The sequence below is a fragment of the Aegilops tauschii genome, chromosome 2 (genome assembly GCF_002575655.3).
Source record: "Aegilops tauschii subsp. strangulata cultivar AL8/78 chromosome 2, Aet v6.0, whole genome shotgun sequence".
NCBI lineage: Eukaryota > Viridiplantae > Streptophyta > Magnoliopsida > Poales > Poaceae > Aegilops > Aegilops tauschii.
The window spans coordinates 537,876,119-537,946,706 of record NC_053036.3 but is presented as its reverse complement, the minus strand read 5'-3'; the positions used below and the strand labels follow the sequence as shown (position 1 = coordinate 537,946,706).

The window sequence follows — 70,588 nt, the reverse complement described above, 5'->3', positions numbered from 1 at the left end:
ACGGGCATTTTGCGTGTCGGGATTTCACAGGAGGTGGGAGTTTTCGCGCGCGTTGTAATTTCGGAATAGCAAGGCGCGGGTTGAGATGGAGGGAGTTGTCGGAGCACAACGAGAAGATATATCTTAAATATTTCAGGCTAACAAGGCGCGGGTTGAAATTTCCGGACAAGCCTAACGTGTACTGTACCAAATCAATGCGCACTACAAATGTCATTCAAAACTTTGAATTCATGTTATGTTCAATTAAAATATTTCGCTACGTGTATAATGCATGCAACCTACTACTCAAATGAACGTTTTAGTGCATTCCAAACGTATATACTACCGCTTCAATATGAACTAAATTTGAATTCGTTTCTCTATTTGAATAAGATCTACAGTAATGATTGTTGTGAAGTCAAAGCATTTTAATTCGTTTCTCTGTTTTAATAAGATCTTCACAGCACACCACATGATTAGTTAAACCATCGTTTGTGTATTATCTTCACAGCACACCACATGATTAGTCTCGAGTTACATATGAACTATGTGTACTATATGAACCCGAACTAGATTTTTTGAATCCACTTTATTTTGATTTCAAATCACATTACATTTCTAGCTCTAGCTAGATCTTCATAATCTAAACCATGTCTCATATGTATAATGTGTTTATCACATTATGTATGGTGCCCCGCCCCCTACGCCTACAAGTATTTAGATGTGAGTTGCAAACACCACACATTACCACAAATTCAAATTAAATGTGAGAATGTTCGATATATAGTATTGTTTAGATTGTTTGATATTTAGTTGTAAGCTGCAAACGCCACACATTATCACAAATTCAAATAAAATGTGAGATTGTTTGATGTATAGTATGGTTTAGATTGTTCGGCATTTAGCTATGAGTTGCAAACGCCATGCATTAGCACATTATGGTATAACATGTGCACATCATGTGTATCACCGCTATATTCATGCATGCAATGCTTAAAACACTATGATCTCCTATTCAAATATATGAATCCGCTTTCATATCAAATTATGATCTTTGTTAGTTTCTTACACCCACACAATCCTCTAACCTTTGTAGCTACCACTAACTTTCTATCGTGCATGCACACGCCCTCCTCGCCCTCCCCGTCCCTCGGCATTCTATCCACCGGGCACATTCATTTTTTTCTTTAGGTCGTTCTCCCAGAGTCTCCACAACTCCTTTCCGACACACACCGATCGATAAACCTCTCCAGCGATGCCTGCCTACAACATACACACACACCTTCAATCTCCTCCTTTATGTGTCCTTGCCTCGTGTCTCTCATACGGTCAGACACACGTGTAAACTCTCGCCCCTCTTTTCATCGATCTCACAACCGCACACTCCTCCCCCTATCTAGCTAGTGGTTGGGCCTCTCGCACCACCTCCTAGCTCCATTCTCTCTGTCTATCCGTCTCGCTGGGCCTTATTTGCCTCTAACAAATGGACGTACACTGACCAATCTCTCGCTATACATATAGCTAGCTAGGTCCCTATAACTCGTTTTTACCCACACGTCAATCGATCTACCTCATTAGTTGTGTCTCTCCCTTCCTCCGACAAACAACAATTGATCTACCGATCTAGTTAGGTTTGCTTACCAAACACATGGTTCCCCTTCATCATCCATGGATGCGTCCCGACAGATCTATCACGCACAGGCACACACAGAAACACATCCCCACTCTTATTGATAACATTGCAGTTCCACCCTCAGTTTGTCTAGTAGGCCTCTCCCACCATCTTCGAGAAGCAACTCCATCACCCATCCATCACTCTACCCCTCTCCCTCCCTCTCCCTCCCTCTCTCTCTCCTCTCTCTCTCTCTCTCTATCCCATCATATTTCCCATCCTTCAGTTATATATGGATGTCGACCGATCTCCCTCAAGACATAGCTGGGTCTCTCCTTCTCAACACATATACGAGTCGTTCTACCTCTATAGTTAGGCCTCTGCCTACCCCTCCCCCCACCCCCCTCTCCCACACACACCGATACATCGAGCACTCTAGTCATGTCCCCCTGCCACACACAAACTTGACATGTGCCCTTTAACGTTCCGGTAGGCCAGTCGCCCTATATCTTTGACTTGCACACACACACACAATTTCGATGGCTCTCTTCATCGATCTCGCACCCACCCACTTGATCCTCTCTTCGACTCTATCGATAGCTATGACCCCTCCCTCTCTTCTCGTGGATTGCCCGACCCTCTATGTATGATATGGATAGGCCTCCATTTCACACACATTGCATGCAAAATTTTGTTTGAGATGTCATCGACACATATTCCCACAAACAATTCATGAAATCAACCCCCCACCCCACCCCCACCCCAAAACAAAAACACTCACGAACGCGGTTTGTATCTCTCACACACACCCACATAGGTGGGGGACGTGCACGAAGAGAAGAGGTGCATGCATGGCGCACGTACTCCGGTCTCTTTCCCAACCACACCCGCGCGGTACACGGTGGAGCTCATTTCTGTACGAAAAAGGCAGCCCACGTGGTAATTTGGCACGTGTACTGGTTGTCCACTTGGTGGAGGGAGGATCGTCTACCACGGGTGAACAAACAAATTGCCACTTGACGTGTTATGTTAAAAAAAGAGGCAAACCATGTGGGGCCTACCTTAGAGGCAAGGCTCTATACACTGGAGTACTTTTGATGTGTCCCGTCAACTCGCAGAACGAGGAGAAGCTTGCTTAGTACGCCGTCTCCCCCGCCCACGGGCGCGGTGGCTCGCAGGATGAGGTGAAGCTTGCTCCGCCTTACGCCCGCTCCCTCGCCCATGCACGCGGTGGCTCGCGGGACGAGGAGAAAAATTTACTACTCCCTCCGTTTACTCCTCGTCCCTACTACCTTGGTTATAGAGATTATATCATATTTTTTGGAATATATATGTCCTTTAGTAGATTTCAATATGAACTACTAGTACATACTCCAAACACTAATGTATATAGACGTATTTTAGAGTGTAGATTCACTCATTTTGCTCCGTATGTAGCACTCTCCCTCGCCCCTCGACCCTCGCCCACGTGGTGGACGTGCAGCAATTCATTCGGTCTCATATAGCCAGAACGATATATACTGCACTACCATTATTGCTCGACTTCCCGAAGAGGCGAAGAGCCAATCGCAAGGTTAATATTTTGGAGATGCCAAGCACAAGGTTATAGGAGAACGAGTAGTAGGTGCCGCGTCATTTATAAATAAAGTTTTTTTTCTTCAGTGGCACGTACGCAATATGATAGGTTCATATGGAGAGAAAAGGAAACCGCTCCACTATATACATAGTCAGGACGGGCCAGCCTACACGGTTGCTTGCTGGGGTTGCTCTCTTCACACTCTCTCGCACAAAACGATTGTCGCCACATCTCTAACATCCCGGCGGATCACGTCCGCTTGGGGAAGGGGTGGATGCTTAGTGTAGATGCGGTGGCCGTCGCCGACGGCGAAAACCCACTGTCGGCACGTCCCGATCAGGGGTCCCCGCCATTCTCTCTCACAAAGCCGGTGAGGTTGCCGCGACGTGGGCAGTTGCCGCCTCCCGCCGCCCTCCTCAAGGTTGTGCTACGTCCCTCAGGTACAACTCCCTTTACAGCCGGCTTGCACCACTGCTCCAGCCGCCCACATCACTCCTTGTGGATATTTCTCTACTTCTTTGCCCCGCAAATACCTCTACTGGCTTCTACGTACTGTATTTGTGATGAGTTTATGTCTCATCAACTAGTCCCAGTAATCTTATTCTAATCACGCTTCTTCAATTTCTTTGCCACAGGGATGCTCATCTCGATTTTGGTGAAACTGCACAAAATGATCCGATGGTCAAAAGGTTGCAAACTTCATTTATTAGGAAGCTCGAACGTTGCCACCAAATTGAAGCCTGGTCAGGGTTCACTGTTCAAGGGCTAGGGACTGCATGGATCGTTTTTTTCTTTAGCTACCTCTGTTGCAAAATAAGTGTCAACTTTAGTAGTAGTACAACTTTGTACTAAAGTTTGCACAAAGTTGAGACACTTATTTTGGAACGGAGGGAGTACATATTTGCTATGATCTGTCAATCATTGAAATGCAATAGCATGCATGTTAGTGTCCTTTGTATTTGATGAAATGTTGCAACTGGCAACCTTGGACGCAAGATACATGTAACAGAAGCTGCAAGCTTCATAGCATTGTACAAATTTATCTCGCTGATAAATTACAGTACGTACTATACTAGTACTTCCTCCGTTCCTAAATATAAGTCTTTGTAGAGATTTCACCATGAACCACATGCGGATGTATATAGATGCATTTTAAGTGTAGATTCATTCATTTTGTTCTGTATGTAGTGGAATCTCTACAAAGACTTATCTACTAGTAATAGCTAGCCCCCACTACTAGGAATTCTCTATCCTCTCCTTGAGCCACATCATCAAAATTGATGTAGCCATTAGATGAAGTAAATCAGTCCATAATAGCCGTCTGATCTAGACGTTGAGAGGCTCCACATTAAGCCACATGCAAGCATGCAGAAATACCGTGGCACATGCATGTGAGTGGGTTTTAAATCACATCAACATGTCTGCATGCAAGCATGCACCGGTAGCATGCATGTAAGTGAGCTTTTAAGTCCCATTAACATGTCAAAAAGAAAAATATAATCCCATTATGCAGTAGGAGTTGGCTGATCTTTTTTCCTTACGTGGGATGATCTAAATGACGATGGGAGTTTATTTAGTTTGGCTACCACATTTGTCATGCGGTTATAGAGTTTTTTTAGTTCTATGAAATTGATAATTTTGCGCACAGAGATATACCGCTGTTCCGCGGCAACGTGTGGGGACTCATCTAGTAATATTGAGGAACGGAGGGAGTACTATGTAAAGAGTTAGGTGTCGCACAGTGATAGTGCGAGGTGGGCCATGTAATCACTGAGCCTGCGTGTTTTCACTGCTCTTGCATGCCTCTGCTGTAAGAATGGAGAAAATTGTAATCTAGTAGTAGTACCTCCTTTCGCCGAAAGCGTGGGACATCCAGCAGTCCTACCACCTCAGTAATAAAGACCAATGAGCCGTCAAATCACATAGACCCAGCAGTAAGTTGGACGGACGAAGCAACCATCACTCTTGCGCCAGTGAGAGGTCGCGTCCACTCTGCCCGGGCATGAATGCGGCACCGATTCTTTGGAGCGGCGCTGACCGTTTCGGGAGTGGGTGTGGCAGCTATCCGCATGTCCCTACCGGACATGCCCGGAAACGAGAGGATGCACCGACTCTCGCGGCTAAAATCGTACACTACACAACATCTCTCTGTAGGAGTAGGTCGATCTGTCGCTCTCTCTAACACACACATGCTGTTAAACACACACACACACACGCACCTTGGTCCCGTTGCACCTTCTAACATGACTTATTACACCTAGACGGAGGGAGTAGTAAGTATACGAGATACGGTGGCACACTGACTTAAGTCGAATACAAGTGCCCAAAATTTGTGTGCATGTTATAATAAGGATTCACTTAAAATAGTATGTGAGCGAACAGAGAGATCAATTGGACAGTGTTCCCGAGCAGTAGTGAGATGTGTGAGGTAAGATACACCGCTAGCGCTTTTAATTTTTCTTATTAATTTGTTTGTTTCACCCTCTGACTGGTGGGACCCAACGTACTACGTGGAGAGAGGTAAGGTGACTAAGGCTGCATTATTTCTGCACCACTGTGGATAGTCTTACCACCAAAGCCACATGACACGATTATGATTGAAATCCCAATGACTCCCACACACACAAAAAAAACACGGCATGCTTGTCACACGAATGCAGGAATGTATAAAAGGTTATTTCCCTCTCATTGAACATAATGGGAGGGTTGTGTAGCTGGTTAGCCTGTTCGCTCATCAAACTTGAGGTCTCGGGTTCGATAACTACACTTGGGCATGATTTGTGCCAGGAGGATTCTTTGACTGGTCAAAAATTTTCTAGGGTTTGCACGCTTCACACTCTCTCTCCAGTATATATATACACGCTGGAGCCTCAGCGCTTGTAGTTGCTCTCTTCACACTCTCTCGCCCTCTCCCGCTGGGGCCTCAGCGCTTGTATTTGCTCTCTTCACACTCTCTCGCCCTCTCCAGATCTAAACAAGACTTCGTTGGCCTCTCTCTCCCCTCACTGCTGCTCAAAGAGCCGGCAGGATCTGTCCGCCGGGAAGGGAAGGAGGCTTAACGCTGTCGCCGTCGGCGAGGGACTACCAGCACAGCTGTTCACTTTCCACCCAGCGGCGGCGCGGGAGGGCCTCCGACCCCTTCTTCTTCGCCGCCGTCCCGTCGCTCACCGAACCACGCCCCAAGTACCTTAAGGTATAATTTACTTACTCCACATGCATTGCTCTAGCTGCATGTATACCATGAATCTAGGACGTGGTTCAAAGAGGAAAGGAGTGGGGGAAAGTAGTGGGAAAAGTTGTATATAGCATGAATCTAGGACGTGGTTCAAAGAGGAAATGAAGGGGGAAAGTTGTATAGCATGAATCTAGGATGTGGTTCAAGGAGGAAAGGAATGGGGAAAGTTGTATCGCATAAATCTAGGACGTGGTTCAAAGAGGAAAGGAAGGGGCGAAAGTACTAGTTCAAAAAGGAAAGGAAGGGACAAGGCTATAGAGTTTGAGCAGGACTAGATTTGCTGCGCTCACATAGGGAAAGGTGTCTAAAGATAACAAAACTGGGACCAACACAAATATGCTCCTTGGTTGATTGTTCTTTGTTGCAACAGACTGTGCATGACCACAGTACATCGGTAGATGCACATGGTGCTGGTGCATCCACTGTCCCGTGCAACTCATTACCTGTTGTTAATCTAAGGCCCTGTTTGGTTAAAAACTCCCTAGTCCCTACCTGCTTGGTTCCAGGGACTAAACATGGACCAGAGGTTATTAAATGACATGCTAAAAGACCATGTTACCCTAGTAATGAACTAATAGAGACAAGGTGCGATGCGTGGCAGGGGAAACTGTTGGAAAAAGTCCCAAAAAGACTCCCTCAGGGTCTTCTTTCTTTAGTCCCAAATGCCCACTTTTAGTCCCTAAAAGTCCCTCCTGTTAGGTTTAGATGGGACTGACACGGAGTTTTTTTTAGTCCCTACACCAAAATGTCCCTGTAAACAAACACCCTCTAATAATGCCGCTGGAAAATTGATGCAATGCCACAGCTAAAGCAAATTACATGTTTAACGAATTTTATTGTTAATATAATCTCTATGTTAATATTAATCAATGCCACCGTTTGAGAAATGCTACTGTCTTGCTTTCTTTCCCATTTAGATAAGGTAGATGCTTCTTTTTCTTGGCTTCTGTGTCATCCACCGTTATTGACCACCAATTGTTTCCTTTGCACCTCTGTGTAAATAGGGTTATCTACTTCACCTCGTTGCCATTGTGACCTTTTGTTGCACTGCACAAAACACTTCTGTTTTAAGAGTGTTTTGTGCAGTTCAACCAAAATGTCACACCGACAATGTTGCTTGATTGCTTGATCTTAGTGGAACTGCACAAGAGGAGATCTTACTTCCTATCCGTTAAGGCGAATTTGGTTCAGATCTTCTTCTTGTGAGTTGTTTGAATTCCGCATCATGAGAGGTCAGTACTAGCCTTCTTTCACATGATTCTGCAGTGTGCTTTCATATGTTGTGCTACTTGTACGATAATGTTGCTTGATTTTAGTGAACTGCACAAATGGAGACAAGACTTCCAATCTGTATGTGCACCGTAATATCCCATTGAGGTAAGATAAGGATATTTCACAAGGTGCAGTTGAAGGATGGTTACATTACTCCCCACAAGACCAAACTAACTTCAGCTCAGAAGGACTGACAAATCTCCAATTTTTTCTGTGATGCGCGAGTACAATGTTGTTCTAGGATTCTTTCCGTGAGTTCCATTTTTCTAAAAGTGTGCTCTACATGGACCATGTATGTGCCTGTTGAAACTGTCAATTCATAGTACAGTTTGCTTAATACTAATCACTTTTTCGTATTTGTGCAAATAGGGGTGCTCAGCTTGATTTCAATGGGAACTGCACAAAATGTTCATGAATACATTGAATCATTCATTTCCACCACGAGAAAGGAGGTGCCGATAAGTTCAAGGCGTTGCAACATATAAGGGCGAAATCATACAAGCTACGCGCGAATTTGGTTGATTTTGGTGGAACTGCACAAAAAGAACAGCTGGTTTATTTAGCACGAGGTGCCATGTCAATGTCCGAACTGATGGAAAACCCTGCCCATTCCACAATCGTAGGCATTTGATATTTTGGAATGGGACAACCTTGTCAAATTTTGCTCATAGCAAGACATGCGTTTGATATTTTCGAATGGGACGCCCTTTGCTGTCAGCAACGTCCATCAATTTTTTCTTTATTCTTTAGTTGTGAAGTAAATATTGCCTCTGACATGTGAGTAGCTGAGATGCATAATCATCGATTGTTTTGAATGTTCTCTATGAATTGCCAGGCCTGTGTGTTTGATTGCAATGTACAGAAACGCTAAAAAGCTGCTCAAACTCTTTGTACTCCTTCTGTTCCTTTTTACTCCACACATTGTGAAAGTGCATACTTTTTTGTATAAGATTGGTCAAAGTAGAGATACTTTGACTGCAGACAAAACTTGTATGTAGACTAGAAAGGACCAGAGGGAGTACATGTGAAACTGCTGCAAACGAGGTGATCACCCTGGGAATAATGCTAGTACGTATTGTTTTGCATGTTCATCCAATGCCAGTGATACAGGAATTCGAACTAATCGAAATAAATTCATTCATACACGGTCGGATTTCATATAAACATGTCGGATTTCATTACATTTCATACATTCTTCAACTAAAAAGGGGTGCATGGGAGGTATAATTAATTAACCGAAGCTACCCACCCGTGTCCCGCTGAGCCGAACAGAAGCTTCAGTGACTTAACTGCAGGTGCAGTTGCGTAACTGACATGTGGCCTGTTGGGCCCACGTGTCAGTCAGCCAACTGCACCAGCAGTTAAGTAGAAGCAGCGTTCTTCTTCAGTGTAGCTCTCCGACTCCACGTCGCCGCCAAGAAGCTAACCGGCCGTCAATGGTCAACCCGCCTAGCTTGGCTTCAACCGGAGGGTAGCAGCGGTGGCCTTACTTGGACCCGAGCGGCAGCGACCTACCATGTTCTACTCTTCCTCGTTTTCTGTGTGGCGCAGCCTCGTTGGCAGCGGGGCGGGGCCTCGGCGAAGCCGGCGATGTCCTCTGTCTCGTTGCCAGCGGGCGGCGCCTCAGCAGAGCGGTGGAAATCCTCCCCCACGTTGCCGGCAGGGTGGGGCCTCGGCCGAGCCGGCGATGTCCTCTGCCTCGTTGTTGGCGGGGCGGGGCCTCGGCGGAGCCGGCGGTGTCCTCTGCCTCGTTGTTGGCGCCGCAGGGCCTCGGCGGAGCAGGGCCTCGTCGACGCCAGTGGAGCGGGGACTCGTCAGAGCCGGCATTGTAATCTGCCTCGTCCTCGGTCTCGCCAAACAGCGCCTCGCCCGCTTCATCGCCCTCTTTGCTAGCCTCTTTGTAGGCGGCCGCAGCCTCCGCCACCCGCATGCGGTACCGCCAGCGCTAGAGGCGGCCCTTGTGGGCGGAGCGGTACGAGTCGAGCAGCGCCTCCTGCTCCGCCCGCTCTGCGGCGATCTACTCCTCCGCCTGCAGGTGCTGCTGGAGGAGATGGTGGTTGTAGGCGGCGTCGGCCTGTGCCTCCCCGAACTGCTCCTCACAGATCTGCCTCACCCTGTCCATATATTGGGCACGGGCCTCGCCAATGGTCATGGTGCAATGCACCGGCGAGGATGGCGCGGAGGAGGGGGTTGGCGCCGGATCGTCGACTACCATGTTCTCCAATGGGACGTCGTCGTCCTCCGGCTGCCTACCGGCCAGCCGGTCGGCAGCAATGGCTGCCATCTCCTTGTGGTCCGTCGTCTGCCCGTCCCGAAGAGCGCTGGGAGCACGAGGAAGCCATGGTGGGCAGTAGTGCTGTGGACAGGAGAAAGGGAACGGATGCGGATGACTGCGGCTATGGCCGGCACAGCAGTTTATATAGCAATGGTGGGCGGGCTGAGGGACGGACGTGTGGCGCCGGAGTAGCCGCCTCGGCAACCGCGTATCATTAATGTGTGCGGCAGATGGACGGACGGACGACACTTGTGTCGTTTGAAGGCGGAGCAATCGCCTGCACCGGGAAGCGGGGCGGGCGGCGCTGACTGTTTCGGGCGGAAAGCGCGCGCGGGCGAGGAGATGACTTTACTTGGAGAGGATGACAATGGGGACCCACCAGGTCCATAGCCTCACGTACGCAAGTGCCTCCTTATTATATATATATATAACTATAATTTATTTTGCTTCCTCCTGGTTTCCTAACATCACAGTCCCACACCATTGTCAACCTATGTAGTAGTCAATAAACAAGAGAATTGCACAAGAAGCGGCCGACAGCTGGGACCAAGCAGCTCGAGCAGTATTTGTGTTTTTGAGGTGTGAGCACTGCAGAGTTTTTTGATGTTTAGCCCAGATATTAATTTTTCTCCTCTGAACGACAACGAAAACATCGCTGCAGGTATTAACTGGGCGGGCTGTGGCCCGTCTAGCCCAGGCCAGATATCCTGCGCAGATATTAATTTTTTTCAAGCTGAAAATGGGTAGCCCAACTATACTTTTTTTAGGAATACCCAGGCAAGGTAAAGTTGTTATTCTCCGCCCCGCTGGGCTGCAAATCTTTCCTAGGAGGGATGCATTAGGCTTAACAAGAAAATGGGCTTTAAGAAATAATAAATGGGATGTAATTATAAAAACTGGGCAGTAACTATAAAAAATGCACCAAACACGTGATTACTTTATAAAATATTATTTTTGGATATTGAAAATTTCAATTTCATTAATTGTTGCGAGCGCAATGTTTCTTTGGATTTTTACGTAATATAAATTTATATTGAAATTGTATTTAATCCGACTAGAAATTTCGGGATAAAAATATTTCGGATCCCATCAAAATGTGGGAAATTTTATTGAATTCTGTTTTGAACGGTTGGTTGAAATGGGCTGTACTTTTAACAAACCGTAAATGGGCTGTAGTAAATTCCATTAGAATTCAAAAATGGGCTACACATTCTTACAAATCTCAAATGGGCTATAAGTTCTCTGCCACACACTTCTGGCCTTACTAAGTTGATGCGTCCCCTAAAAAAACAGAGTTGAAGCAGAAGTGGCCGTTGGATGTCCATCCAACGGATGCCGTGCTTCTTCTTCAATCTCGGATATTCTAGCTTCACTCGCCCAAAAAATGTTCCTCCCCCTGACATCTGGGGCGCACCGTTTCGGAAGCTGACCTGTGGGCCTACTAAGCTGATCTGCATGCATTCAAAAAAATAGTTGACGTACCAAGGGCTTTGTCAACTTAGTCAATATAAACGATTCTAGCTGCAGTGACCATACGATGTCCATCCAACGGCCGTCGTGCTTCTTCAACCTCTGGTCTTCTTGCTCCGGCCGCCCAAAGCATCGCCGGTCGTGCCGCCTGCTCCTGCCTCCCGTGGCCGGCTGTGCTGCCGCGGAGGCCTCACCGCCCCATACTACTCGCACCGCTGGCCAGGCCATCCCTCCACTCACCCACACCCCCTGTTATTCTGCGGCGACGACAGCCTCACACCGCAGCCGAACCAGTGAACGCTCGTACTCCTCTCCACGTGGGCATCCACTGCCGCGTCTTGCCCGGCTCCGCGTCGTCCCCTTCCTAGGCCTCGCCGTCGTCCACCGCCATGGTGCTCTCGGCATGGCGTGGTCAATGTGGTCAACGACCGACTTCCATCGGAAGAGTACTGTACGTGGAGAGGCTGACAGCTGGGTCCACGGCAGCCGCAAGGAAGTGCCTCCTTATTACGCTGAAAATAATTATTCCTCCACCTGACAGCGGGGACCCATCAGACGGGCCACCAGTATTTTGCGAAAAATCGTTTCCCCTTGACTGCTGGGACCCACCGGACGGGCCACCGTATTTCGCGAAAAAACGTTCCCCCCGCTGTGAGCTCGGACCCACCGGAAGTGCCTCCTTATTACGCACAAAAAAATGAATACTCCCCTGGCTAGCTGGGAGCCACCTTGGTGGGAGGCTGACTTGTGGGCCTACTAAGTTGACGGGGACGAAGGGCTTTGCCAACTTAGTCAATATGAACGATTCTAGCTCCAGCGACCGTACGATGTCCATCCAACGGCCGTAGTACTTCTTCAACCTCTGGTCTTCTTGCTGCAGCCTCCCAAAGCAGCGCCGGTCATGCCGCATGCTCCTGCCTCCCGTGGCCAGCTGTGTGCCGCAGGGCCTCACCGCCCTCCTACTATTCCCACCGCTGGCCAGGCCCTGCGACAACGGCAGCCTCACACCACAGCCGAACCAGTGAACCCTCGTACTCCTATCCACGCGGGCTTCCACTGCCGCGTCTTCCCCGGCTCCGCGTCGTCCCCTTCCTAGGCCTCGCCGTCGTCCACCGCCGTGGTGCTCTCCGCGCGGCGTGGTCAACATGGTCAAGGAACGACTTCCATCGGAAGAGTACTGTACGTGGAGAGGCTGACAGCTGGGTCCACGGCCACAGCCCAGTTTTTTTGTGATTTGCCAAGTAAGTCGCTTTGTCAGGCCTGTTGGGCTGCAAATCTTTCAAGACGAGGAGAGCTTTCATTCGGCTGGCCGAGAAAATGGCCCATCAGTAATGAGAAATGGGTTGTACATTTTTAAAACACATCAAACCGACAATTAGTTTCAAATATATTTTTTTCATTTCAAGATTTTAAATTACATTAATTTTTATGCGTGGAGAATTTGTTGGATTTTATATTGATATACATTTATTTTTAAAATCAGTTTGAATGTGAGTCGAAATTTCGGGATTAAAAACAGTTCGGACCGCACCGAAATATGCAAAATTTCGTATAATTTTTTAACCGTGGCCACAATATGGGCTGTAATGCTAACAAAAAGAATATGGGCTCCAAAAAAAACCTGAAGGATTAGCAAATGGGCTGTAAATTATTAGAAATAATGGCAGATGGGCTTTATCCTGTTTTCCACAGATTTGAGGCTTTCCTAAAAAAAGGCTGACGCACAAGCACTGACTGTTGGATGTCCATCCAACGGCCGTCGTGCTTCTTCAATCTCTGCTCTTCCTGCTCCAGCCGCTCAAACAAGCACCGACGGGACTGCCTGCTCCCTCCTCCTCGCGGCCGGCTGTGCTGCCGCGCAGGCCTCACCGCCCCACCGTACTCCCATCGCTGGCCTAGCCATCCCTCTACTCACCCACACCTGCTGTTATTCTCCGGTGATGGCAGACGAACCAGTAAACCCTTGTACAGTCGTACTCCCCTCCGCGTGGGAAACAACTGCCGAGTCTTCCCTGCCTCCGTGTCGTCCCCTTCCTAGGCCTCGCCGTCGTCCACCGCCGTGGTGCTCTCGGCGCGGCGTGGTCAATGTGGTCAACGACCGACTTCCATCGGAAGAGTACTGTGCGTGGAGACGCTGACAGCTGGGTCCACGGCCGCAGCAAGGAAGTGCCTCCTTATTACGCGCAAAATAATTATTCCTCCACCTGACAGCGGGGACCCACCGGACGGGCCACCGTATTTCACGAAAAAAACGTTTCCCCCTGACTGCTGGGACCCACCAGCTACACCTTCGCATGCAAGGAAGTGCGCCCGGGCAAAAAAAACAAAACGATTCGCCCCCCTGACTGCTGGGATCCACCAGCTACATCTTCGCACGCAAGGAAGTGCGTGACAGTCGGGACCCACCTGGTCGAAGCGTACATAGCGTTGTCATTCTGGTCGCGAACGTGTACGTACATATATACTGGTGGATGTAGAGGCGTGCACGTGTCGTAGTAGAGGCGCGCACGTAGCATGTACACGTACGTACAGCGGCCAGGGTACGAGAAAGAAAATACGGCCATGTATGTACGGTGAGGGCTCATTGACATGGCTGGGTCGGAACGGAGAAACAACGTCGTCGTCGTGTTCATGGGGAGGCAACGAAATGCGTCGTGTTCATGGGGAGGCAACGGAATGCGTCATGTTCATCGGGAGGCAACAGAACGCGTGGGAGCCAACCGGCTGGGTCGGAACGGAATGCGTGGTCTTGTTCATCGGGAGGGCTTGGATGGAACAGGCGATGGAAACGAGGCCTGGCGTACCGCACAACGGAGGAAACGGACCTCCTACGTTCGAAACAGGGTCCTGTTGATCGGGAAGGGTGTGGCGTACCGCAAAACGGAGGAAACGGACCTCCTACGGTCAAAACAGGGGTCCTGTTGATCTGGAGGGGTGTGGCGTACCGCAAAACGGACGAAACGGACCTCCTACGGTCGAAACGGGGGTCCTGTTGATCGGGAGGGGTGTGGCGTACCGCAAAATGGACGAAACGGACCTCCTACGGTCGAAACGGGGGTCCTGTTCATCGGGAGGGGTGTGGCGTACCGTAAGACGGGACTCCACGGGATATTGTTCATCTCCGCCGTCGACCTCCTCCAGCCTCCACGGGCTACCGTCGACCTCCTCCAGCCTCCACGGGCTACCGTCGACCTCCTCCAGCCTCCACGGGCTCCTGTTCATCCAGCCTCCACCGCGCGCTACTCCACCGGCTACTGTTCAACCACCCCTCCACGGGCACCCCTCCACCGTCTACTGTTCATCCAGCCCTCCACACCACGGGGTCCTGTTCAACCACCCCTCCACGGGCACCCCTCCACCGTCTACTGTTCATCCAGCCCTCCACCACACCACGAGGTCCTATTCATCCAGAGGCAACGCCACCGCTCACTGTTCATCCAAACCCCCCCCCCCCCCGCAACGCTCACTGTTCATCCCAGAGGCAGCATCGATCGGCTTCAGTTAGCAGCAGTAGCGAAGGAATCGCTCGATCGGGTTCAGTTAACAGCCATCGTTCGATCGCTCGGGTTCAGTAACGCGTCGCCTGCAGTGCAATCGCTCGGGTTCAGTTAGAGCCCAACGCCTCGCTCGGGTTCAGTTAGAGCCAACGCCTCGCACACACGCGCGTACGTGTACGAGAGAAACGCGCATCGCTCGGCCCCCGACCTCCCACCGTAACCGGGAACTCCCCAAAATTTTCCTCGCCCTCGCTTCTACCACAGTTTTTTCCGTCATGGACGGCCCAAAGAATGTCATGTAGCTGCGTCTCCAGCCCGCCCAGGACGAAAAGCCCATTTTCTGTCTTGATTTTTTTCATAGAAGTAGGATCCCACCACATCTATGATGATACCGGGTTTTGTGACAATTATCGTCATAGAAGTGTCATATGTATGACAGAAAAAAAAATTGTTCGGCCCAAAATGTCACGAATGTGTCTTTTTTTGTAGCGGGTTGAGACGCCAACACTTACTGTTGAATCTGTGAGGCACCGAATGGCCTATGTGAGAGATGCTGTTTTTAAAAGTTTGTTTCCTTGTTTTCAAAAGCACAGTCACGTTTCTTTCTTGATGTTTCGTATATTACTCGATAAAGGCGTGGACTCGATTAGATGGGAGAGGTACGGGCATGGTGTGGTATTATATAGAGTCACGCTTGTCTGTGTTTGCGTTCCGAATAATTCCGTTGACTCGATCAGATGGAAACCCAGCGGAAAGGCACCGTTTGGTCTTAGTCACAGTCACGTTCGTTTCTTTAATTGCGGAAACCCAGCGGAAAGGGTTCAGGTGTGAACACTCACTGTTTACTCGGTGAGGCACGGAATGGCTTGTTCGAGAGAAGCTGCTGTGGTGTATTCTTTGCACGGTGGTGGGTCCCAGGAAGTGATGGCGTGGTATTGTGAAGAGTCATGTTATGTTGTTTTCGTGTTCCAAATGATTCCGTTGAACCATTCGCAACGGCAGGCACATCCATGCAGCGCGAAGAGGCATGGTTATGCTTTACCTAGAGTCACATTCGTGTGTTTATCACGGAAACCCAACGATTCGACGGGCGTCTCTTCGTATTCGGGAGTGAACGCCACGTGGCGCCGCTCCAAAAACCTAATGGTCCGACGGGCGTCTCCTCCGGTGACGCCTATCTGGCTCGTCGCCCGAGGCCAGGCTTCGGTTATTTAAGGCGGACGAACGGAGCGTCGAAACGCTAGCCACATTCTACGCCTCCCTTCGTCCGCCCCCAGGCCTTCCACTCCTGTTGCTCCTCACTATTCACTGACCATCTTCGCCATGGCTGGGTAGAAGGAGACTACTCCGGACCGCCGTGCCTTGTCGCGGGAGGAGATCCCGGCTCGCGAGGGTTCCTCGTCATTAAGTTCACCCTGTTTCCGCTTCTCCTTCATTCGTTTTTTATTTCTTTCGGCTGCTTTGATTTAGTTTATGAAACATGAATTATTGTGGTCAGCTGACTCCTAATTTGATGCGGGTGTGTCTTGCTGATACTGATTTACAGTCAGTTGGAGGTACGGTTAGTTTGCGTCATGGTCTTGAACAGAAGTCCCCTGCTATAGAATTGGGGAGCAGCTGTGGCTCGAAAGAGAAGGGAATGGTGAGCGGGGCGGCGACGGCAAGTGCTGTGAGGTCCTTGTTAGTTACTCTCAATAACCTGGTCGATGAGATGAATACTTTGGTTTCAATTCCAAAGGCTGACAAAACGTACGAGCAGCTGCTGGAGATCACCTACGCGTGGAAGAAGCTTTGCGAGGAAACAAAGGAAGATTTGGAGAAGGTGAATGCCAGGATTGTAGAAATTACGGCTGAGACGAGAAATCTCCTTAGAGAGCACATCCGGTCATTGCAGGAATCGGCCGCAGCTGTGAAGCGACATGATGAGAATATGAAGGCGCTGAAGAAGGAGATTGATGAACTGCGTCGGGAGCAAACCAGCAACAAGGTCGGTGGGGACTAGGTATACAGCAGCGTCCCTGGCTATTGTGTGCGTCTGGTGTTGTTAAGCAGTGGAGTGGATTTTCTTGCCCTGTCTTGTGAAATTTCGCTGTCAGCTACCTTGCTAACAAAATGTATTTTGGTTTCGAGTATCGTTGTAATTAGGCACCATTACTTATGATGCACGGGACGTGAAGTCTCTGCATCCACGGTTGTGAACCTAGTATTGTAATGACTTGTGTACTGATGAAGGCGTGTACGTTCGTGGCTTTTCTGTGTTGCAGTGTTTCGGGTCACAGACACGGGCTTGCATCCCACAGATTCATGTTGTGGTTTTATATAGAGTCATGTTCGCCTGTATTTGTGTTCGAAATGTTTCCGTTGACTCATTGAGAAAAATAGGCAGGTACGCAGGTGAATCCCATGGGGGAATGGTTTCGTCTTTCGCATAGTCACATTCGTACGTTTATCATGGAAAGAAAGTAGAATGGGTTTAGATGTTAACGCTAGCTGTTTACTTTGTGAGATTCGAGAGTCGAGTTGTTTAAAAGCGTAAGTTACTTCTTTGTAAAAGCCACGGTTCTGTACTGAGTTACGTCGCGCTTCATTTATTAGAAGCACAGACGTGAAGTGAATATAGCCGCGGACGATGACTTGTGCACTGACAATGGCGTGGACGTTCGTGGCAGTGTTAAGGGTCACAGGCACAGGCGTGAAGCGCTAAAAGGCATGCTACCGTATAATATAGAGTCACTTTCCCGTGTGTTTGAGTTCTGAATGATTCCGACGACTCGATCAGATGGACAGGCACGGGTGTTCAGCGCACAAAGGCACCGTCAGGTTCTTTCTTTAATTGGGGAGACCCACCGGAATTGGTTCAGATGTGAACACCCACTGTTTACTCTGTGAGGCACGGAATGGCCTATTTGAGAGACGCTGGTGTGGTATATTCTTCGCGCGGTCATGGGTCCCAGGAAGGCACGTCGTTTTATTGTGTAGAGTGACGTTAGTTTGTCTTGGTGTTCCAGCTGGCGTGGTTTTATGTAGAGTCTCGTTCGCCTGTATTTGTGTTTGAAAAGATTCCTTGACTAGTTCAGTAGAAGAGGCACAGACATGAATGCCATCAGGGCATGGTTGGGTCTGTCGGAGAGTCACGTTTCGTAAGTTTATTGTTGAAACAAAGCGGAATGGGTGTAGATGTTAACGCTAAATGTTTACTTTGCGAGTGGCTGGTTCGAGAGTCGAGGTGTTTAAAAGCGTAATTTCCTTGTTTTTAAAAGCCACGGCTCTGTGCTGAGTTGCGTGGCGCTTCTTTTATTAGAAGCACGGGCGTGAAGTGACTACAACTACGGTTCTATACCAGGTAGCGACATGACTTGTGCACTGACGATGGCGTGGACGTTCGTGGCAGTGTTAAGGGTCACATGCACGGGCGTGAAGCGCTAAAAGGCATGCTGCCCTATAATATAGAGTCACTCTCCCATGGGTTTGTGTTTCGAATGATTCCGTCGACTCGATGAGACGGAGAGGCACCGCCGTTCAGCGCACAAAGGTTCTTTAATTGGGGAGGCCCAGAGGAATTGGTTCAGATGTGAATACCCACTGTTTACTCTGTGAAGCACGGAATGGTGTATTCGAGAGGCGCTTGTGTGGTATATTCTTCGCACGGTTATGGGTCCCAGGAAGGCACGGCGTCGCATTGTGTAGAGTGACGTTAGTTTGTCTTGATGTTCCAAATGATTCTGTTGAATCGTTCGCACTGAAAGGCACAACTATGAAGTCTGTAGAGACACGGTTATGCGTTACACAGAGTCACATTCGTGTGTTGATTGCAGAAACCCCACCGTTCGACGGGCGTCTCCTCGTATTTGGTGTGAACGCCGCTCCGGAAACCCAAGGGTCTGACGTGCGTTTCCTCCGGTGACGCCGCTGTGGAGGAGGTGGAGGTATTTAATAGAGTGAACGCCACGTGTCGGCGCTGCGGAATCCAAAAGGACCGACGGCCGTCTCATCCGTCGGTGAAGTGAACGCCGCGTGTCACCGTTCCGGCTCATCGCCCGAGGTCAAGAAGCAGTTATTTAAGCCGAGCGGCGTCTGCCACCACTAGACATTATCCTGCTTCTCCCTCTTTCGCCGGCAATCTTAGGATATCGCCCATCTTCCTCTTTTCGTTTCTGACGTTCCCCGCCATGGTTCGGCACAAGATAACTACTTACGCGATGCTTACTCCCGAGCATCGCTTTCAGTTGCAGGAGGACATCCGTTCGAGGCGCGCCGCTCGAGTCGCAGCGGGCATGTCTCCGGACTCGCCGGGGCCGGAGGAGATTGGGCAGGTGGAGAAAGTGGAGGGGGATGCGTCGAAGCTCATGCAGGGAGTTGATCCAGTGGGGGGAGATGCGATGGAGGAAGAGGAGGGGGTGATCCAGTGGGGGGAGATGTGATGGAGGAACAGGAGGGGGGTGACAAGGATGAGGAGGACGACGAGGAAGGCGTGGACGAGGATGACGAGGACGATGAGGAAGGCATGGACGAGGATGAGGAGGACGACGAGGAAGGTGTGGACGAGGACGACGAGGAAGGCGTGGACGAGGATGACAAGGACGACGAGGAAGGCTTGGACGAGGATGATGAGGACGTCGAGGAAGGCTTGGACGAGGATGACGAGGACGACGAGGAAGGCGTGGACGAGGACGACGAGGACAAGGAGGAGGGAGATGACGAGGACGACGAGGAGGCTGGTGACGAGGAAGACGAGGACGACGAGGAGTGGGGTGACGAGGAAGACGAGGCGGAGTTCTATCTCGGTGAGTCGGCCTTGATGGCGGAGCAGACCGCTATCCTGGAGTCCATCCAAGATGAGGCGTATGTGGAGTCCAACCGACGCTTCCTCCGGGAAGAACAGGCGAAGACCGATGTGCTCTTCGACGAGCTGGATGCGGAGCAGGAGGCGGAGGCCAACGGCGTCGATGTCAGAATGGAGATAGTGGACATCTTCGACGACGGGGAGTAGTGTAATTTTGTTGGTAGATGCTTGCTTTTCCATTGTTTTTATGCTTTTCATGTTTTGTGTGTCTGTAAAGGTTGAATAATGCCAAGCAATCGTCGATGTCAGAACGGAGACAGTTTCGTTTCCATGTTAAGCAATCGTGCTTTGTTCTTAAGTAGTAGTACTACCCCGTCCCAAAATAAATGTGTCAACTTTGCAGTACAATTCACATTGTACTGGTTAGTACAGGGTTGAGCGAATTAATTTGTGATGGAAGGTGTATGTTTTATTACAAATTGCAGTTTCAAGTACCATATTTGGGTCGGAAGGCATATGTTTTATTACACTGTATTGTTTTATTATAGATTGCAGTTTCAAGTACAAAATAAACGTCTCAACTAGGGCACATATTTGATTCTAGAGATTTCAGTGTGGTTATATTTGAATATGGTTTAAACATGGTTAGAATCTAGAGAGGCACTCAACAACATGCACAAAAAATCCACAGATGTGCTTCTGAGAAGCACCGTCTTGCATGGTTTTGCCGCAAGATGGGACTCAATATTTATCCAGGACATTCCGGGTTTTATAAGTGTAGAAAGAATTGTTTTTCACTTATATGTTGTGTGGCAGAGGCACGGCAATAACTTTTGTGAGAGGCATGAATGTGCCGACGGAACGGGCACCGTCACGTATGAAATAGGTGCAAGGTGGTCCCTAATGTCTCCTTAATGTATCATCTATACACTTTACTGTTACAAGCACGATCGTCGTTCTTGTCGAGGCACGGAGGTGAAGGATGGAGCCTTTGCCTCTGCGATAGTCACGTCCCATATTAAGAAGGAAGCAAATCTTCACAGACCCGATACGTCGGAAGCTGGTCGTAAGGCACGCTCCTGCCTCTGCGTTTTCGATGACGTCACGTTTAGTGCCAGTGGGGTGGACGTAATGCTCGGTTTGCTGATGTTTTTGTTGTCAGCACTTTCTTAACAGGTTACACACGACAGAGGTACGGTTTTACCCGATGTAGAGGCATGCACGTAACTAACCAGAGGCACGGAGACGTGATTCTAAGGGAGGTACGGACGCGAAAAGGATCATGATGCAAGGACGTGAAGGTGTGCCTCCGCTTTAAAGAAGCTTTCACTGACACATTTTCATTGCGGGGGGCATGGACTATGGGCTCCATGTGTTTTCGAAGGCATTAGGCCTCATTAATGAACATATCAGAGAGAAGGTGAATCTTTTGGTTGACATCTAGAATGTTGCGTAAAATGACGTGAAGCCAAGTTACGCACGGTCCCCTTGGTATCAGAGGCACATAGGCACATAAGTGCCTATTGTGGTGCACTGGAAATAAACTTGTGCAAAAGACATGTAAACTGCAAGCAAACTACAAGGTTAACTGCGACACAAGCAAACCTAAATTTATAACAAGCAAACGACAGTCTTGAGGGAAAGCAAATCTAATGAGAAATCTAGAATGGCATGAGCAATGTTCTAGATACTTTTGTTGTCCGGGACCACCTGCTTCAGTAGTCGTAGTCGCCACAGGACCTAGCGCGCTTCCTGGTCTGCTCCTTGTCGAGTTTTGCCCGGCGAAGCCCTTCCTGGATGATGGTGAGGCGGCTCCATATCTCGTACGCAGCGTAAGCGTCCTTTGCCGCGTACTCGATGTGCCTCATGGACAGGGGCATGCACGCCCAGCGGCTGCATTCTGCGTTGGTGAGCTCTGAGTCGTGGACAAGGATGCCTGAGACGTCCCCAAGGGAATCCAGAGGCTAGGTAGCTGTAGGCACCCTCCATTCCTTCTGGATGTCGATGAAGTGGGCGATCTCCAGTCCGACGCGGCCGAGCGGCTCTATGTCGCCGTCGATGGAGAAGCCAACAAACGTGTACCTGGGGTCCGCGAGGAAGTTGTCGAACTTGGTGCAGTTCTTGTCGGCCGCACTCAGTTGGAAGAGCAGCACCGGATGATCCTTGCCGACGAAGAGCTGGACGAGGGCGGGTTTCTGATCTTCGCCATGGTCGTTGGTGTACTTCACATCAACTCCGACGATCTTGTGGCGCTCGAACTGGAGGTGTCGCTCGTACTGCTCAATGGTGGTCGTCGCCTTGTGCAAGTCATTGGTGTGGATCACGTGCAACTTTGTGTTGCCGTGGGCCTGCACCTCCATGAATTCCCTGGTGAATCCCATGGCCTGGAGCAGTTGGTCCTCCTGTAACCTGGTTTTTCGTGGGGAACAATGAGTGGGAGCGCAATGGCGATTTCTGTTCTTTGTGTGTGAGAAGGCCGCGGCGGGAGTCTAAATTTAAGGGTGGGGAAGTGGCAAAGGAGTGCACGATTTCACTGTCGATGCGGTTGTGCACATCGTGGGTTCTGGATCGTGGTTTTTTTTAGAAAAAATAAAAATAAAATCAGCATTTATGTTTTTAGCAACCGTCGTATCTCCAGCAAGTCGGGGAGATGATCGTTGTCTTGCGTAGTTTGTTGTCAAATGTTAACTTCTACAATTTATCTCGTGAGGCGTGCAGGGGCAGTATGTAGAGGCACAAATCTCTGACCAAGAGAAGCATGCTTGAAGTGGCTAGTTTAACTCTCAGACACACGGGCGTGGTACATTTATTGGGAGTGGCAATTGTTTTCAGTGATACATTCGCTGGTAGGAGCAGTGCTGTGTTTCTTCAGAGGCACTGTTGTGTGTCCGTGTTGCAACTGACGCTACGAGATGGTCAGAAAGAACGAGAAGCAACGAGAGGCGTGGTCATGCAGCTGCAAGAAGCACTCATACAACGAGAGGCGAAACAAGAGGCACAGATACGATGCTATGTGAGGCACTGAGTTGAAACTACGTGATTGCACGGACGTCAATTCGTGCTATGGTGCTATGTGAGGCACGGGCAAGAACAAATAGCCGTGCACTCAACTACATGCGCAAAAAGCCACAGATGTGTTTCTGAGAAGCACCGGCCTCCATGGTTTTACCGCAAGGTGGGATTCGACATTTATCCAGGGCATTCCGAGTTTTACAAGTGTAGGAAGAATCATTTTTCACTTATATGTTCTGTGGCAGAGGCACGGCTATTACTTGTGTGACGAAGGAATGTACGTCGAATGTACGTGACGCGAGGATTGACAATAGGCGTCCGTTACTGTTTTCCCGGAATGTTTTTCAATTAACTGCGAGAGGCATGAATGTGCCGACGGAATAGGCACGGTCATGTCTAAAATAGTTGCAAGGTCGTCCCTAAGGTGTCCGATACATTTTACAGTTACAAGCACGGTCGTCGTTCTTGTCGAGGCACGGAGGTGAATGATGGAGCCTATACCTCTGCGATAGTCACCTCCCATATTAAGAAGGAAGTAAATCTTCATAGACCCGATACGTCGGAAGCTGGCCGTAAGGCACGCTCCTGCCTCTGCGTTTTCGGTGACGTCACGTTTAGTGCGAGCGGGGTGGACGTAATGCTCAGTTTTCTGATGTTTTTGTTGTCAGCAACTTTCTTAACATGTTACGCACGACAGAGGTACGGTTTTACCCGACATAGAGGCATGCACGTAACTAACCGGAGGCACGGAGACATGATTCTAAGGGAGGTACGGACGCGAAAAGGATCGTGATGCAAGGACGTGAAGGTGTGCCTCTGCTTTAAAGAAGCTTTCACTGACACATTTTCATTGCGGGGGGCATGGACTATGGGCTCCATGTGTTTTCGAAGGCATTAGGCCTCATTAATGAACATATCACAGAGAAGGTGAATCTTTTGGTTGACGTCTAGAATGTTGCGTAAAATGACGTGAAGCCAAGTTACGCACGGTCCCCTTGGTATCAGAGGCACATAGGCACATACGTGCCTATTGTGGTGCAGTGGAAATAAACTTTTGCAAAAGACATGTAAACTGCAAGCAAACTGCAAGGTTAACTGCGACACAAGAAAACCTAAATTTATAACAAGCAAACGACAGTCTCGAGGGAAAGCAAATCTAATGAGAAATCTAGAATGGCATGAGCAATGTTCTAGATACTTTTGTTGTCCGGGACCACCTGATTCAGTAGTTGTAGTCGGCACAGGACCTAGCGCGCTTCCTAGTCTGCTCCTTGTCGAGTTTTGCCCGGCGAAGCCCTTCCTGGATGATGGTGAGGCGGCTCCATATCTCGTACGCAGCGGAAGCGTCGTTTGCCGCGTACTCGATGTGCCTCATGGACAGGGGCATGCACGCCCAGCGGCTGCGTTCTGCGTTGGTGAGCTCTACGTCGTGGACAAGGATGCCTGAGACGTCCCCAAGGGAGTCCAGAGGCTTGGTAGCTGTAGGCACCCTCCATTCCTTCTGGATGTCGACGAAGTGGGCGATCTCCAGTCCAACGCGGCCGAGCATCTCTATGTCGCCGTCGATGGAGAAGCCAACAAACGTGTACCTGGGGTCTGCGAGGAAGTTGTCGAACTTGGTGCAGTTCTTGTCGGCCGCGCTCAGTTGGAAGAGCAGCACCGGATGATCCTTGCCGACGGAGAGCTGGACGAGGGCGGGTTTCTGATCTTCACCATGGTCGTTGGTGTACTTCACATCAACTCCGATGATCTTGTGGCACTCGAACTGGAGGTGTCGCTCGTACTGCTCAATGGTGGTCGTTGCCTTGTGCAAGTCGTTGGTGTGGATCACGTGCAACATTATGTTGTCGTGGGCCTGCACCTCCATGAATTCCCTGGTGAATCCCATGGCCTGGAGCAGTTGGTCCTCCTGCAACCTAGTTTTTCGTGGGGAACAATGAGTGAGAGCGCAATGGCAATTTCTGTTCATTGTGTGTGAGAAGGCCGCAGCGGGAGTCTAAATTTAAGGGCGGGGAAGTGGCAAAGGAGTGCACGATCTCACTGTCAATGCGGTTGTGCACATCGTGGGTTCTGGATCGTGGTTTTTCTTTAGAAAAAATAAAAATAAAATCAGCAGTTATGTTTTTAGCAACCGTCGTATCTCCAGCAAGTCAGGGAGATGATCGTTGTCTTGCGTAGTTTGCTGTCAAATGTTAACTTTTACAAGTTATCTCGTGAGGCATGCAGGGGCAGTATGTAGGGCACAAGTCTCTGACCAAGAGAAGCATGCTTGAAGTGGCTGGTTTAACTCTCAGACACACGGGCGTGGTACATTTATTGGGAGTGGCAATTGTTTTCAGTGATACATTCGCTGGTAGGAGCAGTGCTGTGTTTCTTCAGAGGCACTATTGTGTGTCCGTGTTGCAACTGACGCTACGAGATGGCCAGAAAGAACGAGAAGCAACGAGAGGCGTGGTCATGCAGCTGCAAGAAGCACTCATACAACGAGAGGCGAAACAAGAGGCACAGATACGATGCTACGTGAGGCACGGAGTTGAAACTACGTCATTGCACGGACGTCAATTCGTGCTATGGTGCTACGTGAGGCACGGGCACGAACAAATATCCGTGCACTAAACTACATGCGCAAAAATCCACATATGTGTTTCTGAGAAGCACCGGCCTCCATGGTTTTACTGCAAGGTGGGATTCGACATTTATCCAGGGCATTCCGAGTTTTACAAGTGTAGGAAGAATCGTTTTTCACTTATATGTTCTGTGGCAGAGGCACGGCTATTACTTGTGTGATGAAGGAATGTACGTCGAATGTACGTGACGTGAGGATTGACAATAGGCGTCCGTTGCTGTTTTCCCGGAATGTTTTTCAATTAACTGTGAGAGGCATGAATGTGCCGACGGAATAGGCACGGTCATGTCTGAAATAGTTGCAAGGTCATCCCTAAGGTGTCCGATACGCTTTACAGTTACAAGCACGGTCGTCGTTCTTGCCGAGGCACGGAGGCACGGAGGTGAATGATGGAGCCTATACCTCTGCGATAGTCACCTCCCATATTAAGAAGGAAGTAAATCGTCACAGACCCGATACGTCGGAAGCTGGTCGTAAGGCACGCTCCTGCCTCTGCGATTTCGGTGATGTTACGTTTAGTGCCAGCGGGGTGGACGTAATGCTCGGTTTTGTGATGTTTTTGTTGTCAGCAACTTTCTTAACATGTTACACACGACAGAGGTACGGTTTTACCCGACGTAGAGGCATGCATGTAACTAACCGGAGGCACGGAGACGTGATTCTAAGGGAGGTACGGACGCGAAAAGGATCGTGATGCAAGGACGTGAAGGTGTGCCTCTGCTTTAAAGAAGCTTTCACTGACACATTTTCATTGCGGGGGGCAAGGACTATGGGCTCCATGTGTTTTTGAAGGCATTAGGCCTCATTAATGAACATATCAGAGAGAAGGTTAATCTTTTGGTTGACGTCTAGAATGTTGCGTAAAATGACGTGAAGCCAAGTTACGCACGGTCCCCTTGGTATCAGAGGCACATAGGCACATAAGTGCCTATTGTGGTGCACTGGAAATAAACTTGTGCAAAAGACATGTAAACTGCAAGCAAACTACAAGGTTAACTGCGACACAAGAAAACCTAAATTTATAACAAGCAAACGACAGTCTTGAGGGAAAGCAAATCTAATGAGAAATCTAGAATGGCATGAGCAATGTTCTAGATACTTTTGTTGTCCGGGACCACCTGCTTCAGTATTGGTAGTCGCCACAGGACCTAGCGCGCTTCCTGGTCTGCTCCTTGTCGAGTTTTGCCCGGCGAAGCCCTTCCTGGATGATGGTGAGGCGGCTCCATATCTCGTACGCAGCGGAAGCGTCCTTTGCCGCGTACTCGATGTGCCTCATGGATAGGGGCATGCACGCCTAGCGGCTGCGTTCTGCGTTGGTGAGCTCTACGTCATGGACAAGGATGCCTGAGACGTCCCCAAGGGAGTCCAGAGGCTTGGTAGCTGTAGGCACCCTCCATTCCTTCTGGATGTCGACGAAGTGGGCGATCTCCAGTCCAACGCGGCCGAGCATCTCTATGTCGCCGTCGATGGAGAAGCCAACAAACGTGTACCTGGGGTCCGCGAGGAAGTTGTCGAACTTGGTGCAGTTCTTGTCGGCCGCGCTCAGTTGGAAGAGCAGCACCGGATGATCCTTGCTGACGGAGAGCTGGACGAGGGCGGGTTTCTGATCTTCGTCATGGTCGTTGGTGTACTTCACATCAACTCCGACGATCTTGTGGCGCTCGAACTGGAGGTGTCGCTCGTACTGCTCAATGGTGGTCGTTGCCTTGTGCAAGTCGTTTGTGTGGATCAGGTGCAACATTGTGTTGCCGTGGGCCTGCACCTCCATGAATTCCCTGGTGAATCCCATGGCCTGGAGCAGTTGGTCCTCCTGCAACATGGTTTTTCATGGGGACCAATGAGTGGGAGCGCAATGGCGATTTCTCTTCTTTGTGTGTGAGAAGGCCGCGGCGGGAGTCTAAATTTAAGGGCGGGGAAGTGGCAAAGGAGTGCACGATCTCACTGTCAATGCGGTTGTGCACATCGTGGGTTCTGGATCGTGGTTTTTCTTTAGAAAAAATAGAAATGAAATCAGCAGTTATGTTTTTAGCAACCATCGTATCTCCAGCAAGTCAGGGAGATGATCATTGTCTTGCGTAGTTTGCTGTCAAATGTTAACTTTTACAATTTATCTCGTGAGGCATGCAGGGGCAGTATGTAGAGGCACAAGTCTCTGACCAAGAGAAGCATTCTTGAAGTGGCTAGTTTAACTCTCAGACACACGGGCGTGGTACATTTATTGAGAGTGGCAATTGTTTTCAGTGATACATTGCTGGTAGGAGCAGTGCTGTGTTTCTTCAGAGGCACTGTTGTGTGTCCGTGTTGCAACTGACGCTACGAGATGGCCAGAAAGAACGAGAAGCAACGAGAGGCGTGGTCATGCAGCTGCAAGAAGCACTCATACAACGAGAGGCGAAACAAGAGGCACAGATACGATGCTACGTGAGGCACGGAGTTGAAGCTACGTGATTGCACGGACGTCAATTCGTGCTATGGTGCTACGTGAGGCACGGGCACGAACAAATATTCGTGCACTAAACTACATGCGCAAAAATCCACATATGTGTTTCTGAGAAGCACCGGCCTCCATGGTTTTACTGCAAGGTGGGATTCGACATTTATCCAGGGCATTCCGAGTTTTACAAGTGTAGGAAGAATCGTTTTTCACTTATATGTTCTGTGGCAGAGGCACGGCTATTACTTGTGTGATGAAGGAATGTACGTCGAATGTACGTGACGTGAGGATTGACAATAGGCGTCCGTTGCTGTTTTCCCGGAATGTTTTTCAATTAACTGTGAGAGGCATGAATGTGCCGACGGAATAGGCACGGTCATGTCTGAAATAGTTGCAAGGTCATCCCTAAGGTGTCCGATACGCTTTACAGTTACAAGCACGGTCGTCGTTCTTGCCGAGGCACGGAGGCACGGAGGTGAATGATGGAGCCTATACCTCTGCGATAGTCACCTCCCATATTAAGAAGGAAGTAAATCGTCATAGACCCAATACGTCGGAAGCTGGTCGTAAGGCACGCTCCTGCCTCTGCGATTTCGGTGATGTTACGTTTAGTGCCAGCGGGGTGGACGTAATGCTCGGTTTTGTGATGTTTTTGTTGTCAGCAACTTTCTTAACATGTTACACACGACAGAGGTACGGTTTTACCCGACGTAGAGGCATGCACGTAACTAACCGGAGGCACGGAGACGTGATTCTAAGGGAGGTACGGACGCGAAAAGGATCGTGATGCAAGGACGTGAAGGTGTGCCTCTGCTTTAAAGAAGCTTTCACTGACACATTTTCATTGCGGGGGGCAAGGACTATGGGCTCCATGTGTTTTTGAAGGCATTAGGCCTCATTAATGAACATATCAGAGAGAAGGTTAATCTTTTGGTTGACGTCTAGAATGTTGCGTAAAATGACGTGAAGCCAAGTTACGCACGGTCCCCTTGGTATCAGAGGCACATAGGCACATAAGTGCCTATTGTGGTGCACTGGAAATAAACTTGTGCAAAAGACATGTAAACTGCAAGCAAACTACAAGGTTAACTGCGACACAAGAAAACCTAAATTTATAACAAGCAAACGACAGTCTTGAGGGAAAGCAAATCTAATGAGAAATCTAGAATGGCATGAGCAATGTTCTAGATACTTTTGTTGTCCGGGACCACCTGCTTCAGTATTGGTAGTCGCCACAGGACCTAGCGCGCTTCCTGGTCTGCTCCTTGTCGAGTTTTGCCCGGCGAAGCCCTTCCTGGATGATGGTGAGGCGGCTCCATATCTCGTACGCAGCGGAAGCGTCGTTTGCCGCGTACTCGATGTGCCTCATGGATAGGGGCATGCACGCCTAGCGGCTGCGTTCTGCGTTGGTGAGCTCTACATCGTGGACAAGGATGCATGAGACGTCCCCAAGGGAGTCCAGAGGCTTGGTAGCTGTAGGCACCCTCCATTCCTTCTGGATGTCGACGAAGTGGGCGATCTCTAGTCCAACGCGGCCGAGCATCTCTATGTCGCCGTCGATGGAGAAGCCAACAAACGTGTACCTGGGGTCCGCGAGGAAGTTGTCGAACTTGGTGCAGTTCTTGTCGGCCGCGCTCAGTTGGAAGAGCAGCACCGGATGATCCTTGCTGACGGAGAGCTGGACGAGGGCGGGTTTCTGATCTTCGCCATGGTCGTTGGTGTACTTCACATCAACTCCGACGATCTTGTGGCGCTCGAACTGGAGGTGTTGCTCGTACTGCTCAATGGTGGTCGTTGCCTTGTGCAAGTCGTTTGTGTGGATCAGGTGCAACATTGTGTTGCCGTGGGCCTGCACCTCCATGAATTCCCTGGTGAATCCCATGGCCTGGAGAAGTTGGTCCTCCTGCAACATGGTTTTTCATGGGGACCAATGAGTGGGAGCGCAATGGCGATTTCTCTTCTTTGTGTGTGAGAAGGCCACGGCGGGAGTCTAAATTTAAGGGCAGGGAAGTGGCAAAGGAGTGCACGATCTCACTGTCAATGCGGTTGTGCACATCGTGGGTTCTGGATCGTGGTTTTTCTTTAGAAAAAATAGAAATGAAATCAGCAGTTATGTTTTTAGCAACCATCGTATCTCCAGCAAGTCAGGGAGATGATCATTGTCTTGCGTAGTTTGCTGTCAAATGTTAACTTTTACAATTTATCTCGTGAGGCATGCAGGGGCAGTATGTAGAGGCACAAGTCTCTGACCAAGAGAAGCATTCTTGAAGTGGCTAGTTTAACTCTCAGACACACGGGCGTGGTACATTTATTGGGAGTGGCAATTGTTTTCAGTGATACATTCGATGGTAGGAGCAGTGTTGTGTTTCTTCAGAGGCACTGTTGTGTGTCCGTGTTGCAACTGACGATACGAGATGGCCAGAAAGAACGAGAAGCAACGAGAGGCGTGGTCATGCAGCTGCAAGAAGCACTCATACAACGAGAGGCGAAACAAGAGGCACAGATACGATGCTACGTGTGGCACGGAGTTGAAGCTACGTGATTGCACGGACGTCAATTCATGCTATGGTGCTACGTGAGGCACGGGCACGAACAAATAGCCGTGCACTCAAGTACATGCGCAAAAAGCCACAGATGTGTTTCTGAGAAGCACCGGCCTCCATGGTTTTACCGCAAGGTGGGATTCGACATTTATCCAGGGCATTCCGAGTTTTACAAGTGTAGGAAGAATCTTTTTCACTTATATGTTCTGTGGCAGAGGCACAACTATTACTTGTGTGACGAAGGAATGTACGTCGAATGTACGTGACGCGAGGATTGACAATAGGCGTCTGTTACTGTTTTCCCGGAATGTTTTTCAATTAACTGCGAGAGGCATGAATGTGCCGACGGAATAGGCACGGTCATGTCTGAAATAGTAGCAAGGTCGTCCCTAAGGTGTCCGATACGCTTTACAGTTACAAGCACGATCGTCATTCTTGCTGAGGCACGGAGGCACGGAGGTGAATGATGGAGCCTATACCTCTGCGATAGTCACCTCCCGTATTAAGAAGGAAGTAAATCTTCATAGACCCGATACATCGGAAGCTGGCCGTAAGGCACGCTCCTGCCTCTGCGTTTTCGGTGACGTCACGTTTAGTGCCAGCGGGGTGGACGTAATGCTCGGTTGTCTGATGTTTTTGTTGTCAGCAACTTTCTTAACATGTTACGCACGACAGAGGTACGGTTTTACCCGACGTAGAGGCATGCACGTAACTAACCGAAGGCACGGAGACGTGATTCTAAGGGAGGTGCGGACGCGAAAAGGATCGTGATGGAAGGACGTGAAGGTGTGCCTCTGCTTTAAAGAAGCTTTCACTGACACATTTTCATTGCGGGGGGCATGGACTATGGGCTCCATGTGTTTTCGAAGGCATTAGGCCTCATTAATGAACATATCACAGAGAAGGTGAATCTTTTGGTTGACGTCTAGAATGTTGCGTAAAATGACGTGAAGCCAAGTTACGCACCGTCCCCTTGGTTTCAGAGGCACATAGGCACATAAGTGCCTATTGTGGTGCACTGGAAATAAACTTGTGCAAAAGACATGTAAACTGCAAGCAAACTACAAGAACTGCGACACAAGAAAACCTAAATTTATAACAAGCAAACGACAGTCTTGAGGGAAAGCAAATGTAATGAGAAATCTAGAATGGCATGAGCAATGTTCTAGATACTTTTGTTGTCCGGGACCACCTGCTTCAGTAGTCGTAGTCGCCACAGGACCTAGCGCGCTTCCTGGTCTGCTCCTTGTCGAGTTTTGCCCGGCGAAGCCCTTCCTGGATGATGGTGAGGCGGCTCCATATCTCGTACGCAGCGGAAGCGTCCTTTGCTGCGTACTCGATGTGCCTCATGGATAGGGGCATGCACGCCTAGCGGCTGCGTTCTGCGTTGGTGAGCTCTACGTCGTGGACAAGGATGCCTGAGACGTCCCCAAGGGAGTCCAGAGGCTTGGTAGCTGTAGGCACCCTCCATTCCTTCTGGATGTCGACGAAGTGGGCGATCTCCAGTCCAACGCGGCCGAGCATCTCTATGTCGCCGTCGATGGAGAAGCCAACAAACGTGTACCTGGGGTCCGCGAGGAAGTTGTCGAACTTGGTGCAGTTCTTGTCGGCCGCGCTCAGTTGGAAGAGCAGCACCGGATGATCCTTGCTGACGGAGAGCTGGACGAGGGCGGGTTTCTGATCTTCGCCATGGTCGTTGGTGTACTTCACATCAACTCCGACGATCTTGTGGCGCTCGAACTGGAGGTGTCGCTCGTACTGCTCAATGGTGGTCGTTGCCTTGTGCAAGTCGTTGGTGTGGATCAGGTGCAACATTGTGTTGCCATGGGCCTGCACCTCCATGAATTCCCTGGTGAATCCCATGGCCTGGAGCAGTTGGTCCTCCTGCAACATGGTTTTTCATGGGGACCAATGAGTGGGAGCGCAATGGCGATTTCTCTTCTTTGTGTGTGAGAAGGCCGCGGCGGGAGTCTAAATTTAAGGGCGGGGAAGTGGCAAAGGAGTGCACGATCTCACTGTCAATGCGGTTGTGCACATCGTGGGTTCTGGATCGTGGTTTTTCTTTAGAAAAAATAGAAATAAAATCAGCAGTTATGTTTTTAGCAACCATCGTATCTCCAGCAAGTCAGGGAGATGATCATTGTCTTGCGTAGTTTGCTGTCAAATGTTAACTTTTACAATTTATATCGTGAGGCATGCAGGGGCACTATGTAGAGGCACAAGTCTCTGACCAAGAGAAGCATTCTTGAAGTGGCTAGTTTAACTCTCAGACACACGGGCGTGGTACTTTTATTGGGAGTGGCAATTGTTTTCAGTGATACATTCGCTGGTAGGAGCAGTGTTGTGTTTCTTCAGAGGCACTGTTGTGTGTCCGTGTTGCAACTGACGCTACGAGATGGCCAGAAAGACCGAGAAGCAACGAGAGGCGTGGTCATGCAGCTGCAAGAAGCACTCATACAACGAGAGGCGAAACAAGAGGCACAAATACGATGCTACGTGTGGCACGGAGTTGAAGCTACGTGATTGCACGGACGTCAATTCGTGCTATGGTGCTACGTGAGGCACGGGCACGAACAAATAGCCGTGCACTCAACTACATGCGCAAAAAGCCACAGATGTGTTTCTGAGAAGCACCGGCCTCCATGGTTTTACCGCAAGGTGGGATTCGACATTTATCCAGGGCATTCCGAGTTTTACAAGTGTAGGAAGAATCTTTTTCACTTATATGTTCTGTGGCAGACGCACAACTATTACTTGTGTGACGAAGGAATGTACGTCGAATGTACGTGACGCGAGGATTGACAATAGGCGCCCGTTACTGTTTTTCCGGAATGTTTTTCAATTAACCGCGAGAGGCATGAATGTGCCGACGGAATAGGCACGGTCATGTCTGAAATAGTTGCAAGGTCGTCCCTAAGGTGTCCGATACGCTTTACAATTACAAGCACGGTCGTCGTTCTTGCCGAGGCACGGAGGCACGGAGGTGAATGATGCAACCTATACCTCTGCGATAGTCACCTCCCATATTAAGAAGGAAGTAAATCTTCATAGACCCGATACGTCGGAAGCTGGCCGTAAGGCACGCTCCTGCCTCTGCGTTTTCGGTGACGTCACGTTTAGTGCCAGCGGGGTCGACGTAATGCTCGGTTTTCTGATGTTTTTGTTGTCAGCAACTTTCTTAACATGTTACGCACGACAGAGGTATGGTTTTACCCGACGTAGAGGCATGCACGTAACTAACCGGAGGCACGGAGACGTGATTCTAAGGGAGGTACGGACGCGAAAAGGATCGTGATGCAAGGACGTGAAGGTGTGCCTCTGCTTTAAAGAAGCTTTCACTGACACATTTTCATTGCGGGGGGCATGGACTATAGGCTCCATGTGTTTTCGAAGGCATTAGGCCTCATTAATGAACATATCAAAGAGAAGGTGAATCTTTTGGTTGACGTCTAGAATGTTGCGTAAAATGACGTGAAGCCAAGTTACGCACGGCCCCCTTGGTATCAGAGGCACATAGGCACATAAGTGCCTATTGTGGTGCACTGGAAATAAACTTGTGCAAAAGACATGTAAACTGCAAGCAAACTACAAGGTTAACTGTGACATAAGCAAACCTAAATTTATAACAAGCAAACGACAGTCTTGAGGGAAAGCAAATCTAATGAGAAATCTAGAATGGCATGAGCAATGTTCTAGATACTTTTGTTGTCCGGGACCACCTGCTTCAGTAGTCGTAGTCGCCACAGGACCTAGCACGCTTCCTGGTCTGCTCCATGTCGAGTTTTGCCCGGCGAAGCCCTTCCTGGATGATGGTGAGGCGGCTCCATATCTCGTACGCAGCGTAAGCGTCCTTTGCCGCATACTCGATGTGCCTCATGGACAGGGGCATGCACGCCCAGCGGCCGCGTTCTGCGTTGGTGAGCTCTACGTCGTGGACAAGGATGCCTGAGACGTCCCCAAGGGAGTCCAGAGGCTTGGTAGTTGTAGGCACCCTCCATTCCTTCTGGATGTCGACGAAGTGGGCGATCTCCAGTCCGACGCGGCCGAGCATCTCTATGTCGCCGTCGATGGAGAAGCCAACAAACGTGTACCTGGGGTCCGCGAGGAGGTTGTCGAACTTGGTGCAGTTCTTGTCGGCCGCGCTCAGTTGGAAGAGCAGCACCGGATGATCCTTGCCGACGGAGAGCTGGACGAGGGCGGGTTTCTGATCTTCACCATGGTCGTTGGTGTACTTCACATCAACTCCGAAGATCTTGTGGCGCTCGAACTGGAGGTTTCGCTCGTACTGCTCAATGGTGGTCATTGCCTTGTGCAAGTCGTTGGTGTGGATCAGGTGCAACATTGTGTTGCCGTGGGCCTGCACCTCCATGAATTCCCTGGTGAATCCCATGGCCTGGAGCAGTTGGTCCTCCTGCAACATGGTTTTTCATGGGGACCAATGAGTGGGAGCGCAATGGCGATTTCTCTTCTTTGTGTGTGAGAAGGCCGCGGCGGGAGTCTAAATTTAAGGGCGGGGAAGTGGCAAAGGAGTGCACGATCTCACTGTCAATGCGGTTGTGCACATCGTGGGTTCTGGATCGTGGTTTTTCTTTAGAAAAAATAAAAATAAAATCAGCAGTTATGTTTTTAGCAACCGTCGTATCTCCAGCAAGTCGGGGAGATGATCGTTGTCTTGCGTAGTTTGCTGTCAAATGTTAACTTTTACAATTTATCTTGTGAGGCATGCAGGGGCAGTATGTAGAGGCACAAGTCTCTGACCAAGAGATGCATGCTTGAAGTGGCTGGTTTAACTCTCAGACACACGGGCGTGGTACATTTATTGGGAGTGGCAATTGTTTTCAGTGATACATTCGCTAGTAGGAGCAGTGCTGTGTTTCTTCAGAGGCACTATTGTGTGTCCGTGTTGCAACTGACACTACGAGATGGTCAGAAAGAACGAGAAGCAACGAGAGGGGTGGTCATGCAGCTGCAAGAAGCACTCATACAACGAGAAGCAAAACAAGAGGCACAGATACGATGCTACGTGAGGCACGGAGTTGAAACTACGTGATTGCACGGACGTCAATTCGTGCTATGGTGCTACGTGAGGCACGGGCACGAATAAATAGCCGTGCACTCAACTACATGCGCAAAAAGCCACAGATGTGTTTCTGAGAAGCACCGGCCTCCATGGTTTTACCGCAATGTGGGATTCGACATTTATCCAGGGCATTCCGAGTTTTACAAGTGTAGGAAGAATCGTTTTTCACTTATATGTTCTGTGGAAGAGGCACGGCTATTACTTGTGTGACGAAGGAATGTACGTCGAATGTACGTGACGCGAGGATTGACAATAGGCGTCCGTTACTGTTTTCCTGGAATGTTTTTCAGTTAACCGCGAGAGGCATGAATGTGCCGACGGAATAGGCACGGTCATGTCTGAAATAGTTGCAAGGTCGTCCCTAAGGTGTCCGATACGCTTTACAGTTACAAGCACGGTCATCGTTCTTGCCGAGGCACGGAGGCACGGAGGTGAATGATGGAGCCTATACCTCTGCGATAGTCACCTCGCATATTAAGAAGGAAGTAAATCTTCATAGACCCGATACGTCGGAAGCTGGCCGTAAGGCACGCTCCTGCCTCTGCGTTTTCGGTGACGTCACGTTTAGTGCGAGCGGGGTGGATGTAATGCTCGGTTTTCTGATGTTTTTGTTGTCAGCAACTTTCTTAACATGTTACGCACGACAGAGGTACGGTTTTACCCGACGAACTGGAGGCACGGACGTGATTCTAAGGGAGGTAGGGACGCGAAGGATCGTGATGCAAGCACGTGAAGACGTGCCTCTTTTTTCAAGAAGCTTTCATTGACACGTTTTCATTGCGGGGGCCATGGCCTATGAGTTTCATGTGTCTTCGAAGGCATTCGGCCTCATTAACGGACGTGAATTCAATTTACGCATGGTCTCCATAGGAGTGGAGGCACCAAAGTGCCTTCGTGGGTGTTTTAAGTAGTTGGTGTTATTGACGGACACCCGTGCCTCTGTAGTGTTCTTCTCTGAGGGTCACGGGCGTAAGCAATGTTTTCCAAGGAGAATAAACACCTAACTACCTCTGTATTCAAAATGGTTTTCCAAAGTGTTCCATACGAACGATTTTTAATATTTGTGTGTGCAATGGTTTGTTAGAACATTGTGCACTGCTTTTAGGGGCATTCTGTAATTGTTGTCCCTGCATTTCGACACTGCATCAACAAAGGTACTAGTGCATTGCATGCTCGTCATTTTTGTGGATTGCTATGTGTACCTGCTCTGTGCGTTACGCTAATCGTATAGTATCTGTACTGTGTTTATATTTTTCAGTTCACGCCAATATATTCTAATAATAGAAAACGGCAACATTGCACAGGAAATAAACTTGTTCAGAAGATATGTAAACTGGAAGCAAACTACAAGGTTATCTGTACTGTGTTCATATTTTTCAGTTCACGCCAATATATTCTAATAATAGAAAACTGCAACATTGCACTGGAAATAAACTTGTTCAGAAGATATGTAAACTGGAAGCAAACTACAAGGTTAACTGCGACACAAGCAAATCTAAATTTAGAACAAGCAAACGACAGTCTTGAGAGAAAGCAAATCTAACGGGAAATCTAGAATGGCATGAGCAATCTTCTAGTTACTTTTCTTGGCCGGGACCACCTGCTTCAGTAGTCGTAGTCACCGCAGGACCTTGCGCGCTTCCTGGTCTGCTCCTTCTCGAGTTTTGCCCGGCGGAGGCCTTCCTGGATGATGGTGAGGCGGCTCCATATCTCGTACGCAGCGTAAGCATCTTTTGCCACGTACTCGATGTGCCTCATGGAAAGGGGCATGTGCGCCCAGCACTGGTGCTCTGCGTTGGTGAGCTTCTTCTTCATGTTGTTGTAGTAGTCGTGGACATGGATGCCTGAGACATCCCCAAGGGAGTCCAGAGGCTTGGTAGCTGTAGGCACCCTCCATTCCTTCTGGATGTCGACGAAGTGGGCGATCTCTAGTCCGACGTGCCCGAGCATCTCTATGTCGCCTTCGATGGAGAATCCAGCAAACGTGTATCTAGGGTCGGCGAGGAAGTTGTCGAACCTGGTGCAGTTCTTGTCGGTGGCGCTCAGTTGGAAGAGCAACACCGGATGATCCTTGCCGACGGAGAGCTGGACGAGGGCTGGTTTCTGATCTTCGCCAACGTCGTTGGTGTACTCCACATCAACTCCGACGATCTTGTGGCGCTCGAATTCGAGGTGTCGCTCGTACTGCTCGATGGTGGTCGCCGCCTTGTGCAAGTCGTTGGTGTGGATCACGTGCAACTTGGTGTTGCCGTGGGCCTGCACCTCCATGAATTCCTTGATGAATCCCATGGCCTGGAGTAGTTGGTCCTCCTACAACCTGTTTTTTCGTGGGGAACAATGAGTGGGAGCGCAATGGCGATTTCTGTTGTTTGTGTGTAAGAAGGCCGCAGCGGAAGTCTAAATTTAAGGGCGGGGAAGCAGCAACGGAGTGCACGATCTCACTGTCGATGCGGTTGTGCACATCGTGGGTTCTGGATCGTGGTTTCATCTCCCTGGTGGTGCGGTTGTGCACATCCTGGGTTTTTAATCATGGTTTTTCTTTATAAAAAATAAAAATAAAATCAGCAGTTGTGTTTTTAGCATCCGTCGTATCTCCAGCAAGTCGGGGAGATGATCGTTGTCTTGCGTAGTTTGCTGTCAAATGTTAACTTTTACAATTTATCTCGTGAGGCATGCTGGGGCAGTATGTAGAGGCACAAGTCTCTGACCAAGAGAAGCATGCTTGAAGTGTCGGGTTTAACTCTCAGACACATAGGCGTGGTACATTCATTGGGAGTGGCAATTGTTTTCAGTGATACATTCGCTGGTAGGAGCAGTGCTGTGTTTTTTCAGAGGCACTGTTGCAGCTGACGCTACGAGATGGACAGAAAGAACGAGAAGCAACGACAGGCGTGGATATGCAGCTGCAAGAAGCACTTATACAACAAGAGGCGCAAGTAGAGGCATAGATACGATGCTACATCAGGCACGGAAATGAAGTTACGTGATTCACGGACGTCAATTCGTGCTATGGTGCTACGTGAGGCACGGGCACGAACAAATAGCCGTGCACTCAACTACATGCGCAAAAAGCCACAGATGTGTTCCTGAGAAGCACCGGCCTCCATGGTTTTACCGCAAGGTGGGATTCGACATTTATCCAGGGCATTCCAGGTTTTACAAGTGTAGGAATAATCGTTTTACACTTATATGTTCGATGGCAGAGGCACGGCAATTACTTTTGTGATGAAGGAATGAACGTCGAATGTACGTGACGTGAGGATTGACAATAGGCGTCCGTTACTGTTTTTCTGGAATGTTTTCAATTAAATTTGAGAGGCATGAATGTGACGACGGAACAGGCACGGTCATGTCTAAAATAGTGGCAAGGTGGTCCCTAATGTGTCCTGAATGTATCACCTATAACGCTGCACTGTTACAAGCACGGTCGTTATTATTGTCGAGGTACGGTCTTGAGAGTCATGAATGTGTCGACTCAACAGGCACGGTCATGTCTGAAATAGTTGCAAGTACGAGATGGGCAGAAACAATGAGAAGAAACGAGGGGCGTGGGCATGCAGCTGCGAAACACACTTACACAGCGAGTAGCACAGCTAGAGGCACAGGTACGATGCTATGTGAGGCACGGACATGAACCTATGTGAAGGCATGTATGTTTAAGGTGACTGAGCCATAGGGGAAGGCGCTAGGTTTTTAGGAGAAGTGTTGTGCGGTTGACAGAGGTGTATGCTTGAGCTCATCGCAACAAACTACTTGGCATGACGCTATTCTGCGGAGCACCATAGTGAAAAATATGTATACTACTGACGTGCGGAGCTAGCAACGTCACTAAACTATTCTGAAACATACTTCACCACAGCCATTCATCCTCCATTATTATTCAGCGAATCCCTTTATTATTATTAGAGATAAATAAACTAACCCACGTAAGTGTTTCACCTTCTTTGACAGGGAATTTTCACCACCGTCCTCTTGGATATAATTATATGCTCAGTTACATACCATGACATAACTAAATAACAAAACTGATGTGTACATGTTGTTCAAAAAACAGACATAATTACTGAACTAGGAAGTATAGCCACCGGCAGCGCTCTATCAGGAAAGGCCGTTGATTATCATCCGCAGCAGCTTCATGTTTCCCAATGTTGGCCACCGCTTTTCAATTGTGACAAGGACAATTGAACCAACCCTTAGCTGAGCTTCCCGGGCAAAATCTGAAAAACCGGTCACCTCCATTCTGCCGTCGGTTCGGATGGAGTACGTTGTGCTCATGTCTATTGCATCATACATCTCTGTTAGGCTGAGACCACCGTTTTGAGGTACTTATCACAGGTTCATCTTTGAAGCCTCACAACGTTAGACGGGATTCTCTGCAGATTGTACCGATATTACTAGATAAAATCAATGTACAAGGACATAAAACATCGAAAATAGCAAACAAAACCATGCCAGTGGATCAAAACAAATATTCAATGACTAACCAGACGACCATTTATGACATTGGTGACGTTTAGACGCTGCACAAAGGGTATGGTGGGGAAGTCGTCAGACTCAAACACATAGTATATCATCTGTCCAAATTTTCTGTATGAGAGGTTTACGCCTCGACCGAACACTGTTTTCCCAATGTACTCCCTCTCCGACTCATTTAGAAAATCAAGAGCTGCATGGAAAAAATAACTCATTTTCAAACAAATTTGTTTAAACAGATGAACTCGGTATTTAAGTTTAAAATGAATGGTTAAATTCAATGCATGTGATCAAGTTGGGATGATAATCAACAAAATTGCATAAAATGTTTTCAAAATAACTTTGACTGTAAGTATGTCATTAATTTAGTGGACAGGGGTAGGAGCACCAAAGTATGCTGATAAACGTAGTTGATAAAACATGATGGAAGTTGGTGCACTTACCAAGTGATGGTTTGGGGAGGGGCCTGTGACCTCCTCGAGAATCACTGAGTCTCAGATCTATCTCAATGGACAGACTCCCAGTGTCCAGGTTTATGATGATTAGATCTCGATAATGAAGATCGTAGTCACTAATTAACTTTTCCTAGCCAGGTCCATGAATTTTAGGCCGGTTAGGTTCATCGGTGATGTAGATCTCATATGACAGATCCTCGTTGGTGATCAGTACTGGATTTCTTTGTTTTCCTTCTTCTTGAAATGCTTCCTCTTTCCACCGATAGACTGAAGAAGTGACTTGCTGCCTGCAATAGCATGGCACATACTGCGTAAGAAAAAAATCTTACCAGGCATGTATAACCAAGACAGATAGCGCTTATCATATATGTACCAATTGTTTTCAACAGGTTGCTATTTGATAAAACAAGGTACATCAAAAATTAAAAACATATCATTAAATGCTTAAATGTAGGCATACCATTCAAACAATATGGTAGAAACTTTTATTTCCTTCATCAGAAAGATACACTAGTTGGTAGTAACTGATGGGCATCATGGGGTGGCAAACATTTCTCCTTACCAGGCATGTCTTCAAGCATCGAGGAAGATGCACTATTATCGTGCTGTGAAGAACGCCTGACTCCAGTCCGGAGCAACCGAAGTTGGTACATATATCACAACACATGGTTTCCCCTAGAATACGTTGCAAAACAACGTTTATATGAAATTCTCAACACAAGGAAAATTTTATCATCTTGAAAAACTATTCGGCTAAACCGGCATTTTTACATAAATAGTCGTTCACAAGCAACTTCCTAAAAAGACATGTGCACAGCTTTTGATTAGAAGGTGAACAGTAGATATGGGATATGTAATAACAGAGGAAATATGAATTTAATTAAATCAGCATTTTATTTTCCAAAAATGGTTGCTTAATTCATCACAATTCAGTATTGACTATTCTTAGAGCAGTTCACAATCTTGGTTTTCAATGTCAATCAGTGAAAGGATTTCTGCTGCTTGGTTTTAAAAGCAGCTTTAGCAAATGTATATTTCAAGACAAGACAGGCAAAAAGGAGAAACAATAGTCTATCATCAGGCGGCTCAAAGGAGTGTTTGTAACATTAAAATTATATGTAAATTGGTCGGAGCTGCACCCAGCAACAACGTCATCCGCGACCATACGCCACCGTCGCCGACGCCAACCACCCGAACATGTGTGGCTAGGTGGTATTTGAAACGGGTGATCCATCAACGTTAACCTTGCCTCCAGCGTACAGGACCCCAAACGTTATCTTCAAGCACAGACGCCGACTCCTAGTCAACAGCACCCCAAACGCCGACCTCCAGCACCCTGTGGCCGGTTAAGCTCAACGTCTGGCCACTCGCTTGGACTTCCGGCCACTGCCGTTGTTTGCAAGACCTAACGGGCTTCAATTTAAACTACCAACCTCCCTCGGCGAAGTTCATCGCTCACCTGTGACTTGGACGCCGTAGGTCGCTGCAGCTCGTAGCGTTCTCAAGGACAAACGCCGACTTCAAATCAACCCCACCCCTAAGAGGCACAGGTCGTGTACAGGTTCGGCCTCGTACTGCGTTGATTTGATCTAGATCACAACGAATTTCCAGGCAATTCCTAGCATAACAGCGCAGATGCGTCGCTTTCAATCACGGAGAGACGAAACCAACAGAGAGGCAAACGAATCGTAGCGAAAAATTCACATAGAAATTAAGAGAAAATAGACTAACCCTGGATCTAGAGGGAGAATCGAGAGAGAAGAGAAGATGAACGGTACAACGGGTGAGTGGGAGGGGGCGGTCTGGGTTGGCACAAAACAGAATAGACAGTTATAATACGCGCCTGCTCACTGACATGGGGCTACTGTACAGCGGCGAAGACAAGACTATAGGCTTATTAGGAGCATAGAGGCACGCACGGACGGCCCCAACACGCATGGACTTACATGTAAATAAGGCATGGCTTTGTTTCTGTTTTCCAAATTTTCTCAGTGAGGCGTTCACTGAGACAGGTTGTGCACGTCCATGACGCACGCCCATGCTTCTGTTTTTCGAGGTATTTTTCCCTAGCACGGTCTCTCGAAGGGACAGGGACGTGAAGCTACGGTGCGCATCGTCCTGTAAGGATAAGAATGAGACGCACGGAAAGGCCACTGTATTCTAAATGTTCTCAGTGACGTGTTCATTGACAGACGCGTGGCTTTAAGCAGTTGGCACACAGTTGTACATGCGGACGACGCACATACGTCTTTTGTGTTCTCCTAGTTGTTTTCGCATGACACGGCCACTCCTAGTTGTGTTCTCCTAGTTGTTTTTGCATGACACGGCCACTCCGAGGGACAGTGGAGTGAAGCCACGGTGCGCACGGTTATCCAAGGAGAAAATGCAGTGAAGTGCCTCATTTTTCGTAACATTTTAAGTTGCTTGTTCACTGAGAGAGGCACGGGTGTATGTTTAAATGACGCAAGACCGTGCTACTGTTTTCCGGATTGTTCATTTTTGACACGGTCTCTCGGAGGTACACGGTGTCTGCAATTAAAAGGGGCACGTAATCTTTCGCTTTGACGAATTCTTCGGATGCATGAGTTTTGTTCAATATGATAATGAGAATGGAAACCCAGCATCTAAAAAGTGATTGGAGGTTTGTTGCTGACCTTAAGTCATTATCACAGCATTCCAAATGTTTTCAGAGACATGTTCACACGGACGTATGATTTTCACAACCTCTTGATGCACGTTAGTTTCCTACGGGGTGCACGGACGTCCTTCGGAGAGGCGCGGTTGCAGCAGTTGCAGGTTTGCAGTGGACGCATGTTGCTTTTAAAAGACAGAATTTCATGCCAAGCAACTGAGATAAACAACAGGATACTAGTTTGATTTTTGAGCATCTGTGTGAGCTGATTTCTTTTATCATAGGGTCCAGAAACATATGATCGATATTGAAAACAAAAAGCATGTACATAATTGCTTGACCGTGTTTACACAATGCACTCATTCAATATAGCAAGTACATCTCTTCAGACCTGTTTTCAGCATCCACAGTTGAATGGATCTGGCAAATCCAGATATTCAACACCTGTGTTTTCTAAGTCCATGTGCATGTGCTCCCAAGTTGTTGTTAATTTAAGCTCTGCGCAATTAGAAGCCCTTTTGTCCATCTGCAGTACCTCTTCTTGCCGTTTGTAAAATTCACGAGTGAAATCTCTGCGCAGGCCAAACTTAAGCCTGATGGTTAGTAGCATCCTAGCATTGAGAATAAAGAATTTCACAAATTCAGTGTTTGCATCTGTGACTTCATAGTCTTCCAGCGTTAATGTCCTCAAACAAATGTCGTGATTATTGAGAAACACCAGCTGCTTTTGGCGCCATTCATTTGTTATACCTCTTTGATCCCATCCTCCCCCCTAAACACATGAGAAGAGCAAACTTAAGAGTTAGTGCCAGTATATTATGCATATTATGCATGGGCTTTCAACGTGTGTGAAATCATCACCTCGATAAACAAGTTTTGCAAGCATTGAAAGCATCGCAGCAAGTCAACAATCTCATCCAGATTAAAGCATGTCTGTGAAATAAACAAGGTCTTGACGGAATCCAGCACCACGTGTAGGCTACTTATGCAGAGACCCTTCATTGAGCACATAACGTGATATTATTAGCTCGTGGATGTGAATCTCAAGTGCTTTTGAATAACGCAGGTCAAAGTAACGTGCACAGGCAGTACCTGAATAACTGTAGTCCCAATGACGATATTTGTTTCGTTGGGTAATTCAGAATTTTTTCCCAGTGTGTCCAACACAGGTGCGGACAAAACTGTTATCTATAGTTGTGCATCTACAGAATCATGTAGCAGTCTCCGGAGGGAAGGCGCATCCTCAACGATCAGCTTTCCTCCGTCGGAACGAATGCCAATGCTTACAAGCCTAGCTGAGTTTATTCGCAGACAGCAGAATTTCTTGTTGCAAACAAGCAGCAGGCACTGCAGGGCAGGGCAACCGTGGTGGATGAACTTCCACAAGGAGACATCCGATATATAAACCTCCACCAGCGAAAGTCTCCTGGGCAGTGGGAGGCAAAGCATTTCTACAAGATTGTCTTCTAGTTTGCACATGGCGAAGGTGATGGTGTGGAGAGACGAGCGAAATCTCGAGATGGATGCCAGTGGCAACGGCATAGAAGAAGGGATTCTGCGTGCTTGCCTGGGCCCTGGGTAGAAGAAATTTTGGAATATATGATAGAACTCTAAAACCTGGAGTTGGTACAGATTCCGAGACAGGAACAACTCATCGACGCCACAAGGTTCGCACTGGAGGTAGCTTGTCGGGATGCAGAGGCGGCGAATCGGGCCCTTGTGATCGGAGAGGATAGATACAGAAAGACTGAAGCCATCAGCGACAGATTCTCCGCGGCAATTGCAACTAAGATGTCAGCATTGAGTTCCGATGTAAGTTTCCTGGACAATTTGCTTGCCCGGGAGAACGCGGATGATTTGGCAACAGATTTTTTCCAGAGATCTGGTAGAACGAGTATCAAGGATCGCACGAAAGTCAAGATCGAGTGGTGCAGTGCGCCATATGCGGTGCCACCGAGATGCGAGCACTTGTGTTCGCATGCCTTCCTTTATGGGCAGACGAGAGATGATCTCGCCGAGGATGGCGTCGGGAAGATCGCTGATGCGGTCCGGACCAGACTCAACATGGTTCTCGGATCCAGTGGGCGAGCCACAGCCGCTCCTCTTAACGAGCTTAGAGGGCACGGGTACCGCGAACCTCGTCTTCTTGTTGCTAGAGGCATGCTTCTTCATCTCCATTGCCAAGCTCGTGCCGCCTCCGTTGCAGGTCTCTGTGCGATGGATCTGGGAAAAGGGTTAGGGTTTTACGATCCATAAAGACAACAATATATATACGTACCTAATCTAGAAGATTTCAACAGACGTGGTGGAATAGTCACGGCGTCGACAGACGTGCGTCTTCACGAGGCACGGGTATCAACTGTCCAGATACACAGAAGTTTGGTGGGAGAGGCATGTGTCCGAATACTCAGTTAGAGACGCACGGTAGTGCGGTCTGTAGAGACATGGGGGTGTGGCGCCACGACACGGGGGCAAATGTCATGTGAGGCACGTGCGTGCAGGCGGTGGAGGCATCTAATTGCAGTCTATACAAGCACGGACCTCGTTGAAGCCTCCACAGAGCCAGCTATCAACTCCCTGGATGCACAAAAGTGTGGTGGCAGAGGCATGCCTGCGAACACTCAGGTGAAAAGACACGTTTGTGAAGTCTCTGGATCCACGGCAGTGTGTCTCCAGCGGAACGTAAAAGCCACAGCTCGTGGCACGTGAGGCACAAGGGTGCAGGCTCCGGAGGCACCGAAGTCTAGCCTCTACAGGCACGTACGATTGTCAACCCTCTGAATGCACAAATTTTCGGTGGCAGAGGAATGGATCATAATACTCAGCTATGGAGGCACGGGTGTGTATTCTCTGCAATCACAAGGGTCACGACAACTATCATGTGAGGCACGTGTATTGAAACACCAGAGGCGCGGAAATGAAGCCTCTTAGGCACGAGTGTCAGCCCAATGGATGCACAAAAGTGTGGTGGCAGAGGCATGGGTGAGAATGCTCTGCTGGAGAGGCACCGTTGTGAGCTCTCTGGACCCGCGAGCGTCTGGCTCCACGGGCACCTAACAGTCACGGCTTATGTCAGCTATGGAGGCACGTAGATGCACGCGCCGGAGGCACTGTTGGGGAGTCACTACACGCACGGGCGTGGCGTTTCTCCAGGCCTGACTCAGCATAAACCCTCTCTGGGTGCAGAAAAGTGTGAGCAGAAGGCGCCGAAGTAAGGGCTCTACATGCACGTGTACCAACCTTCTTGATACTCAGTTAGAAAAGCACGGTTGTGAAGTTTCTAGACAAAGTCTGACCTTAGGACGAAGAACAGCTGTCATGTCACGAGACACACGGTTTTATTGGCCTACCAATCACGGACTTGCTTCGGTATTGGAAAGGTTCCCACTGACAATTTCATTATCAGTGGGAACATGGTACTATACTAACAAAGAGTCAGTGTCGTGACGGTAAAATACTCAGAATCTTTCCGTTGGAACATTGACATTTGCACAGTTACAACACTTTCTAATCAAGGATTGTTATGGCAAGCTTACAGACGGTACAAAATATTACAAGGGTTGTCTGTTCATGTTCAGACGAAACGCACATTCAAAAGGGCGCAACAACATGCAACCCTGGAAGCTTGGACAACTTACTCCAGCTCTGTGTTCAGCAGTCACATCTGAATGGGTCCGACAAATCCAGGTATTCAACACGCGTGAGTTTTAAATAAAAGAACCGGTGCTTGCACGCTCCTGATAATATAAGGCGAGCACGTTCAGAAGCCTTTTTGTGCCACAGAAGATCCTTTTGATGCTTTTCGTAAAATTCTTCCGTGATGTCTTGGTGGAAGCGATAGTTAAGCCTCATGGTCTCAAGCTTACTTGCACTCAGAACAAAGAATCTCACAAATTCAATGTTTACCAAGCAGGGTTCATAGTCATCCAGCGTTACTGTCTTTAGACGAAAGTCATCTCGTTTGACAAACGGTCGGTGCTTACGACGCCATGTATTTGTTTCTCCGCAACAGAGTCCTCCCTAGATGTACATGAAGAATGAAAATACTTAAGCTCTAAAAACAGAGATTCTGTCGAAAGGGCATCCTGTGTAAGGTATTTATTGGATTTTTTGTAGATACGGGTGTATGTAATACTAAAACATGTCTAGCCACGGGTGTATCAATTTACAGACGAATGTAAGACAAGCCTTTTAAGACATACAGTAGAAGTAGTACATTATGCATGTTATGGGCTCTCAATGTGTGTGAGAATCATCACCTCGATAAACAAGTTCTCAAGGCTTCGAAAGCATTGCATCAGGGAAACGGCCACGTCCACTTCAAAACACATCTTGATGAGCAAGTCTTGACCGTTTGAAGCACTGTTCACAGGCTGACTGCCGGCAAACCCTGCATGGTGCACGCACAACGATTTTAAAAATTGAACAAAAGGTTCTATTACATGAAATTTGTTTACTCGGACAAATGCAGCTGAAAACTAGGTACCTGGATAACTGTAGGGTTACGCGTGACCTTGGATTCAGAGAAAAAATCATGGAATTTGCCCACAGTCTCTAGTTTAGGTGCAGACATGACAGTTATCTGCAAGTTACTGCTGAGAATATCGTTAAGCAACCGCTGAAGTGACGGGGCATCCTCTATAACAAGTTTGCCATGTCCACAGCAAATTCCAATGCTTACAAGGTTACGTGAGTTTATTCTTATGTAGCGGCTTTCCATATTCCAAGTAAGCAGTAGGCACCGGAGTGCGGGGCAACTAGAGTGGATGATGCTTTCAAGCGAGATGTCTGATATACCAACGTCCACAAGTGAAAGTCTCTTGAGCAGTGGTAGTTTAAGAGCCTGAATGTAACTGTCTGGTGGCAAAGAGTAAAGGTGGCGGTGTGTAGGGAGGATGCAAATGGAGAGAAGGACGCTGGTGGAAAAGGCACAGATGATGGGTGTGTGAGTGGTCGTACGACACACTCTCTCACGAAATCTGGGAACATGTAATAGAACTCGAGCACCTGGCGATTAATCAGTTTGGATGATTTCAACCAGGCGTCGACGGTGGAGGGTCTGGACTGGAGGTAGCACGCTAGTATGCAGAGACGGTGAACTGCGCCCACATGGGCGGAGAGGATGGCTTCCGGAAGGGTCGTATCGTCAGTGCCAGATTTGCGAGGGCACCGAGTTCTGAAGTGCCTTTCGCGGGCGAGCTCCCAGGTAGGAGGCGCCACGGAGATTTTCTCGATATGAACTGTTTCTAGAGACTTAAAAAGACGAGCAACAGGGATCTCACGGCAGTCGAGATTCAGAGGAGCGGTGGGCCATAAAGGACGCCATCGACGAGCGAGGATGTGAGTATGGATGCTATCCCTGATGGGGAGACGAGAGATGATCTCACCTAGGATGACGTCCGGGAGATCGCTGATGCGGTCCGGACGAGTTTTTTTCCCGTGCTCCTCAGATCCGGTGGGCGGACCCTCACCGATCCCCGCCGGTACCGCCAAACACCCAGAGGAATGCGCCGTCGGTGGCACGAGCCTTGCCCTCTTGGTACTAGAAGCATCGGACTCCATCTAGGAGCGACGGGTGTGGTGGATCTGGAAAGACGGTTTGGAGGATAGAGGTGTTGCAAGACACCATTTATAAAAAAAGTAGTATTTTTAAGTGATGTCATTGCAAGAACAGTGACATCGGACAGTGGTAACAACTTGTACTCCATGCCTCCACTTGATTCATGCACATGCCTCTCCGAGCAGCGTGTCACTACAAACATACTGAACACGGACGCACGATCGCAACTCTTCTTTTTGACATGGGACGCACGACCGCAAGTCTTCTTCCTAATATGGGACCGTGCCTCCGCTTGCTCGGCCAACGTGCCTATCTGAGTACACGACTCAGCTGAAATAATGACAACTGGGAGCCACGACCGTCCCTTCTTATAATATATGACCATGCCTTCACTAACTTCAAGGTTGTGCCTCTCTTACTGCACAAAGTCAGCTAAGCTAATCATAGCACATGGGCATGACCATGAGTCTTCTTAACACAAGACTGAACCTGCACTAGGTTCAAGTGCCTCTCTGAGCAAACATGCCGAACCGAGAGACACACCCACAACAACAACAACAGCGACGACAACCACGTTTAGGATCGCATCTGCTTTCAGTACCATAGTCTGAATAAGAATTTGAACTGATAAGTTCTATTAGGTATGTACTATGAGGATTTGAACTGCACTCATAGTTTGAAATAACAAACGCACGATACTTAACTTAATACCATAGTAGTTAAAATTTATGTGGTCTAATGCCATCCCTCCATCACCGTACACATATCGCGTCATTCCATTTTTTTGTAAAGACCGGTGATCACAAGTGAGAGCGAGTCCTGCACGCGCACAGTGTGCCACTGGATACTGATGAGTACAACGCAATCAACTGTCAGCCTAGCTGCATCTGCAAAAGCAGAAATCCCGGTGATCGCCGTCCTTCCATCCTTGTGTATACAGTAGGTGCCAGGCAAATCAACGCTGCTGAAAATTTGTACAAGCCAGATGCTGCCGTTGAGAGGCAAATATCCAAGCTTCATCCTAAGATCATTGGTAACAATAGCTGGGATTTTCTGTACAATAACAAATTATTCTGGCATTAGATTACGAAGACACGCATGTTGACTGTGGTTTAGAGAAAGAAACAACGACGTACCAAACGGTCTGTGTGAATGTTGGTGAAACATAGACGGTGCACAAAGGTAATGGCAGGGATGTGTTTAGCATTTAGGACTAGTTTAATCATGCAAGCCATGTCGATATAGGAAAGTTTTATGCCCCGGGTGTAGACTATCTCGTCTATGTAGCTCCTTTCCGATAAACTGAGGCCTTCAAGGGCTAAATAAATACAACCATGTATTAGCCACTATGTGTGAAGCAATGAATAGAGTAGTTAAAACTAAAATAAATGAATATTGGCTTTTAAAAGGGAAATTACAACGTTAAACTACATTGTGAGTACAAAGAAAGATTTAATACATTATATCACAGAGATTAAGCACATAAATATCAACGGCATACCACAGTAAAATTATAATAGACAAATGTTAAACCAGAACAAATATTGATAAGCGATCAGAACATACCAATGGAAGGTTTGGGAAACGCTTTGTGACCTCCTCGAGATTCACTCAACATCAAGTCAATGGGAAAGAAGAAATCTTCTGCTTGCAAATCCAATTGTATAATATCACCATAAAACTGATCATAGTCACGTATCAACTTTTCCCATCCAGGTCCATGAAACTTAGACCTGTGGTTGCCATCTGTAAACTTAATCCTGTAAGACAATTCCTCAGTAGTGCCGAACACAAGGTCAAAATCTTCGTCTTCAAAACCATCCTCGAAAGCTTCATCTTTCCATAAAGAGATCAAGAAAGGACCTGGTTCCGGTAGTAGCATGGGACATACTGCATAAAAGTAAAATTAAGACAAAGGTATATAAATGTTTTACTGATTTTCAAAAAAAAATGCATGAAAGAGTTTTTTTTCCTTGAAATTTCTTGGCTTTCAGGCACGGGCACAGGCAACATCTATGACATTTAATTAAACCTATACAAAACAATTGAACTTCTAATTGCATCAAGGCCTATAAAATAAAAACAAGCATGTGCAGTATAGTTCGCTCCGAAGGAATACGTGCGGTTGCTGACTGCTGAATAAAGATAACTGTAACAAATACAGTGACGAAGGTTTTTTACTGGCCACGGGTGATTTGGTAGCAAAACTTACCAGGCATGACTCATAACAACGAGGCAAAGACACAATCAAGAAAGATTGGGCAACATCAGATTCAACACCGGGACAGTTGAGGTTCCTGCAAGCATCACACGCTATCTTTGTCTGCGAGATGTAACAATATATAAGACTCAGGTTCATTAATTATTAAAGAAAAATTTATTTCAACACTCCGCTAATGGTACAAAGAATTAAAGGACTATATATCACTGATACACGCTTGTTTCAACGAGTAAGATAGAGCGGAGCGAATGCTGATATGGTGATATCCATTTATGTTAGTGTCTCTGTAAAAAATGAAAGAACACACACAGACCTCTTCAAATCTACAAGCTCTTGCAGCGAACTAGCTGAAAGAAAATCAACTGTTGTCCTCCAAGATTATTCCCCTATAGAACCCCTTCAAAGGGGTAGGATATTAACACAAAAACTAAAATTAAGAGGGTAACATACAACAAGAATCCATCTAAAAAAAGACAGTGCGCAACGCGTAAGTATTAAGCAGAGGGGAAAAAATTTACTGTATTTCAGAGCAAGTGGGCGAATCGTAGATCCATCTATGTGGACTGTAGAGTGAAGAAGACGAAGCAAGAAAGATGGAAGGAACCAGAGAAAGGGAGCGGAAGAGCAAGTTACTCGGGAGGGAAGACGCACAAAACGATGTATTTATGGAGTAATTATGGAGAGGGAAGAAATTTTGTGTACTCGCTCACCAAAGCTGAAACTACTTACAATAGTAAATGGCTCCTTGCCATCCCAGCGCAAAAAAAGGGGCGTGGGAGGGGGGTGGGGGTTGGTGGGTCTGGCGAGTAGGTGGAGTATTTGGTCAAGCCGAACCATGTCGAAGTCCCTCGCTTTCATTTCCCCTCTCGCTCTCTCACTATATATATCTCTCTCTCCCTCTCTCTCTCTCCTCTCGAATTCGACGCCGCCTACGGCATCGCATCAGCTCACATCCTCCAGGCCATGTCGACACAAAAGTTCGGACAAGAGGGGAGGAAGGAAGGCTTGAACTTCCTTGAACTGGATTTTGATTTCTATGTAGGTGATTTCCTGCTACATGCGGAGCGTTGAACTGGGGTATGTTTTCCAAACAAAAGATCTGAGCTCTAAACATTCATGTGTCCTTGTAGGAGAACCCTGACACCATCGAAGACCATGATTTCTGTGGCAAAGAGCTCGACCGTCCTCTCTACTGTGGTCTTCACGATACCAAGCCTCTCAGGTGTGTGGATTTTGAAGGAAGTGACCCGGGGAGGAGGTTCTTCGGCTGTGCTGTGAAAGTTAGTCACTTTCGAAAATCCGAGTTACTTTCTTGTTGAATCAAACTGTTTGGATATAGGACTTGTAGTCTACCAAAGAAGACTGATTTCTTCTTGTGTTTTCCAGTTGATTGTAGGAAACATTGTGTAGTCCTTTTACTTTACATAAAAGGGTAAAGGTCACTACTTATTTTACATCATTGAACATAAAAGAAGTGATCTAGACACTCTCATGTTTGTTTACAAATGGGACTTCTGTTTAATAGTCAGTATATTCTTCAAAAAAAACACTCTAAATAAGTTGTCTGCAGAGGTAGCTCCATATTAATTCAAGCTGGCTTAAAAGAAACTAAGCACAATTATGAAATAACTCCGCGGACAGGGTGGGCGAAGCACCATAATTAGTGTTGTGGGTACCTAACCATTGAAGTGCCATATTACACAAACACGGTTCATAGTTAGTTGAATGAGGTTATAAACCAAGTATATGTGAAACTTTATTATATTCCAGAGCTTCTGCAGCAGTGTATTAATAGTCTCTGTTTATTTTGTTCCTTTTTTGTTCACAGAGAGGCGTGAACTGTGGAGTCGTCGAATGGGTTGACCGCCCATGGCCTATCATTATGCAGAGGTGCCTACTCAAGCTCTGGGGGATGTTAGATGAGAACAATGATAATAGGCAAGCAAAGGATGAAGAGATAAGTGGGCTTAAAATGGATAATGAACAAGTGAACCTTAAGCTCGAGAATCTTGTTGCAGCTGTGGAAAGAACTAATGTAACTACCATGAAGATTGACAGGCAGAAGAAGCAGATGGGTATCGTTGATAAAGACGTCAAGCTCATTCAGAGGTCTCTCACAAGTGCCATTCATAATCATAAGGATGACAAGGGTGAGATTAAGCTGGACAGGGATTTTCTGAAGGAGGAGGTGCATAAGCTGAAGGAGAATAGAAAGAAGATGCAAAGCGTCATCTGTGATCTTTTGGGGCAAGGGTTTGCGAACACTGATGACCTCCTGATGATCAAGGCAATCCTCGAAGAATGATCATTAACAATTGCCTTCTTTTGAAACGTTGCAAGGGATACTCGTCTAGTATAAGTTTATGCTTGGACATGGTTACTTGACTAAAGGCATGTATCTCATTTTTTGCAATCTTTCAGAGGGTGAGTGACGGTCTACACACATCAAATATTGATCTCCTGAATATTTTTATATTTCAAAGAAACATGCTGCTAGCGAGGCGCATCCAGCAATCTTTCGTCTTGGATCGTTCCACGAGACATGGGTTACTGTAATCTAGCAAGGCACAGATATCGCTTTGGCAGGCATGGGGAACCATGCCTCTGGTGACGTGGCACTGACTTGTCAAAGGCACGGTCCTATGTCAGACAGGAGCACCACACTAGCACTGACACACATAAAATCTACAATCTACAGAGTCGCGCTTACTCCTGAAGCCGACGCACGCCAGTGCCGACTCGATTGTTTGTACTCAGACATAAACTCGTTCACGGACATGCGTTTACACGAAAGGCACGTACAGTCTGAGGTCGCTGGGAGCATGGTTTGAGATTAAGCAGAGCCATGGCCATGTGCACGTACAGTCTGCCATGAAAGGAGGCAGTGCCGTCTGGTCACTGCAGACGCACTGGTTTACATGCACTAGATGCACGTTCCTTGCAGAACTGGCAAGGCAGTGCCTCTTCTATTCCAAATGTTTTTGTTCCCTGGTCGACGACCGCACACGAATGTTTTTGTAGCATCACGATAGTGACATAAAACTATCAAATTTTCAGAACAGCGGGTGCATAGCACAAAAGCATTGTTATAACAAGCTTACAAAACGGTGCAAAAGGCTTCAGCCATGTTTAGACATAACAAAGAATCAGATTGGTGCAACAACATCTAACTGTACTAGCTTGAGGAACTAACTACAGCCCTGTGTCCAGTAGGCACAGGTGAACGGATCTGACAAATCCAGGCATGCAACACGCCTGTGTTTCAAATCCAAGCACAGATGATTGCAGCATGCTGATAACTTGAGATGGGCGCGTTTGGAAACTTTATTCTCCCACAGGAACAACTTCTATTGCTGTTCGTAAAATTCTTGCGTGAAGTGTGAGGGAAAGCGAAACTTAATCCTCATGGTCTCCAGCTCCATTGCCTTCAGAATAAAGAACCTCACAAACTCAGTGTTCTTCCCGCTTTTTTCATAATCTCCCAGCGTTACTGTCTTTAAATGAATGGTGTGTTCTTTGAGAAACGCACGGTGCTTGCGACGCCAAATATTTCTTGCACCATCAGGAACGTTTCCTCCCTGAAAACACATAAAGGTTGAAAGATACTCAAGATCTATGGAAGGACAAAATGAACGATAAATTCCATGACCCCCGTCCCAATCAGTTCGTCGGGCGTGAGAATCATCACCTGAACAAACAAGTTCTCCAGATTTGGAAGGCACTTAAGCAAGTGAACGACCAGGTCCACTTTATAAGTCATGGCCAAAAACAAGGTTTTGACAGATTGCCGCATTGTAGATAGGCTGACCGTCGCCAAATCCTTCACATAACATGGAAAATGAAACATAAAATTATTAGAACAAAAGGTTGGATGACATGAAACTACTTTCTCAAGGAAATGCAGCTAGAATTATTGTGAAATGTCAGTACCATAAGACCTGTGGGGTCAAGCGAGATACTGAATTTTCCCAAAGTCTCCAGTCTGGGTGCAGAGACGATGAATACCTCCATGTTATTGCTCTGGAGATCATGGATCAACCTTTGAAGTGAGGGGGCATCCTCGATGATGAGTTTTCCTTTCTCACCACGGATGCCGATGCTTACAAGGTTAGGGGAATTTATTGTGATCCAATGCCTTTCTCTATTGCAAACAAGCAGCAGGCACTCGAGTGCAGGGCAACTAGAGTTGATCATGCTTTGCAACGAGAAGTCTGATATATCAACCTCAACAAGCGAAAGTCTCTTGACCAGTGGTAGTTCAAGTACCTCTACATAATGGTCTGGTATCTGGCAACACGCGAAGCTCACAGTGCGCAGAGAACAGGAAAACCGAAAGACGGACTTCGGTAGTGAGGGCGTAGATGAAGAGCATGTGTGTGATAGTTTGACAGTTTCTTTCACAAATCGTGGAAACAGGTAGTAAAACCCAAGCACCTGGAGATTGTTCAATCTGGGGGACTCAAGCCAGGCATGGACAGTAGAGGGTCTGCATTGGAGGTAGCACGCCGGTATACAAAGGCGGAGAACTGCGCCCACATGGCTAGAGAGGATGGACTCTGTAAGGCAAGAACCATCACCAGGAACTGTTTTTCCCTGATGCCAAGTTCCGATGTATCGTATGCGAGCAAGCTCCTCGCTGTAGGCAGAGACCCTACTGATGATCTCGACATGAACTGTTTCTAGGGCGTTAAAAAGACGAGCGACAGGGATCTCACGGCAGTCAAGATTCAGAGGAGCGGTCGGCCAAACAGGACGCCAACGACGTGCGAGCATCCGAGTGCGAATGCCCTCCCTAGTGGAGAGACGGGAGATGACCTCACCGAGGATGGCGTCCGGGAGGTCGCTGATGCAGTCCTCGCCGCTTCCAGCCGCTACCGCCAAACCACCACAGGACGGCGTCGCCGGTGGCGCGAGCTTCGCCCTCTTGGTGCATGGCGCACTAGAGTGGATCTCCATCTCCGTCTTCGTTGCTGGGATCGCGCTGCCTGCGAGCACCGCTATATGTGGCGTGGATCTGAAAAGACCAAGGAAAAGGGTGTGTCTAGGGTTTCGAGACGCCGTCCGTTCGCCTTAAATAGCCAGAGCCTGGCCTCGGGCGATGAGCCAGAGCAGTGTCGCTGGAGGGGACGCCCGTCGGACCCTTGGGTTTCCGGAGCGGCGCCACATGGCGTTCACACCCGAATACGAGGAGACACCCGTCGAAACATAACTGGGGATGGGAGGGAAGGGGAGAAGGGTGGAGGGATCCGTTCAAAATGATTCCGTTGACTCTATCACCTGGAGAGGCACGGTATGGCGGCCCAGACAGGCATGCTTGCATTTTACGTGGGGTCAAGTTCGTGCATTTATAGCGGAAACCCGCGGCAGCCGCCTCATCCTTAATTCAGTGTTTCGGGTCACAGGCATGGGCATGAAGCGCTCAAAGGCATGGTCGGTGGTATTACATAGAGTTACGCTAGCCTGTGAGTCTATCAGACGAAGATGCACGGGCGTTTAGCCCACGGAGATGAACCTTCGTCTTACGCACAGCCACGGACGTTTACTCTGCGAGGCACGGATTGGCCTATAAGAGAGACGCTGTTTTTAAAAGCTTATTTCCTTTATTTAAGAGCACGGACGTGCAGTCCATACAGACACCGTTCCGTACTGAATTGTGTCATGCTTCTTTCTTGATAAAGGCGTCGACGTTCGTGGTTGTCTGTGTTTCAGTGTCAAGCGTCACAAGCACGGGCATACAGCCCTCAAAGGCATGGCGTGCTATTATATAGAGTCACGCACAAAGGTTTTCTGATTGTATTCCGAATGAGTTGGTGGGCTCGGTCAAAAGGAGAGGCATAGACGTCAAGCCTACGGAGGCATGGTTTGTTCTTACTCAGAGTCACGTTTGTGCGTTTATTACAGAAACCTAATAGATTCGGGCGACTGTCCTTGTTAGAATTGTTTTCGTTGTATGATTTTAACTCAAATGCACGAAGGCGACTTAATATGTTTAGTAGCGTCACGGTCCTTTCCGCATGAAGACGACTTTCTGTGTGTCAGTGTTTCAGGTCACAGGCACGGTTGTCAAGCCCACAAATGCACGAAGGCGACTTTATATGTTTAGTAGCGTCACTGTCCTTTACACGTGTCAGTGTTTCAGGTCACAGGCATGGTTGTCAAGCCCACAAACGCATGTCATGTAATTATCCAGAGTCACCTTCGTGTCTCTTTGTGTTCCAAATGCATCCGTTGACTATATTACCAGGACAGGCATGGTCGGGATGTCGAGGGAGGCATGCTTGTGTTTTACGCGGAGCCACGTTCGTGCGTTGATTGTGGAAACACAACGTTTCGACGGGCGTATCCACCTACTCGGGTGTGAACTCCACGTGGCGCCGCCACGGAAACCCAAGGGTCCGACAGACGTCTCCTCCGGTGACGCCGGCCTGGCTCATCGCCCGAGGCCAGGCTCTGGCTATTTATGGCGGACGGATGGAGTTTCAAAACCCTAGCCACACACTCTTCCATCCTCTACCCGCCGCCAGGCCATTCGTTCCTCTTGCTGCTCTCTATCCCGACCCTCTCTGCCATGGCTAGTCAGGAGGAGACTACTGCGGAACCCAGTGTCCAGACACTGCAGGAGATCCAGGCTGACGAGGTTTTCTCATCTGTAAGTTCACTCTGCTTCCGCTTCATTCGTTTTTTCTTTCCTTCGGCTACTTGGTTTAGTTGTGAAACGCGAATAAGCCAGACAGAGTCTCGAAACCCTAGCCACATCCCCTTCGTCCTTTTGTCGGCCTCCAGGCCATCCAGTAATCTTGCTGTTCTCTATCCTGACACTCTCAGCCACGGCTGTGCAGAAGGAGACTCCTCCAGAACGCCGTGTCCAGTCGCAGGAGAAGATCTCGGCTGATGAGGGTTCCTCATCTGTGAGTTCGCTCTGCTTCAGCTTCATTCATTTTTTCAATTTTTCGGCTACTTGATTTAGTTGTGAAACATGGATCATTGTGGTGAGCTTCATCCTAATGTTGATGAGGGTGCGTCCTGCCATCAATCTGACATCTTCTCCTTTGACCAGCTGAAGAACCTGTTCAATACTGTGGAAGACTTCGTGAAGATATCCATGTAGTTGGACGACGAGAACAAAGCCATCATTGCACTTCTGATGGATGAGAAGGCGCAGCTCAAACTTCAGCATGATAAGTTGAAGCTAGAATCATACGTTATGAAGAAACCGATCAAGGAACTTTGCGCCGAGCAACCAAAAAAGAAGTCTCGCCGGACTAAGTAGACAGCAGCGACCCTGATCCTCGTATCTGAAGCTGTTAAGCAGTGCACTAAAAGTTTCTTATTTTGTCTTCCGTTACCTCGTGCCGTCAGTAACTTTGATAACAAATGTGTTTTACTTTCCTGGGTCACGTTCATTCCAAGTTTATGGGTACAGATGAACATTAACGTAATGGCCAGTTCTAGAGACGTTGTTTTTAAAAGCACGGACGTGAAGTCTCTGCAGCCAAAGTTTTTGAACCAACTAGAGTCATGTCTTATGCACACATGAAGGCATGGACATTCCTGCCTTTCTTTGTTTCAGTGTTTCGGGTCACAGGAAGGCATAGTCGATGGTATTACATAGAGTCACGCTAGCCTGTGACTCTATCAGACGGAGACGCACGGGCGTTTAGTGTTAAGGATCACAGGCACGGGCATAAAATGCTCAAAGGCATGGTCGGTGGTATTACGGACACAAACTCTTGTTAATAAAAGTTCACAAGATATGAACTCTCTATGGACACAATTCCATACTGAGTTGGGTCACGCTTTTTTCTTGATGTTATGTATATTATTCGATAGAAGCGTGGTGGTTTGTCGTTGTATGTGTCACAGTGTTAAGGTTCACAGGCACGGGCGTACAGTCCTCAAAGGCATGGTATTGTATTATATAGAGTCACGTTCGCCTATCTTTGTGTTCCGAATGACTCTGTCCACTCGATCAGATGAAGAAGCACGGTCGTTAAGCCCACAAAGGCAAAGCTTTGTCTTACGCACAGTCACGTTCGTTCTTTAATTGCGGAGACCCAGCGGAATTGGTTCAGATGAGAACACCCACTGTTTACTCTGTGAGGCATGGAATGGCTTATTCGAGAGACGCTGGTCTGGTATATTTCTCGCACGGTCGTGAGTCCCAGAAAGTCAAGGCGTGCCATTGTGTAGAATCACGTTAGTTTCTCTACGTGTTCCAAATGAATCCGTTGAACTGGCCGCGAGCACAGGCACCGCCATGAAGCCCAGACAGGCATGGTTATGCTTTACACAGAGTCACATTCGTGCCTTTATTGGGGAAACCCAATGGTTCGACGGGCGTCTCCTTGGATTCGGATGTGAACGCCACATGCCATTGCTCTAGAAACCTAGTGGTCCGACGGGCGTCTCCTCTGGTGACACCGCTCTGGCTCATCGCCCGAGGAGAAGCTCCGACTATTTAAGCCGGACGATGTCTCGAACCCCTAGCCACATCCTACTCCTCCCTTTTCCGCCGCCAGGCCATCCATTCCTCTTAGTGTTCTCCATCCCGACCCTCTCTGCCATGGCTGGGCAGAAGGAGACTACTCCGGAGCGCCGTGTCCAGACATGGGAGGAGATCCCGACTGATGGGGGTTCCTCATCTGTAAGTTCGATCTGCTTCTGCTTCAGTCATTTTTCCTTTCTTTCGGGTGTGTCTCAATGATACTGATTTATAGTCAATGGGAGCTAGGGTTAGGCTGCCTCACGGTCTTCAACAGTCAATTCATTTTTTCTTTCTCATATTTTGATGAGGGTGTGTCTCACTGATGCTGATTTTCAGTCAATTGGAGCTAGGGTTAGGCTGCATCACGAACTCCTACAGAACTCCCGTGCCATACAGTTACGGAGCAGCTCTGGGTCGAGAAAAAGGAAGGGAGTGGTGAGCGGGGTGCAGCCAGGAAGATATAAGAGCTCCCGCCCCGACGGTCAATTATTTGGGCCATTCTTTTGGGTCTTAGTTCAGAAGGATAATCCAGTGGACATCATCAACTTCTGGAAGAAGCACTACGAGCGCGAAAAGACCGAGAATGATGAGCTGTTGAAGGTTGTTGAGAACTGCAGGGAGTTATGTGAGGAGAGCCGTCGTGAGATAGCGATGCTGGAGAAGAACCTCTACAGCTGAAAGGAGTTGTACGACGAGAGCAAAGCCGGCATCGCAGATCTTAGGTATGAGAAGGCGAAGCTCCTCATTAGGCGCGACCGTCTGGTGAATGAATCAGAGAGTTTGAGAATGGAGATCGAGGAACTACGCGCCCAACAACATAACGAAAAGTCTCTATTAACTAAGTCACACAAGTAGTTTAATCTCGGAGACGATCAGCCTCAGACCTCCGTATTTGACCAGATGAATAAGATGCTCGACGACATCATTGCCTTAATTGAAAAGAATGACGCGGTTGATGTCATCAAGTCCTCGAAGAGGCATTACGAACTGGAGGCGGCTGCGAATGGTGAGATGTTGAGGGCTGTCGAGCACTGGAGGAAGCTCTATAAGGAGAGCAAAGCTTCCGTCGCAGATCTTATGAATGAGAAGGACACGCTCATCATTGAGCGCGACCGGCTGATGGAGCAATCAGAGGGTATGAAAAAGGGAGACTGAGGGACTGCACGCCCACCAAACGAACAAGCAGTCTCTGGGGACTAGGTAGATAGCAGTGACCCTGATCGTTGTACCTGAAACAATTAAGTAGTGGACTAGAAGTTTCTTATTTTGTGTTGCGAAATTTCATTGTCAGTAAATTTGTTAACAAATGTATTTTGGTTATGTGTTTATTGCGCAAACCGTACATTTCATTAGCTGGACGGGCCTGAAGTCTCTGCAGCCATGGTTATGTGCATTTGTGACTTTCTGTATTTTAGTGATAAGGGTCGTAGACACGGGCGTCAAATCCACAAAGGCATCGTGTGGTATATATAGTCATGTTCGCTTGTGTCTGTTTTCCGGATGATTCCGTCGACTCGTTTAGACGGAGAGGCACGGACGAAAAGCCCATGGAGGCATACTTCAGTATTAGGCAGAGTCACGTTCGAGCGTTTACTGCACAAACCGAACACGAGATAGACACTTAGGTTAGGTCTTCATTGCGCACGTACAATAAACACCAGAGCTTAACAGAGGAGGAGGAGGAGAAGATCTCAGAAAAAAACAAGGACGAGGCACAGTGCAGGGACATAATTGCAGATGTCACCGCTGGCGCGCGTTTTTTAAAATCACGGGCTTGAAGTCACTGCAGCCACGGTTATGTATGTTTGTGACTCTTTGTGTTTCAGTCATTAGGGTCACAGGCATGGGTGTCAAATCCACAAAGGCATCGTGTGATATTATATAGTCATGTTCGCTTGTGTTTGTGTTCCAAATGATTCAGTCGACTCGTTCAGACGGCGAGGCACGGACGAGAAGCCCATGGAGGCATACTTTAGTATTAGGCAGGGTCACAATCATGCGTTTATTGCGCATGGTCGATGGTATTACATAGATTCATGCTCGCCTATGAGACTCGACTAGACGGAGATGCATGGGCGTCTAGCCCACGGAACTGAACCTCTGTCTTATGCACAGCCACGGGTGTTTACTCTGTGAGGCACGGAATTGCCTATATGAGAACCGTGTCCGTATCGAGACATAATTTACAGGCACGGGCGTCAAATCCACAAAGGCATCGTGTGGTATTATATAGAGTCATGTTCGCTTGTGTTTTGTGTTCCGAATGATTCAGTCAACTTATTCAGACGGAGATATCCACGAGGTTGTACAATCCTATGGATGAGAAAGCGAAGGCGAAGCTCGAACTTCAGTACGACAAGCTCAAGCTGGACACATACGTTATGACAAGCTCGAGCTGGACACAGGCACGGGCATGAAGCTCTCAAAGGCATGGTCGGTAGTATTATTACATAGAGTCATGCTAGCCCGTGGCTCTATCAGACGGGGATGCACAGGCGTTTGGCCCACAGAGCTGAACCCTTGTCTTACGCAAAGGCATCGTGTGGTATTATATAGAGTCATGTTCGCTTGTGTCTGTTTTCCGAATGATTTCGTCCACTCGTTTAGACGGAGAGGCACGGGTGAGAAGCCCATCGAGGCATACTTTAGTATTAGAGAGAGTCACGTTCATGCGTTTATTGCGCAAACCGAACAGAATTGGGTTCTGATATGAACACTCGCTGTTTACTTTGTGAGGCAATGAGTGGCAGATTAGAGAGACAATGTTTTTGAACCGCTCAAAAGGCATGGTCGATGGTATAGGCTCACGGATATGGATGGGCATTTAGACCATAGAGCGAAACCTTTGTCTTACGCACAGCCACAAGCGTTTTCTCTTTGAGGCACGGAATGGCCTATGCGAGGGGCGCTGTTTTTAAAATCTTATTTCCTTGTATTTAAAAGCACAGACATGAACTCCCTAGGGACACGGTTCCGTATTGAGTTGCGTCACCCTTCTTTCTTGATTTTACGTATATTATTTCGATATAAAAGGCGTGGACGTTCATGGCTATCTGTATTTCATTGTTTCACAGTGAAGCACGGGCACGCTTTTAAAACAAAGCACAAGCACGTCTCGATTTGCAGAAACAGCATTGTCGTGGTTTTACAGGACGCTATGTTCTAGGCTGTGCAACATGTTTCCACCCAAACGTTCACCACAGGGTCATGGACATACACAGAGGAAGTGTCGTGCAGTGATAACAGACGCACAGTCTTACAGGTACAAGAGGCACGAGGAGGCATGTAGATTAACATCACCACAAGTGAAACAGATTATACATGCGCACGCATATAGAGAGATGCATAAAAAGTGGACTACAAGAGATAAACTAAGTTGGTAATACTAAACAATCGATGGTATTAATTAATAATGAAAATTAACGATAGGCATACAATATTAGAGTCAAATTTATAGTAGAGCACACACAATAAATAGAAGTCCTGATCATGATAGATCGACTGGGTCACTGGAAACTCAAAAGTAGTAGTAGCTAGCATAAATATATAGAACTTGCCTCCAAGCATGTGGGATATGGCTTGCAGCAAATGAATGGAGAGCCAAGGCAAGGACCTAATCAAGGCGCCCGGGCTTGTGCCCTTGATGGTCCAGAGGTTGGACGAGAAGTGGGGGTGGCGTCGGCAAGGTGGATGTGCTCCTGAACGAGCTTCGCCAAAGTTTGCCTGTGGTCGAAGTAGGCCGCCATGGTCGACTCGTGGACGGCGCTGCAGGTGTCCTCGTAAACAATCTGTCCGTAGATCTGGCTGAACTTGTCAATGTCATCATGCATGATGAGGCGCTGCGCAACGAGAGCGACCTCCAGGTGGTCCTTCGGCGGCTTGCCGACCGGGAGCTGCAGGGCCATCAGCGCGCGAAAGAGATCGTTCCCATGGAGGCCGGCGAGCCGGGTCGCGGAAGCCGAGGCGGAGGCTCGGCCTTTACGGAGGAGACGCATGGAATGGAGGCGAGCAGTCAGGTCCTTCACCTTGCTGTTGGCGAAGCTGAACTTGTGGATGAAGTCTTCCAGTGCATCCTTGAGCCAGGCGGCGAAGCTGGTGTCGAAGAAGGAACGCGCCGTGGCGGACATCAGCAGCCCCTGGTGGCGCTGCAACGCGTTGGGCTGCAGGTTGCTCTCCCTGACCACCTCGATAAGACGTACGGTGGTCGCCTGAATCGCCTCCATGGCCGATCTCTCACCGTCTCGCTCTTGCTCTGATGGCCAGGTAGTTGGATCGGAGTAGAAGAAGATGGATGGTGACGCTTTTAAACAAAGCACAAGCACAGCGGTTCCTCGACAAGCATGTCTCGATTTGCAGAAACATCACTGCCATGGTTATACAGGACACTATGTTCTAGACTGTGCAGCGTGTTTCCACCCAAAACGTTCACCACAGAGTCATGGACAGGACATGCACAAAGGAAGTGTCGTGCAGTGCCAACAGACGCACAGTCTTACAGGTACAAGAGGCACGCCCGCCTTTGTATTGTAAAATACTTCAGCTAATGAGTTATTTGGAGAGGCACGGCCGTCACATCACACGTGACTGCGTGTTCCAGATGATTTTAGTCGCTCTCTCTATTCACAAAAGGAAATCCAAACATACAGACGGTGCACAAAAACATGAAAACTTGATAGCTTTTTGAGCTTGTGAGTTGCTTCACGGCTGAAGAGCACAAAAACAAGTTCCTGACAACCTTACAGACAATGGATAAAGTACAAGCTGGAAGTCCAAACTGGAAAGCACGCAACAACACCTATCTCTGACAGTCGGATAACCGTTTTCAATATCCACATGTCAATGGATCCGGCAAATCCATGATTGGACACTGGTTTGTCCAGATGTGTACTTTTAAATCCAAGTTCATATGCCTACAATACCCTGACAATATAAGATGAGCACGTCTAGAAGCCTTGTTGCCCCATTGAAGCACCTCTTCTTGATGTTCATAAAATCCTTCGGTGATGTTGTCTGGGGGGGGGGAGAAACTTAAGCCACATAGTCTCTAACTCCTTTGCGTTCCAAACAAGGAACGTTGCAAATTCAATGTTTTTGTTGCAGTGTACATATTTTTCCAGCGTTACTGTCTTCAGGAGAATGTCATGCTGTTTGAGAAACACCCGGTGCTTGTGGCGCCACTTATTTGTTACACCTTCCACGTGGCATACCCCTCCCTGAAAATGCATGAAGAGTGAGAATACTCGAGGACTACAAAGGGAGACAGAGGACTCCAATATAGTACGCTATGCATTGTATGTGCTTTCAATGTGTCTGGAAATCGTTACCTCCATAAACAGGTTCTCTAGGCTAGGAAAGCATCGTGTCAAGGCAACAACCTTGTTCAAATTTAATGACATGTGGATAAGCAGGGTCTTCACAGATTGAACCGCCATTGATAGGCTGACTACCGACAAAGCCTGCGTCAAGCACATATCATAAAATTAGCTGGATAAAAAGGTCGCGTGACATGAAACTTCGGCACTGCAAGGAATGCAAGTAAAGAGTATAGTGCAAAAGGTGAGTACCTCAATAACTGTAGAGCCAAAAACAATCTTGGATTCAGGAAATCCTTCATAAAAATTACCCAAACACTCAAGCTTAGGTGCAGAAAAGATAGTTATCTGCAAGTGCCGGCTCTAAATATCATGAATCAATCGTTTAAGTGAGGGCGCATCCTCAACAACGAGTTCACCATTCTCACAAAGGATACAGATGACTTCAACTTTGCCTGAGTTCATTCTGATGCAGTGGTCCAAGTTATTGCAAACCAGCAGGAGCCACTCGAGGGCAGGGCAACCATGGCTGATTATGCTTTGCAGTGAGACATCTGATATATCTACTTCCAAAAACGAAAGCCTCTTGAGGAGTGGAAGTTTAAATGATCGTGCATACTTATCAAGTATCTGGCAAAGAGCAAATGTGACGGTGTGCAGTGAGGAGGAAAACAGCAGCGTGGAAGTCGGTGGTGAGGGCACGGACGAAGAGATTTCGTGTGGTAGTGTGATGGTTTTCCCACAAAACGTGGGAACATGTAATAGAACTCGAGAACCTGGAGATTCTTCAGTCTTGGGGATCGAAGCCAGGCGTCAACTATAGAGGGTCTGCAGTGGAGGTAGCACGCCGGAATGCAGAGACGATGAACTGTGCCCCCATGACCGGAGAGGATGGCTTCCGGAAGGCACGAACCATCAACGTCAGGTTGAAAACTACACCGAGTTCCAAAATATCGAATGCGAATGACATCTTTACTGGGGAGCATGGACAGTACGTCGATATGAACTGTTTCTAGGGGCTTAAAAAGACCACCGACAGGGATCTCACTACAGTCGAGATTGAGAGGAGTGGTGCGCCAAACAGGGCGCCACCGACGTGCGAGGATTTGAGTGCAAACGCCTTCCTTAGTGGACAAACGGGATATGATCTCACCGAGGACACCGTCCGGGAATTTGCTGATGCGGTCCGGGCCAGCATGCTCTTCTTGATCCTCGGATCCAGTAGGCGCACCCTCGCCGCTTCCAGCCACTACCGCCAAACCACCAGAGGAAGGCGTCGCCGGTGGCGCGAGCCTCGCCCTCTTGGTGCTCGGGGCACCGGAGTTGACCTCCATCTCCGTCTCCATTGCTGGGATCGCGCTGCCTGCGAGCGTCGCTATATGTGGCGTGGATCTGGATAGACGGTGGATCTGGAGAAATGGACTACCCTGTCAATCCACAAAATGACTTAAATACCCACGACGAGGAGCGGAGGGGTCCAAATTAATTACTTCTTAATATTTTTCTTTCTGACAGGAGGGTCCGGGTTAAGTACTACTTGTAGCAAGTCAATGGTAGATGGGTGCTTGAAACATTAAATAAAACCACGACTTTCAAGGTACGAAATGCACTGTTGCACACGCAGACCAGGCACGGGCGTGCCCCTCAGTGCTTTAATTATTTATGGCACACATTCACTAGAAGAATCTGTTCGACGCCGGAAGCACGGTGGACTCGGTAGGAAAGAGAGGCACGCACGTGACGCCCACGAAGGCATGGGGTAGCACTCTCTGCAGCCACGGTTATGTACGTTTGTGACTCTCTGTGTTTCAGTCGTTAGGGTCACAGGCACAGGCGTCAAATCCACAAAGGCATCGTGTGGTATTATATATAGTCATGTTCGCTTGTGTTTGTGTTCCGAATGATTCAGACGACTCGTTCAGATGGAGAGGCACGGACGAGAAGCCCATGGTGGCATACTTTAGTATTAGGCAGGGTCACAATCATGCGTTTATTGCGCATGGTCAATGGTATTACATAGAGTCATGCTCGCCTGTGAGACTCGACCAGACGAAGATGCATGACCATCTAGCCCACAGAACTGAACCTTTGTCTTACGCACAGCCACGAGCGTTTACTCTGTGAGGCACGGAATTGCCTATATGAGAGACGCTAATTTTAAAAGCTCATTTCCTTGTATTTAAAAGCATAGACGTTAAGTCCATACAGACACGGTTCAGTACTGATACGTCTCCAACGTATCTATAATTTTTTATTGCTCCATGCTATATTATCTACTGTTTTGGACATTATTGGGCTTTATTATCCACTTTTATATTATTTTTTGGACTAACCTATTAACCGGAGGCCCAGCCCTGAATTGCTGTTTTTTTGCCTATTTCAGAGTTTCGCAGAAAAGGAATATCAAACGGAGTCCAAACGGAATGAAACCTTCGGGAACATGATTTTTAGGAAGAATATGATCCAGGAGACTTGGACCCTACGTCAAGAAACAAAAGAGGAGGCCACGAGGTAGGGGGCGCACCCACCCCTCCAGGGCGCGCCCTCCACCCTCGTGGGCCCCCTGTTGCTCCACCGACGTACTCCTTCCTCCTATATATACCTACGTACCCCCAAACGATCAGATACGGAGCCAAAAACCTAATTCCACCGCCGCAACCTTCTGTACCCATGAGATCCCATCTTGGGGCCTGTTCTGGAGCTCCGCCGGAGTGGGCATCCATCACGGAGGGCTTCTACATCAACACCATAGCCTCTCCGATGAAGTGTGAGTACTTTACCTCAGACCTTCGGGTCCATAGTTAGTAGCTAGATGGCTTCTTCTCTCTTTTTGGATCTCAATACAATGTTCTCCCCCTCTCTCGTGGAGATCTATTCGATGTAATCTTCTTTTTGCGGTGTGTTTGTTGAGACCGATGAATTGTGGGTTTATGATCAAGATTATCTATGAACAATATTTGAATCTTCTCTGAATTCTTTTATGTATGATTGGTTATCTTTGCAAGTCTCTTCGAATTATCAGTTTGGTTTGGCCTACTAGATTGATCTTTCTTGCAATGGGAGAAGTGCTTAGCTTTGGGTTCAATCTTGCGGTGTCCTTTCCCAGTGACAGTAGGGGCAGCAAGGCACGTATTGTATTGTTGCCATCGAGGATAACAAGATGGGGTTTTTATCATATTGCATGAATTTATCCCTCTACATCATGTCATCTTGCTTAAGGCGTTACTCTATTTTCATGAACTTAATACTCTAGATGCATGCTGGATAGCGGTCGATGAGTGGAGTAATAGTAGTAGATGCAGGCATGAGTCGGTCTACTTGTCTCGGACGTGATGCCTATATACATGATCATACCTAGATATTCTCATAACTATGCTCAATTCTGTCAATTGCTCACCAGTAATTCGTTCACCCACCGTAAAATACTTATGCTCTTGAGAGAAGCCACTAGTGAAACCTATGGCCCCCGGGTCTATCTTCATCATATTAATCTTCCAACACTTTGTTATTTCCCTTTGCTTTTACTTTGCTTTTATTTTACTTTGCATCTTTATCACAAAAATACCAAAAATATTATCCTATCATATCTATCAGATCTCACTCTCGTAAGTGACCGTGAAGGGATTGACAACCCCTTATCGCGTTGGTTGCGAGGATTTATTTGTATTGTGCAGGTACGAGGGACTCGCGCGTAGCCTCCTACTGGATTGATACCTTGGTTCTCAAAAACTGAGGGAAATACTTACGCTACTTTGCTGCATCACCCTTTCCTCTTCAAGGGAAAACCAACGCAGTGCTCAAGAGGTAGCAAGTACCGAGTTGTGTCATGCTTCTTTCTTGATAAAGACGTCGACGTTCGTGGCTATCTGTGTTTCAGTGTCAAGGGTCACAAGCACGGGCATACATCCCTCGAAGGCATGGCGTGCTATTATATAGAGTTATGCACAAAGGTTTTCTGATTGTGTTCCGAATGAGTCGGTGGACTCAGTCAAAAGGAGAGGCACGGACGTCCAGCCCACGGAGGCATGGTTCGTTCCTACCCGGAGTCACGTTTGTTCATTTATTACGGAAACCTAGTAGAATCGGGCGACTGTCCTTGTTACAATTGTTTTCGTTGTAAGATTTTAACTCAAATGCACGAAAGGCGACTTTGTATGTTTAGTAGCGTCATGATCCTTTACGCACGAAGACGAATTTTTGTGTGTCAGTGTTTCAGGTCACAGCACGGTTGTCAAACTCACAAACGCATGACGTGTAATTATCCAGAGTCACCTTGGTGTCTCTTTGTGTTCCAAATGCATCTATTGACTATATTACCAGGACAGGCACGGTCGGGATGGCGATGGAGGCATGCTTGTGTTTTGTGCGGAGCCACATTCGTGCGTTGATTGCGGAAACACAACGTTTCGACGGGCGTCTCCACGTATTCGGGTGTGAACGCCACGTGGCGCCGCCAAGGAAACCCAAGGGTGCGACGGACGTCTCCTCCGGGGATGCCGGTCTGGCTCGTCGCCCGAGGCCAGGCTCCGGCTATTTAAGGCGGACGGACGGCGTCTCGAAACCCTAGCCACACCCTCTTTCTTGGACTGTCCAGATCCACGCCACATAAAGCGGCGCTCGCAAGCGGCGCGATCCCAACAATGGAAATGGAGATGGAGTTCAACTCCGGTCGCGCCACCGGCGACGCCTTCCTCTGGTGGTTTGGCGGTAGCGGCTGGAAGCGGCGAGGGTGCGCCTACTGGATCCGAGGATCAAGAAGAGCAGTCTGGTCCGGACCGCATCAGCGACCTCCCGGACGGTGTCCTCGGTGAGATCATATCCCATCTGTCCACTAAGTAAGGCGTTCGCACTCAAATCCTCGCACGTCGGTGGCGCCCTATTTGGCGCGCCGCTCCTCTGAATCTGGACTGCCGTGAGATCCCTGTCCCATGTCTTTTTAACCCTCTAGATCAAGTACATTTCGAGTTGGTCACCGTGAACTCCGCCACACCGGAGGAACTCGTCCGCGGAACATAGACTGGAACTTTTTTTAGAGGAGAACATGTCGGTGAAGATAATTCCTATGATGATTCGTACCTTCCAGAGGCCATCCTCTCCGGGCGTCAGAGTGCAGTTCGCCGCCTCTGCATTCCGGCGTCCTACCTCCACTGCAGGCACTCCACAGTCGACGACTGGCTTCGATCCCCAAGACTGAACAATCTCCAGGTGCTCGAGTTTTACTACCTGTTCCCACCATGCTTGAGACAACATGACATAGGGCCATTCTCATGCCCTTCACTCATGCCATCACCATCAGCATTAAACCCTCAGATTTCATCCTCTCTCCAAACCATCGCCTTTGCTCTTTGCAAGTTACCAGATAATTATGTACGGGTGCTTAAACTACCACTGCTCAGGAGACTCTCGCTAGTAGATGTTGATGTATCAGACGTCTCATTACAAAGCATCATCAGCTCTACTTCTCCTACACTTGAGTCTTTGCTGCTTGTTTGGACAGTCAGGCACCATTGCATCAGAATAAACTCACCTAACCTTATAAGCATCGGCATTTCCGGTTACTATGGGAAAATTGTTATATAAGATGCCTCGTCACTTCAACGGTTGCTTTGTGATGGTGATTGCAAAAAGTTGCGGATAGTTATCACCTCTGCACCTAAACTGCAAGTCATGGGCAAATTATCTAATATTTTCTGTGAATCCGGCGTCACAAATGACCGTATAATTATTCAGGTACTGACTTTCAACAATACTTTCACCTCCATTCATTGGTACGAACAAGTTCCATGCAATTCAACCTTTACTCTACTAATATTATGGTTTATTCTACATGAAGTGTTTGCCGACAGTCAGCACATCCACAGCAGTTCGTTCTATCAAGACGTTGTCTATCAGCATGGATTATGACCTGCACGCAGTCTTTTCCTTGGTCAAACACTTCCGAAGCTTGGAAAACTTTATCGAGGTGATGCTTCTCACACAAATTGTAAAACACATACCATGCATGGTGTAGAACTCCATTCAACAACAAAAAAATGTCACTTACATTTGTATGTAAT

At 48.0% G+C, this 70,588-nt stretch overlaps 8 protein-coding genes across 8 annotated transcripts; all 8 read right to left on the bottom strand.

Moving 5' to 3' along the window:
* Positions 1–21,663: 21,663 nt before the first annotated feature.
* On the bottom strand, positions 21,664–22,080 carry LOC141041226 (uncharacterized). Its single transcript, XM_073507346.1, has one exon. It carries the CDS (start codon positions 22,078–22,080, stop codon positions 21,664–21,666), a length of 417 nt encoding a protein of 138 aa, XP_073363447.1.
* A 1,853-nt stretch (positions 22,081–23,933) lies between these two features.
* Positions 23,934–26,613, bottom strand: LOC141041225 (uncharacterized). The gene is made up of 2 exons (XM_073507345.1): positions 26,486–26,613; positions 23,934–24,627 (listed from the first exon to the last, which is right to left on the bottom strand). The coding sequence occupies exons 1-2, from the start codon at positions 26,611–26,613 to the stop codon at positions 23,934–23,936; spliced, it is 822 nt and encodes a 273-aa protein (XP_073363446.1).
* An 18-nt stretch (positions 26,614–26,631) lies between these two features.
* On the bottom strand, positions 26,632–27,156 carry LOC141041224 (uncharacterized). Its single transcript, XM_073507344.1, has one exon. The coding sequence runs from the start codon at positions 27,154–27,156 to the stop codon at positions 26,632–26,634; it is 525 nt and encodes a 174-aa protein (XP_073363445.1).
* A 2,002-nt stretch (positions 27,157–29,158) lies between these two features.
* On the bottom strand, positions 29,159–29,683 carry LOC141041223 (uncharacterized). Its single transcript, XM_073507343.1, has one exon. It carries the CDS (start codon positions 29,681–29,683, stop codon positions 29,159–29,161), a length of 525 nt encoding a protein of 174 aa, XP_073363444.1.
* A 1,999-nt stretch (positions 29,684–31,682) lies between these two features.
* Positions 31,683–32,207, bottom strand: LOC141041222 (uncharacterized). The gene has a single exon (XM_073507342.1). It carries the CDS (start codon positions 32,205–32,207, stop codon positions 31,683–31,685), a length of 525 nt encoding a protein of 174 aa, XP_073363443.1.
* A 1,831-nt stretch (positions 32,208–34,038) lies between these two features.
* On the bottom strand, positions 34,039–34,734 carry LOC141041221 (uncharacterized). The gene has a single exon (XM_073507341.1). It carries the CDS (start codon positions 34,732–34,734, stop codon positions 34,039–34,041), a length of 696 nt encoding a protein of 231 aa, XP_073363442.1.
* A 2,265-nt stretch (positions 34,735–36,999) lies between these two features.
* LOC141041220 (uncharacterized) lies at positions 37,000–37,683 on the bottom strand. The gene has a single exon (XM_073507340.1). The coding sequence runs from the start codon at positions 37,681–37,683 to the stop codon at positions 37,000–37,002; it is 684 nt and encodes a 227-aa protein (XP_073363441.1).
* A 16,399-nt stretch (positions 37,684–54,082) lies between these two features.
* On the bottom strand, positions 54,083–55,691 carry LOC109756566 (F-box/FBD/LRR-repeat protein At1g13570-like). Its single transcript, XM_020315414.1, has 4 exons — positions 55,170–55,691; positions 54,666–55,022; positions 54,424–54,555; positions 54,083–54,313 (listed from the first exon to the last, which is right to left on the bottom strand). The coding sequence occupies exons 1-4, from the start codon at positions 55,689–55,691 to the stop codon at positions 54,083–54,085; spliced, it is 1,242 nt and encodes a 413-aa protein (XP_020171003.1).
* Between the last annotated feature and the right edge of the window lie 14,897 nt (positions 55,692–70,588).

Excerpts from the sequence above, each read along its gene's own strand:
- LOC141041223 (XM_073507343.1), bottom strand. The coding sequence starts at position 29,683 with ATGTTGCAGGAGGACCAACTTCTCCAGGCCATGGGATTCACCAGGGAA.
- LOC141041221 (XM_073507341.1), bottom strand. The coding sequence starts at position 34,734 with ATGTTGCAGGAGGACCAACTGCTCCAGGCCATGGGATTCACCAGGGAA.
- LOC141041222 (XM_073507342.1), bottom strand. The coding sequence starts at position 32,207 with ATGTTGCAGGAGGACCAACTGCTCCAGGCCATGGGATTCACCAGGGAA.
- LOC141041224 (XM_073507344.1), bottom strand. The coding sequence starts at position 27,156 with ATGTTGCAGGAGGACCAACTGCTCCAGGCCATGGGATTCACCAGGGAA.
- LOC141041225 (XM_073507345.1), bottom strand. The coding sequence starts at position 26,613 with ATGAGGCACATCGAGTACGCGGCAAAGGACGCTTCCGCTGCGTACGAG. Across the intron at positions 24,628-26,485 it reads CAGACCAGGAAGCGCGCTAG|GTTGCAGGAGGACCAACTGC; the intron begins GTCCTGTGGCGA and ends ACGAAAAACTAG.
- LOC141041226 (XM_073507346.1), bottom strand. The coding sequence starts at position 22,080 with ATGGGATTCACCAGGGAATTCATGGAGGTGCAGGCCCACGGCAACACA.
- LOC109756566 (XM_020315414.1), bottom strand. The coding sequence starts at position 55,691 with ATGGAGATCCACTCTAGTGCGCCATGCACCAAGAGGGCGAAGCTCGCG. Across the intron at positions 55,023-55,169 it reads CCAGATTGAACAATCTCCAG|ATACCAGACCATTATGTAGA; the intron begins GTGCTTGGGTTT and ends GCGTGTTGCCAG. Across the intron at positions 54,556-54,665 it reads TTGACCCCACAGGTCTTATG|GATTTGGCGACGGTCAGCCT; the intron begins GTACTGACATTT and ends TGTTATGTGAAG.
- LOC141041220 (XM_073507340.1), bottom strand. The coding sequence starts at position 37,683 with ATGGGATTCATCAAGGAATTCATGGAGGTGCAGGCCCACGGCAACACC.